Raw genomic sequence first — 70,446 nt, forward strand, 5'->3', positions numbered from 1 at the left:
ACCACAGAACCGCCAGGGGCACCACAGGCCTAGCAGGGACACCACGGGCCTGGTGCCCCTGGGCCCTGACAGGACTGTAACGCCCCTGACAAGCCTGAAGTGTCCGCGGCAGGCACGTGGTGCCCCTGACAGGCCTGAGGCGCCCCTGCAAGGCCGGTGGTGCCCCTGGCAGGCCTGTGGTGTCCATGGCAGGCCTGTGGTGCCCTTGCTAGGCCTCTGGTGCCCCTAACAGGCTTGTAATGCCCCTGGAAGGACTGTGGTGCCCCTGGGCCCTGACAAGCCTGAGGTGCCCCTGACAGGCCAGTGGTGCCCTTGCTAGGCCTGTGGTGCCCCTGGCAGGCCTCTGGTGCCCCTGACAGTCTTGCGGTGCCCTTGGAAGGAATGTGGTGTCCCTGGGCCCTGACAAGCCTGAGGTGCTCCTGACAGGCCCGTGTTGCCCTTGTTAGGCCTGAAGTGCCCCTGGCAGGCCTCTGGTGCCCTTGCTAGGCCGCTGGTGCCCCTGGCAGGCCTCTGGTGCCCTTGCTAGGCCGCTGGTACCCCTGCGCCCGGAGAGGACTGGTGCCCCTGAAAAGTCTGAAGTGCCCCTCGGCAGGCCCGTGGTGCCCCTGACAGGCCCAAGGTGCCCCTGCGAGGCCGGTGGTGCCCCTGGCAGACCTCTGGTGCCCCTGGCAGGTCTGTGGTGCCCCTGGCAGGTCTGTGGCGCCCCTGGCAGACCTGTGTTGACTGGTGCCCCTGCTAGGTCGCTGGTGCCCCTCACAGACCTGTGGTGCCCCTGGGCCTTGACAAGCCTGAGATGCCTGGCTATGACAGGCTGGTGGTGCCCCTGATAGACCAGTGGTGCCCTTGCTAGGCCTGTAGTGCCCCTGGCAGACCTCTGGTGCCCCTCCTACCCCTGCGCCCGGAGAGGACTATGGTGCCCCTGAAAAGCCTGAAGTGCCTCTCGACAGGCCCGTGGTGCCCCTGGGCCCTGAAAGGCCCAAGTTGCCCCTACGAGGTCGGTGGCGCTCCTGGCAGGCCTCTGGTGCCCCTGGCAGGTCTGTGGTGCCCCTGGCAGGCCTGTGTTGACTGGTGCCCCTGCTAGGCCGCTGGTGCCCCTCACAGGCCTGCGGTGCCCCTGGAAGGACTGTGGTGCCCCTGCCCCTAGGGGTGCTCATGGGCCCAACAGGCCCGTTGTGCCCCTGACAGGCCTGTCGTGTATACTTGCTAGACCTGTGGTGCCCCTGCTTCCTGGCAGGCCTGTGGTGCCCCTGGCGGGCCTGTGGCGCCCCTACAAGGCCGTAGGTGCCCCTGACAGGTTTGTGGTGTCCCTGGAAGGACTTTGGTGCCCCTGACAAGCCTGAAGTGTCAAGGACAGACCCTTTAGACGCCAGGGTCAAGTTCGTCGGACTGACAACGATTTGCTTACCTGATAACGTTCCTGGTAAGTACTCACTACTCAGTGTCCACAACATATATACCTACACATAGCACATTCATATATACTTGCTTACAATTGGTAAATGTGGTTGTGGCTAAGAGTTAAGATACTGACTAAAAATAAAAAATAAAAATAAAAACTGAAAATGGGGCACCACCAAAATGAAGTGGACGAAATCCGTTGAGTTTTTAATTTTGGGTATAGGTAGGGGCACCACTTCGATTCATGACCCTCCCCTTGGAGTTTTCCTGGATCCGCCCCTGCACATTACTGTCATAAAGCTGATTCTTTTTACTCTGTAGGCACCACAACAAAGTTCAGACCAAGTTTTAAGCGATTTTTCAACGAACAAACCCATTTAAATCAGAATGACTAAACGAGGTGACGTCACACTAACGGTCGCTCCATGTTGAAGATAGGGCCTTGTACAAGGCCCATTTTCAAATGAAGGGAACGAATTTCTTCAACACCAAGAGGCCGCGGGGGTTGCAACCTAGATAGATAATGGTTTCTGAACCTCGCCGCAAACTTGGCTATCTCAACTCAAACCCCATGTTAAAGGTGGGATAGTCCCTTTAAGGTGGGAGGGTCCCTTTAAACCCACACTGGTGCCGGGCCGGGCTAGGAATATTTAAGCACTCGAGTGGTCCATTTTTTTCCCACTCTGCTCGCCGAAGATACTAAAGGCGGTAAGCAAAGAAACTTGCGCACGGGCCTCGCGCGCTCCTTCCATTTTGCCCATGTTTTTTGGTCATTGTGCAGAGTGTTCAGACCCGTTTTACACTCGTTTTACATAAGAAACTGGACATTCTTTCTGCAACCTCACCAGTCACCTATATACAGCGTCCAACCGGGACCACAGACAACCAGATAAGAATTAGGCTTGATAGCCGAAATGTGGCAGCGCAGCCCTTTTGGCTCTGCTGCATAATATTCATCCAACGACTGTAAGCAGGTAGGTGCCTATGCTGAGAATAGGGGAAGGTCGCTAATTAGGTACCTTCCCCTTAAATAGAGCATAGGCAGCAAATCTTCAAGTCCATAGTAAATCCTTGTTCGTATTGGTGTTTTGCCAGCCGCGAACGCAAGGGGGGGGGGGGGAGGCGTGCCGTTCGGCCCCACATCGAGCTAGAGCTTCGCGGATAGAACGAGCGTGTTGCCGGCAACTTTGGGATGATAAGCGCATATAATTGCGCTCGGTAACTGCGATATTGCGTTGCTTACACCGCTGAGCATACAGAGCAATGAACTGAGCGGGGCTGCGGAGTCGGAGTCGGAGTCGGAGTCGGAGTTGGTCGGAGTCGACAGCTCTGTGTCCAGAGTCTCAGTCGGAGTTAACGTTGCATGGCTCAACGTCTTGCACTGCACCTATTTGATTGACGATACTGCGCTCGAAATTAGATTTTGTCGAAAAACAAAAATGCATTTTGATGTCTTGGACGAACGTTTTCAGCGAAAGAAGCAGAAGACGGTGAATTCCCCAGAACCTGCTCTTTAATTCTGCATGCTATTTTTAATGCTTATTTGTAACGCAAAGCCTTGGAAGTTGGAACGCACAAGGGATCGTTTCAGGCAAGATAAAAACATCTCCATTATGAACTTAATATCATGATATGGATTTCAATAGAATCGTCCGGAGTCGGAGTCGGGGTTGGAGTTGGAGTCGGAGTCGATTTTTGAAGCCGGAGCCGGAGTCGGAGTCACCGGAGTCAGTCATCCATCGACTCCGCAGCCCTGGAATTGAATGTAAAAGCTTTGTTACGAGCATACGCCTCATCGCTAACGCTATAGAGCATAAGCCACCCTATTACCGCCAATGTAACAAGGACTGCATGACGCTGCCATTTCCGGAAATACCCCATTACATAAGTGGTACATGCATCTGTTATATAAGGTGGGCGGCTTTGCTCATTTAGACGATTATTTGTGGTAGCGTTTTATGATGAACCATCTCACCGCAGCTCGTCCAGACTACGAGCGTCAGACGACGTTAAATTAGAGCTGACTCCATCGGACTCTGTGCCCTGGCCGTCATACGCCCGTAGGCTGTTGTCTCAATGTTTACCGTTGTTCCAGTGTTTACCGTTGGGCAGTGAGCCGTGCAGCTGGATGAACAGCCTCCTCCGCTGACAGCTCGTCAGCCTGTTTACCCTGAGGCACTCAGCAGACTGACCTCCGCCCCCGGTGAGCCGCCCCCGCCGCCCCCTCTGACAATGACCCAGTGGGGAAGCGCACTTATTTTACCGATGCGGCGCCGTAGCCGAATTCGGGTCAATCAACCGTTTGTCTTGTCAGCACTGGTCTTTTGGAGTTGCAGCGCAGCAGGGCACCGGAGTCAACTGTGCAACAAACTACCAATGAATGACATTAGAAGGTCGGCATAACCCTCGCAGGTGTGCGGCGTCTGCCAGCTTTCAACGTGTAGGGGGGGGGGGTCTGTTGGACCTTGCTGTTTGGCACCTGATCAAGCTAGAGCTTCGCGGAAAAACGAGCGTGTTGCCCGTCACGAGACGAAGCCGATGATACCCAATTCTAAGGTCCTAGGTCATTGGTTGACGGTCAGGTCAATGACCCAAAAGTCGGGAAAATTGGGACCTGTTAGAAAGTCGTAAAGTGTGGCTGCCGTTTTTTTGGGTGCTGATCACGAATATTGTGTTAGTTTTGATCACAGATGATTTCTTTAAGCATTTAGACCAGGTCGGGTCAGGTCAGGTCAGGTCGACCAGTAGGGGTCGTGACGTGGGTATTCGTAGTAGGTGTCAACCGCCTCTGACAGCTTCGTAACATGTTACGAAGGCACCAAAACTACTTCGTAAATGTTCAAATGGTTTGTCAATTCGAATTCAGCTCCAAAAACTAGCCTAGAAACATGTAAAACTCGAAAAAGTGAACCGAGGTCACCAAAAGGTCAATGACCTGACCTGACCTTCAGGTGACCTTGACATCCACCCTAATGCATGGGAGCAGCATCGAATCACATGTTTGAACGTTTGAAACCACGAAAAGCTTGTAAACGCGCGGCTAATGCGAGCCGACATACGCCGAATCGCGATTCCGGCGAAACATGGCCTCGAGAAATAGGTCACAGGCAAAGGTCACTTGGGTGAGGGTCATGAACTTTTGAGAGTAGGTGTAAAATTGATCAATTCGAGGGTACTGAAAGTTCTACTGGCTGACCTGACCTGACCTGACCCGAGCTGGCCGAAATGCATAAGGACATCATCTGTGATTAAAACTAACATGATATTCGTGATCAGCACCCCCAAAACCCCGTAGCAGCCACACTTTACGACGTTCTAACATATCCCGATTATCCCGACTTTTGGGTCATTTACCTGACCTGAAAGGTCAACCGATGACCTAGGACCTTAAGATTGGGTATCATTGGCTTCCTCCCGTGACGGGCAACACGCTCGTTTTTTTCCTGCGAAGCTTAGCTCGATCAGGGGCCAAACGCGAGGGGGGGGGGGGGTCGTACAGTCGTGTACAGGTTGATGGTCCCCTACTCTTTATCCACCGGGTTCCTATGGCTCAGCATTGGCAGCAGCCGCCTGGTACCGGTAGGCTGTGCCGCATGACCCGAGAGTGAAGCGGCACAGTCTACCCACGCCGTTTGACATCGGCTCGGGTCGCCGGGTGGAGCGCTTTGTAGACCAGCTGTTGCGTCAGACCAGCGCGGGGGGAGGGGCTCGTCTCGGTGGTTGGCGTGGGCTGGCGAGTGGTGTGGGGCGTGTTGGTGGACCATGGGGGCTGGGCGGGGGTGTGTGGTCACTTGCTGCATTGCACATTTTGCGTCGCTTAACAATTGCATTCCTGTTTTTGCTAGGCACAATGCACGGAAGATCCAGCGAATATAATTTACTTTACTTGTGCATTGTGCAAAACGTGATTTGGCACGGTATCGAGGCAACCATTGGTCTTGTGCCTATGCATGATATTTAGGCAATACGTTTATGAAAACGGTAGACTGATGCTGGAAGTCAATTCGTATTGCTAAATGTCGGCACGTATTAAATGAATGAATGAATGAATCAATCAATCAATCAAACAATCAATAGACATGTATAAAACCGTTTAAATGGCTCGCAACCACTAATAGCAATCACACCATCCTAACTCGGAAAAGCAGCCGGAGCCCTGATGAGGCTCGAGCCGGGACTCCACGCTGTAAATTTTGCCAATGATCCATCATCATTCCACCAAGCTAGAGTAACCGGCACCCGAACCCACAAAAACATCAATTGACTTTGCCGCCGACCTCCCGGCCCCGCCGCCGCGTGTTTCTTTTTTCCAACCAAAGGAAGGCGCTATACCCGAAGATGCTTCTTGGTAAACAAACCAAACAAAAACAAACATAACCTAACCTCACCTGACCTAACCTACAACCTACAACCTAACCTACAACCTAACCTACAGACCTACAACCTACAAACCTACAACCTACAAACCTACAACCTAACCTACAACGCGCCAAAAAGTTCGGCCGGCGGCGGGGATCGAATCCTAGTTATTAGATCACGAGGCGAGTGTGCTCACCACTACACCACGCAGCCAGCTGGCCAGTGAGAGGTGTAAGTCACTTTTCAATGACGCAATGGGATATTCTCCGTATAGCGCCTTCCTTTGGGTGGAAAAAAGAATTACGCCCCGCCGCCCGCCCGGCCAGACTTCATGCCCCGGCCATAGCCACCATCCGGTGTAGCTCAGCGTAGGAGTGCTCAACTGTCAAACTGACCGGCAGTGAGGGGCCCGGTTCGAAACGCTTCGGATGCTGGATGTTTATTTCTCGGTGGGAGGCTTTACGTTTAGTCCACTTTTCAGAAAGATCATTTGGTGGCTGACCTGTTTTCTTTCTTTGCTGCAATTCATGAGGAGACCGTATGCACCCTTACCTGTCCTTCCGCACCCCACTTGGGAGATGGGTGGTTGCCCCTCCCATGGGTTTGTGAATATCTCTAAAACAAATTTTTGGAGGAGGGATACGATCGGTTCTATGCGACAAGTGACCACACACCCCCAGCCCCAGGTCCGCTCACTCTCTACCCATATCACCCCCTCCCCACACCACACTCCAGCCCGCCTCATCCACCGAGCCGAGCCATAACGAGCCTCAGCGCCCCGGGGCGCGACCTGTCAGCGAACACTGTACCTATATATAATAACAGTGACAATATATCAAATCCGTGATCTCCTCTATGAATGTCGTCTCGCAGCGGCGCCAGCTCGCGCCGCCTCGATGTCCCCGAAGCCTGGACGCGCCCCTGCCCCCGCGGCGCACGCAACCGCCGGCCCGCGTCCCCGCCGGTTCGCTGACAGGTCGCGCCCCTGGGCGCTGAGGCTCGTTATGGCTCGGCTCGGTGGATGAGGCGGGCTGGAGTGTGGTGTGGGGAGGGGTGATATGGGTAGGGAGTGAGCGGACCTGGGGCTGGGCGTGTGTGGTCACTTGTCGCATAGAACCGATCGTATCCTCCCTCCAAAAATTCGTTTTAGAGATATTCACAAACCCATGGGGGGGGGGGGCAACCACCCATCTCCCAAGTGGGGTGCGGAAGGACAGGTAAGGGTGCATACGGTCTCCTCATGAATTGCAGCAAAGAAAGAAAACAGGTCAGTCACCAAATGATCTTTCTGAAAAATGGACTAAACGTAAAGCCTCCCACCGAGAAATAAACATCCAGCATCCGAAGCGTTTCGAACCGGGCCCCTCACTACCGGTCAGTTTGACAGTCGAGTCGAGCACTCCTACGCTGAGCTACACCGGATGGTGGCTATGGCCGGGGCAAAGTCTGGCCGGGCGGGCGGCGGGGCCGGGAGGTCGGCGGCAAAGTCAATTAATGTTTTTGTGGGTTCGGGTGCCGGTTACTCTAGCTTGGTGGAATGATGATGGATCATTGGCAAAATTTACAGCGTGGAGTCCCGGCTCGAGCCTCATCAGGGCTCCGGCTGCTTTTCCGAGTTAGGATGGTGTGATTGCTATTAGTGGTTGCGAGCCATTTAAACGGTTTTATACATGTCTATTGATTGTTTGATTGATTGATTCATTCATTCATTCATTCATTTAATACGTGCCGACATTTAGCAATACGAATTGACATCCAGCATCAATCTACCGTTTTCATAAACGTATTGCCTAAATATCATGCATAGGCACCAGACCTATGGTTGCCTCGATACCGTGCCAAATCACGTTTTGCACAATGCACAAGTAAAATAAATTATATTCGCTGGGTCTTCCGTGCATTGTGCCTAGCAAAAACAGGAATGCAATTGTTAAGCGACGCAAAATGTGCAATGCAGCAAGTGACCACACACACCCGCCCAGCCCCCATGGTCCACCAACACGCCCCACACCACTCGCCAGCCCACGCCAACCACCGAGACGAGCCCCCCCCCCCCCGCGCTGGTCTGACGCAACAGCTGGTCTACAAAGCGCTCCACCCGGCGACCCGAGCCGATGTCAAACGGCGTGGGTAGACTGTGCCGCTTCACTCTCGGGTCATGCGGCACAGCCTACCGGTACCAGGCGGCTGCTGCCAATGCTGAGCCATAGGAACCCGGTGAATAAAGAGTAGGGGACCATCAACCTGTACACGACTGTACCAACCCCCCTTGTGCCGTCGAGAGACGCAAAATGGCCTCTGCTGGCGAGGGCTAAGTCAATAAATTTTCGTCAATGCCATTTGTGTTAGAATGTGGAATGTACTTACCTATAAGTATTCACAATACCTACCTATTAGATGATCATTTCTTCTATAAGATAAACAAGTAAGAAGCGCTAGTCTTACTTATGTTTACAAATATTTGACTTCAACCATGAGAATGTCGGCCGCCGCTGGGCCGGGGTAAGTTGAAACATGACCGCCCATTGCCCAAGGATGCTTATTGACGTGCACCATTTCACCTGCTCCCGAATTTCATGTGATCGTGGGGGGTGAGCGGAGCGGCTGTTCCCGTCTGTTTGGTTGGTGGTGCTACCTGGCGGCCGGCCGGCAACGCGTCATAAGACGGCCAACCGCCAGACGGCGCTAATCTCACTCCCTTGTACGGAAACTCCGCTTGCCAGGATGCGCCTGTGTGGGCTCGTATCTCGCAAAGTGAAATCAGAAGCTTAATACGATTCCTATTACCTATGTATGTGGTTGAAGATAGATTTAGCGCTCGATAAACCCAAGATCACAACAGTAACATGGTACCCAATGACTGACGAGGTAAGAAAAGCTACCCTCTTGATATTTTTTTGTCATTGCAGAAAAAATGAGCGAGTGAACGTTTTGGGAAACATGCCAAACGGTGACATCTGTGGTCAGGTCAACTGCCCCAAGGTACGAGCACAGTTTCTGGTGAATAAATTCGTCAAAAATGACCGCAGAACCGCAGTATTAGCACCATCGGGTCATTTCCTCATTTTGCACCCTTCAAAAACTGAAGAAATTCATAAGACAAAAACATAAAAAGAAAAAAGAACTCATTCATCTAAGGTTGAAAAATGAGGCCACAGGCACACATCGATACTTTTTATTGGCGTTATCGACTTTTAATTCAGTCGGCGCTGTTGTATGAGCATCTGAGACAACGCTCCTTCCCCAACAATAAAAACAATACACTGGTCGACTCCCACCCGAGACCTTCAGCTGCCCTACAGGGTTCAGCTGAGTCGCAGCGACACAACGAACAACGCTTGAAACATGTGATTTCGGGATCATGGAAGCATCCGATGAGACCACCCTCCTGTCACACAACCGAGCGCACTATGTGGATCAGAAAAAGCGGCATCGGTCAGCGCCGACCGCGTCCGAACGTCTGTCGGCGACCAGACTCCGTCTGCCACGGCTTCTTCTTGCGCCCGGCGGCGCTGGCACCGCGCTGGCCACTGGCCGGACGGCCGGCGTCCTCGCGTCGGCCGAACTTGGTGTAGTCGACACCCGAGTAGTCGAACGCCGGAACAGCTGGCGCGCCGGCCTGGCTGGCGGGACCACCCCCCGCGCCGCCCTCCGCACTGCCCCCGCCCCTCTTCCGCTTGTGCGCCTTCCTGTAGGTGCCAGCCTTTTTCTGCTCACGGACAAGGTCCTTGCGCGACAGGCGGAGGTTCTTCGGTGCCGGTGGCTCTGGCTCCTCTTCAGCCTCAACCGTCACCTTGTTGACGTCCTCTGGCCCCTGTTGGGGCAGCACGGCCTCCGGCGACGGCGGCGGTGACGGCCGGTGGCTGGTCGGCGGCGGCCGACGGGTCGGTGTCTGTTCCGTCAGCTCGTCCATGCGGCGCGCTACCTTGTCGTCGCCCACAGGAGCGGCCATCATCAGGTAGCGCCGATACGGGCTGATCCAGGTGGAGCCGACAGCTGATGGTCTGGCCGCCTCTGCAGGTCGGACGTCCAGCTGGGGCCGGCGCTTGGTGGCCGCCCGCGCGCCAGCGCAGAGAGGCAGCGCCGCTGTCGACTGGCCGCCGCCGGCCGCAGCCGCTGGTGAGAGCAGTACAGGCACGTTGGCGCTGTCGCCGTCAGTCAGGTGGCTTGTGTCGTGCGGGCTGTGCCGGTCACTGCTGCGCTCGGCGCCACACGACCGGGACGGCGCCTGCACGGCGATGGCGGGCTGCGGCCGCGGCTCGGTGCCCGTGTGCAGGCGGCGCGCGGCCAGCACCAGCTGGTGCACGGCCGCCAGGTGGGCGCGCACCAGCGGCGGCACCGGGCTGCAGCAAGCCAGCACGCCCTGCATCTCGCGCGGCAGCAGCTCGGCCATCTGCAGCAGCATGTGGCTGGGCAACACGTACTGGGTGCTCTCGTCTTCCAGGCGCGCCAATTCGTCGCGCCATTTGAACAGCTGCTTCAGGGCAGCTAGCTGTCTGCTGTCGAACGACTTCTTGCTGCGTCGGTACAGGTCCAAGTGGCTGTCAGGCCGCAGAATCGGCTTACTGTACCGCTTCAGACAGATCAGTGTGCTGCTGGTATAGACGCTGCGTAGCAGGTTCTTCTGCTCGTTACCCTTCTGCAGCAGGAGATTGCGCAGGCGGTCGTATATGTAGAGCAGATAGTGTGTGTCGGTCTGGGCGTAGCGGATCATGTCCTCTGGCAGGGGCCTTATGCGCCAGTCAGCCAGCTGAAGCCGCTTATCGGCGGTCACGTTACAAAAGTGCTGCAGCAGGTATGCCAGCGAGAGCCGCGGCAGTGCCAGCACTTTGCTGGCCTGGTGGGTGTCGAACATGTTGACCACGTACAGGCCGGCGTCGCGCTGCAGCCACTCGACGTCAGAGTCCGCGCCGTGAAAAACCTTGACAATGTTGGGGTTGGCAAACACCTCGTTAAGGGGCTGCAGCTGGTCGCGCAGCTGCAGCGGGTCGACGATGTAGTCGCGGTCGCGGGTGGAGAGCTGCATCAGACACGTCAGGCCCAGGTAGCTCCGGTAGCTGTGGTGCTCCAGGTCGACGGCCAGCTCGCGGCACCGGCCGAGCTCTGCCACCAGCCGGCGCAGGCCGTCCGCAGTGTCCACCAGTGTCACGGGCGTCTGCTCGGCCGGCGCCGGCAGCAGCGGCTCGGCGGCCGGCTCCAGCGCCCAGTCGGCCGGCGCGAACCGCTCCAGCTCGAACTCGTAGGGGTGCGAGAACCTCTCGCGCCCCTCGTCGTCCAGCTCCAGCAGTATGGCCAGCGGCCGCAGCGCGTGCGGCTTGTCGCTGATGATGGGCTCGAAGGGCGCCGGCGAGTTGTCCACCTTGCGGCGGAAGCTGAGCTGCGGCCGCTCGATGTTGGTGGCCGTCGTCAGGCGGATGGTGGTGGCGCCGGGCGCCGCCAGAGTCCTGTTGGTGGAGACGTTCCAGCGGCCGCTGAGCTCTCGGTCCGCAGTCGCGCTGACCGTCTGCACCACTGCCTCCAACTTCCGCTTGATGCCGGCGGCCTCGTCCAGATCACTGTTAATCTTCTCTAGAAGTTGGTCGTTGGCCTCAACAACCATGTCAAACGCCTCATCCAAGTCCCGGTCGAAGAATGCCCCACCGACGTTGTACTTTTTAAACACCTTTCCAATTAATTCAGTGCACTTCTTTCCCTCCATGTCCATGATCCTCTTGAAAGCCGGAAAACTGGAGTACAGTGCAAATGTCTCATCGCAAGGAATCTCGTTGGACAGCTTGGTGACGCTACTGATTTCCTTCAGAGTGGCCTGAGACAGCACATCGATATCTTCATGGTGATTGCTTACAGCTTTTGAGCTGCTTCCCTCAGACATTTTCTCCTGCTCAGATTCCATGCCTTAAAACCTTGCTTGCTTGCTTGCTGGGCTATAACGCGCAGACTTGATACCAGACGTCAAAGTCCTTCCACCTGCACGTGGCTTGCTCATGGAATGACCGCACATCGATGCTTGCGACCAGGCCGTAGTCACTGCAATACCTGTAACGTGTTCGGGTTTGATGACATGACAGTGTGAACATAATATGATGAACATTTTCTGAGGCAATAACTTGAATTGTTTGTTTATATTGTTTAAGGATTATTTGCAAAGTTGGGGAATGTCGATTACTTTATTTAAAAAATATAATTTTCATATCTGATTTTATTTCAAAAATACTTTTCAACTCCTGCCAGTGTTCACACTGTGACGTCAGCTTGCCTGGGCATAATTTCTAGTGACGACTGAATCCACCTGGTTTTTAAACCTCGCCGGCCGAGAAGGGAGCGAGGGGGAGGGGCGGTGCCGCTTTCGCAGCTCGGAACACGCCGGCGATAGAGGGCTAAAACTTGGCATATCTGAGCATTGATTCCAGCAGGATCTTGTAACACTGACCGCGTTTTCAGATCAGGTCAGGTCACTGACCTATGACGGCATAAGTGATTAGTGAACCTCTGCATGGTCCTCAGATGTCGCAACTTTGCAAAGCCCTCAGCGCCAAAGGAACTTTCACAGAGAGATAAAACTTAGAAGACGCAGTATCTTGTACATGTCTCACAACTTGTATATCACGGTTTTCCTTAAGGTCACATGGGGTGAGATCGGTCAGGTGACCTCACCATTACAAGTTACGGGAATATGGAAAATGTTATTTTGGCGCCGGGAATGATCTAAATTCTGAAATTACCTCAAGCACATGGAATCGTGATTTCACGCACTCTTTGGTGGATCCGATGCTTCACGTTTGCCATAAGAGTTTTTCGTCAATAGCTCCCGATCAAATTGAGCTAGAGAGTCGAGAAAGCCACCAGTGGACTCAAGAATACATGCCGAATCGAATGATATGCGATATGAACTCCGCCCAGCTTCATGACCTGAGGGTCTCTGAATCGACCTTGACCCGAGGCCAACACCTTAATTTGACCTCACCCGAACAAAAAGTATGCCATTCGAGGCGCCTGAGCTAGGCAAATACAAATATGCCAAATTCGCCGCTTTGCGGCCATTTTTTTTGCAAAGTTATTTACCCAAAACTGAATCCGTGACTTGGGCCACCTACTTGACCTCAGAGGTCACTGAGTGAGCTGGGACCTCTAAATCAGGTACCAAGTACCAACCGCTGCGTCTCGTAACGGCGCATACACTGTTTCTTCCGCGAGGCTCTAGCTCCACTAGGGTCGCCTATTCTGATTGGATTTTTGGAGCCACCTATTTTGACTTTAGTGCTTTCTGATAACATACTCGTAGAATTGGTAAAGAACCTTCATGGTGAACGGTTGGCCAGGATTGATCATAGTTTCCTGGTTAACTAGGTATTTTATTCTGTCTAGGTACGGTCAAACCCAAAGACAGCCTTGCAAATGTTCCAAACTTTAATAAGGCTAGCTTAAAAATTATTAGAATCAAACTATAACAGGTTAATTGGCATCAGAGACTTTTAGACTGAAAAGCTTCTCAAGCATGGAATGGAATAGATGGAAGCATGGAATGGAAAGCATGGAGTAGATATTATATGACATTCACTATTCAGCTCAGTCCAGATGTACCTTTACCAATGAAAGTTAAACGATCTAGAAGAAAAATGAAACCCTCCATGGCTTACTCCAGAGGTCAGAACTGCTGTAACATGCAAGAATGCTGCTTTTCAGACAACAAAGATGGGTGCATTTCTAGAATCAGATGGGATTGATTACCTACAAGAAGTGTAGAAATTCGCTTAAGAAAAAAGTCAGGCCTGTTCCAGTGCCTCCAGTAGACTTTTTGACTGGAGGCTCTTCCAGTAAGTTTTACTGGAGGTGCTAGAATGCAATCTGGGGATCTCTGGTGATTGATGTCAGGTATACAAAAAATATAATTCACTCTTGAAAAACAAAATTTCCATTGAATTCAATAAGTAAGATTTTAACAATTATAACAATATGTTCTTTACATTTGAGTTCTAAAAAACTGTCAAAAGTCCTTTGCTTAAGTTAGTATTGTCACCTGCGCTGTTATTGTAGACCAGAGCCTCCAGTCAAATGTGGGTTTTGCAACTAACTGGAAGTCGCTGGAGGTTTCTCGAGATTTGCCAAGAGCTTACTGGATCTGGAGGCACTGAAACACTGATTGGGAGAATTCTGGAGGCTGGAGCTTTCTGGAGGTGCTAGAACAGGCCCATAGTGACAGCAAAATAACAGAACTACAAGTTATCAGTTTCACTCAATATGTGCAATTAAAAACATGGATGATACTGAGTCACTTCTATCTCAGATGGGTACTGGTGCAGATGGAAGGGTTGGAAACTTGGGCGAGATAGGCTGTGGCTTTGTTCAAGGGTAGGTACCTATCTACGCTACATTGAGACATTCAGGGCCCTGTTTCACCAGTGATAGCAGCACGCTGCTTTTACATGTGTCAAATTGGGTTTCCATGGAAACATCAACAGGCCCATTGCTCCAACACTACCACAAGTGTGACGTCAGCTCGCGCAATTTGAAAGCAGCGTGGTAGTAGCGTCCTGTGATGGCTGTGAAACACCGCCCAGGTCAAATAAATCATTATTTTTTTTTTACTTTAGGACTGGTCACCAACTTGTAGCAAAGCACTGCAGTGCCAAAGGCAATGCCTAAGAAGAAATTAGACTTTACAGGCAATGGTAAGTCAAATATTTTTAGGTTAAGTGGTTGTGCATCATGCTTCAGGCCGACTTACCATTGCTTTCAATCTATTCATGTGAGTAACTTCTTCTTTATCTATGGGCAGGCAAAATCTTTTATCAGTAGGTCCGGTTTGGTAAGGTTTGAATGTTTCGTTTAAAAAATTTGTGACATGTAAGGATCATATCTGGATTTAGGATGTCAAAAAATGGAATAATGTGTAAAATTTACCTATGAAAAGTGAGTCGGTCCTTCAGTAAATATTTACCAGATGTGTACCGATTGCGAATGTTTTTTTGATGACTGGAATCAAATTACCTTTGTCAGATTTCATGCATGATGCAGCCACAAAACTGGAAGTCTATAGAATCAGGGTTACTTTTACAGGAAAAGTTGAGAGGGGGAATAAAGTTCGGGGCAAAGGCGGATCCAGGGGCATCTGAAAGGGGGGTGGGCGGCAATACCATTAGGTTTTTCGTTAGGATGGAGCCCGCAGAACCTTACCTACCCCCAAATCCTATTCTTTCCTCGGGTTTCAGCCACTTTATTTTGGAAGGTTACCAAAAAATAATTTTGCTAAAAAATATACGCACCTACCTTGGCTGTAAGGGGCGGGGGAGGTCCCAACTTGACTGCGCCCTTGCAAATGCCAATCAGTAGTATCAACCTATCAGTGGTATCAATAACTAGTAGGTATACCCCGGCCAAACATTAAGTAACGCCTTTCTAAAGAGAGAGGTCAATCCGCGCCCTGATTGGAGGTCATTTTGGCCCCCATGTGGGTTTTCTTGAAAAGCGAAAAACGGCGGCGGCGCCGCCGGCCAAATTTTTAGTGCCTTACCGGGCATCAATTTGAAACCTTCGCACAAAATTTCAAGTCTTAGGTCACCTTAGGTCAGGAGTAATTGATGTCAAACTGTTCGAGCAAAAATGAGCAAAAAAACATGAAATTCTTAAACGCTCACAAAAGCTACAGTTAACGAGCAATTCCAAAGTTCTTTGTGTGGTCGTGTATGTAGAGAAACGACGGCGCTACAAAACTGCAACCTCTACAACTACAAGGTGGGCAGTGATATCCGAACAAAAACTAATGAAGCACAAAACTTGAATTATTACTATTAGTATTAGTGAGCAGTGAAAGTTCCATTGGGAAAGCCGGCTGTGATGAGGTACATTTTTTTTTGCGCCCTGCTCTGCATGCAAAGCAGATGAACATGAATGCTGCATAAAGAGAAAAGTCATTTATTACTCAAAGCTTTAATGCCTATGGGACAAAAATAACGTTGTTTTTCCTTCAATGATTCCGGTTTGGAGGATGGTTAAACACGGCCATTGTCATATTGGGACAAAAATTTTAGATGTCTGGCCTTGGCGTCGATGAAAAAGTGAAAATAATCGTGAATAAATGGGTCGTTTCTGAGAAAGAACACAGAATATAAAAGGGGGTCCAAAAGGGGGTCACCTTCTTTTTGCGTCAAAGGAGGGGCCATGGCCCATTGCCCCCCTCCCCCTGTATCCACCCTTGGTTCGGAGAGGTAATCCCGTCCCCCGCCGGTTTCTACGCCGACGCCTGTACCGATATGTCAGTGATTGCGAAAAGACGGAAGAGACAAGACAAGAGACGGTCCCACCGACTATCCGATCGGTATCGGGTCAAATCTGGAGTTCCTGCTGCACTGAACGTAAAATGGTTGGATGGAACCGAAAATTGAAAATTAATAATTATCTTAACGCCAGCAACGTTGATTGATGACGAGAATCTGATTAACGATGGCTATAGAATCTGAATAGCGAATTGATTGAAAATGGGCTCCAAAATAAATTTGAAAGGGGGAAATTCCCCCTTCCCTCCCTAGCCATTCAGACACGATTTGAAAGGGGGAGCGGAATTTTCGAAGGGGGGAAATTCCCCTCTTCCCCCCCCTTTAAAAGTAACCCTGTATAGAATTATAGATGGTTCTGGCTTTTGGTATTTGTATTTATCACCTTACCCTTGGCTGCAAAGTCGACAAGATCCACGGCTACAGCAGTTTATATAACTCAAAACTCTATAGGAATCTTGACTCAAACTACCTAGTACCTATACTAGAATAGAATCTTGACTCAAACTTGACTCAAAACCTCTTTTTTTTTTTTTTTTTTTTTTTTTTTTTAGTGGCCCTAACTTACGTTACCGGCCTCGCGAGGAGGGCGGCGACCTAACTACGCCGCGCAAAACAAACCGGCCGTCCTAACTAAGACCGGTGGCCACTTTTACAGCAAGACAACATGGGAAAACCCATATCCATGTACTATGCCATGAATATGGGAAAAAACCCATGAATTTACGTTAAGACACATAAATGACAGTGAAACTTACCGGTAAATTGATGTTTGTGAAGGGAGGGAAGGGGGAAGTTTGTGAATGGTAAGGTTACGAGAGTTTGATGACAGGAATGGTTTGAAGAGTGGGGGATATGTCGCTGGGAGGGATGGGGTTTGTGAATGTTTAAGCGTCACGATGAAAGGAATGGTTTGGAGGATGGGGAATCTGTCGCTGCTGCAGTTGGCGGCCGACGGTTGTCTGTGGTCGTTCAACCCGGCCGCCGCCGCTGTTCAGCGGCCGGGGTCCGCTGGTGTAGCTCGCTGGGCCGCTGAGCCTCTAAGCCTGCTCCAGCGGCAGGAGAAAACCCGTCTGCCACCGAAGCTCTGTGTTTCGGCACCAGCGAAAAACCCGACCCATCCCGTATCACAAGTCAGCCTGGTGGTAGCGAAACGGGCGCCTGCTAACAGTCAAGGCCGTTAAAGTAGCTCTGAGTAGGGTGATGTTAGGACGAAATCAAGTACCAGGTTTGTCAATGTTGTGTCGTCCCCGAGAAGCGTCGGGAGGTCGTTTTTAAGGTGTTGTACCGCAAGATAGTTAGTGATGTGTCTTCGTTCGTGATGCAATGCCGTGCATGCGATCAAAATGTGCTCTACGGAGATGCGTGTGTCGCAGGTTCAAAACAGCATTGCTCATGCGCCATAGACAGCCTTGCGTGCGCCAGGTATATCTAATTAGGAACCTGTTCAAGTATCTGCGGTCAATAAGGCGGAGCGTAGCTAACGGGCCAATCAGGACGGCGGCAACTGTCATGTGTGTGTCGCCTGATTGGCCCGTTAGCCTTCTTGACCGCGGGGCCCTGTTTCACCGGTGATAGCAGCAAGCTGCTATCACGTTTCGCGAGCTGACGTCATGTCGTGACGCCATACTGTTGTCGTAATGGGTAGTTCCGGCGCACGATTGCCGCGACCTTGGCGGCGGCATTAAGTGACGTATGAGCCTAAAAGTAAGAGTTTACGCAGTCATGATAGTATATATATTTTTGATATATATTTTTTCAATATGATGTATTTAAAAGAAGCTGGGTTTAGGAAAAATTTTGACATAAATTTCGAACATTTAGCTGATGACGTAAAACAATATTGCGGCAATCGTGCGCCAGAATTGCCCCTTACGTCAGCAGTATGACGTCATCACATTACGTCAGCTCGCGCAATTTGATAGTAGCTTGCTGCTATCACCGGTGAAACAGGGCCCCGGAGCCGCGGCGGTCGCAGACACTTGAACAGGACCCTATAGATCAGAGATCAAAGAACACTAAAACGCTGCAAAATGAATATTTGATTGACTATTGCTTTTCCCCTGCATTCTATTTTTCGGAGCAGCTTTTTCCTAATCCTTGGTAAGCAATAAGCATTCAGCTAGGCTAGGGAATGATAGATAAGGTTAAGCAATCTATTTTTTTGTAAGGTCTATTTTATTTCAACCAATTTATTCTTTTATTTTATGGAATTTTGCAGCCTTTTTCAACGTTACAATTCTGCCGCACTTTGCAAACAAGGCGCATAACAACACAAACACAAATGGTATCGCTTGGGCGAGACTTGGGCGAGTCAAGACTCAAGAGCCCTGATCTGATCGGCGGCCGGCTAGTACTCTTGCCCGCGCTCACATACGTGCACGTTACCCCGGCAACGGGCTATTGACCAATGAGAAGCGAGAAAAGTGTTACGTCACTGCGATTTTTCATATACCTGTGCCCCCCGGACGTGACGTAGTGTGCTCGCGCGCGTGCAGGGTCTCTGCGATCGAAAAAGAGCGCTAGCAGCGCGCCACTCGACGCCGCAATTGTCAAAAGCGGCGTGTTAGTATGCTTTATTATGAATGATGTGTGTAAAAGTGAGTTTTTATGTTGTTTATTTGGAGAAAATGGTTGGAATAAATTAAGTTATTTTTATTTCTGTTGGTTAGAGTTTTTATTCAAAAGATTTCGGTCTATACCATTGATATTTACTGGAAATACCTTCGCTTGAATAAATTGCAGATATTTGGCAACTGAAGTGTCAGGTAAGCCTAAATGATTGTAAAAAGGTAAGATACACCCTGATTATCATTTGAGAAACGAAAATATATGAATTTTCCTTATAAAACTCGCTCAATATGCTACTCCGCGGTTTATGCCCCGAGGGTGTCCGAGGGTTCCCGTTAGTTTGTCGTTGGCGCTCGGCTCGCGCGCGAGCCGACGTCACCGCCTGTGACGTCGGCTCGCGAAATACGTCATACCCTGCACACAAAATAGCCGGCTGCCGAACAGCGCTAAGGGACTCAAGATTCTTACATACACGGCCGTGTCTTTATTTGGTTTTTATTTGGTTGTGATATACCTGTGATACCCCTGTGTGATACCTACCTACCTTGGTAGCAGCGTGCTCTTTACAAACTATGGTTGGTATTATTGTGATAAATTGAAATCATCAAATGAAAAAATGAGTTCTTATGAGTAACTTTTCGTCAAAAAAGTGAAATAGAAAAGAATTGCCCACTTCAGCATTTGTATGATGGTCTACACGCTATTTGGTTTCGGGGTTGTATATTCTGACCATAGGATATGTGTTTTGATAGGCAAATGTCTTGACTCCACTTACTCCTGCTTTTAGTCCTTTCGTACAATAGTTTTGAAAGCATTGGAACCGGACTATATAAGATTGGCTTTTCAAAAATGTGCTGAATTTGATCTCAGATTTTGCAGTCAGTATAGGCCTGTACACATTCAGCTGCTGTGCTGTTGTCAGCCGAGAATCACTCACACTATTGGCTGAAAAATTGATGACGTTATGTTGCACATGCAACATGACGTCACCTCTCTGCTGCCGGCAGCATGGGCTGACGGACTGTGCTGCTACGAGAAAGCAAGTGCAGAGATGCCGAGCCGTCAGCAAAAGCCATAAATGACGCATTTAGACACTGGTAGTGGCGCATGAAAGCAAATCACGTGCCAGATTTTTATTGAGCACTGCAGATAAATGAAATTTGGACACCATGTTGGCGCTATTCACATATATTTGGTTTCATAATTAATTGTCGATACAAGAAAAATATTTATTACTTTCGCACATTGTCAGTAAATATTTTGATAATATATCTAACTGCTTAAGTATTGTATTAATAAAGAACATGAAGATGAGACAAAAGATTTGTTTACAACGCCATATTTGTAAACAGTCAGCCAGTGCTGACATTTCTCATCAGCCAAATGTATACAGTTCCGTCAGCCAGAAGCGGTGGGCGGAGCCTATTTCAGCTGACAACAGCACAACAGCTGAATGTGTACAGGCCTTATAGTGAAATCAGCACTGCATGATCCTGGATCTGTTTGATCCTGGATCTTGCAGTCAGCTGAAATTCTATTGGTATGGTAAATTTGACTTTCACTCATCATAGTTGATAAGTGAACAATGCATTATTTAAGTTGAACAAAACCTGCTAAAAAAGGCATTTTTAGTGCATTATATTGCCACTCCGATCAATATCTTCAAAAAGTTATTTAAATAAGATATTTCATTTATAAAGATATTTCATCTTAATATGAACAGAAAGAATGTGCTGGCAAATGTTGATGACGTGTTGTAAGGTTTGAACTGATTTTAAAAGCATTATAAAGTGTGTCAATAACTCAATACTCAATGTAACATTCAGAAAAGGTGTGACAAATTGTGAAAAATCATGGAAATGTTGACTCTGGACAATATGACTATGAGTGTAGGCTACTTATCCTCTTACAAATAGTCATACTATGATTAAGTGTTCAAGCTGCTATTTTTATCCATTAACTGACCACTCAATTAAAAAAATCAACTATTAGTTTTTTATTAGAACCATCCTTGCCTCAGAGGTCTAAAACTGTGTTTCCATTGTTTGTGGTAATTTATGTGACATGACCTTTCACAGGCGGGCGCCGACATGTCTCCGACCAGCTGTGCGGCGCTGGTGGAGCTTCATCTGCAGCTGCTGGAGCTGGAGCGGCAGGCCGAGCTGGCGCAGACGCGCGACCTGCTCAGCGCGCTCTCCGTGCGCCAGTTGTGTGAGCGCGGCGTCTGCCTGGCGCGCCTGGAGCCGACGGAGCGGCGCTCGGCGCTGTACGGCCGCTGTCTGCTGGTGCTGCGGCAGCCGAGCGTCGGCCGCCAGCCATCGCCGCTGCCCAGTCACACGCTGACGCCGGGCGACATCGTCTCGGTGACGGAGGCCGGTCGGTCGCCGACCGAGGCCGGCCGGCAGGCGGTCGTGTGGCGTGTCTCGGCCGCTGAGCTGACGCTGGCCCTCTCGGAGGATGCCGACTCCGCGGAGGAGCTGGATGACCGACCGTTGACCGTGCTGAAGGTGGCTAACGACATCACCTACCGGCGGCTGCGCGCTGCCCTGGAGGGCCTGGAGACGCTGGTGGCCGGACCCGCTGGGCTGCTGCGAGCCACTCTGTTCGGTGAGACGGCGCTGGAGCCGCCGATGCCGCGCCTGCCGCCGCAGCTACTCGACCCTGAGGGCCAGCTCCAGCTGGTGAATACCAACCTGGACGCGTCACAACGCCAGGCGGTGGAGTTCGTCCTTCGTCAGAAGCGTCTGGCCATCATCCACGGTCCGCCCGGCACCGGCAAAACCACCACCGTTGTGGAGACGATCCTGCAGCACGTGCGACTGGGACAGCGCGTGCTAGCCTGTGCGCCTTCTAACACTGCCGTGGACAATCTGCTGGAGCGGCTGTGGGCGGCCGGTGCCACGCGGATGGTGCGTCTAGGTCACCCGGCTCGTATACAGGACTCACTGCAGGGGTTCTCCCTGGACGCCCGCGTTGCCGGCAGTGACGGCTCGGCGGTGGTGCGAGAGGTGCGCCGCGAGATGGACGATACACTGCGGCAGCTGCGCGCGCCCGGCGGTCAGGCGGGCGCTCTGCGCGCTCAGCTGCGCCGGCTCCGCGCAGAGCAGCGTGAGCGAGAGCAGGCGGTGACGACCGACATTCTGCGCCGCGCCGCGGTCGTGCTCGCCACTCTGACGGCCGCCAGTGACGACGGACCGCTGAAGCTGCTCGGCGGGGAGCTGTTTGACCTGGTGGTGATCGACGAGTGCTCTCAGTCGGTGGAGGCCGCCTTGTGGATCGCCGCGCGGCGCGCAGAGAAGCTGCTGTTGGCCGGCGACCACTGCCAGCTGCCCCCGACCATCGTCAGTCAGGAGGCGGCGCGCCGCGGCCTGGCCGTCTCCCTGATGGAGCGGCAGGTGGAGCTGCAGGGGGGTCAGGCGGTGCGCATGTTGTGCACCCAGTACCGGATGCACGAGCTGATCCAGCAGTGGCCGTCGGAGCGGCTGTACGGCGGCCGGCTGGAGGCGGCGCCGGCCGTGCGCCGCCACCGGCTGCCCCAGCTGGCCACCGTCGAGGAGACAATGGAGTCGGGCCCGACGCTGCTGCTCGTCGACACGGCCGGCTGCCGGCTGGACGAGGTGCAGACCGACGAGGCCGGCTCGCGAGGTAACGAGGGAGAAGCCGACATCGTGCTCTCGCACGCTCGCTCGCTGGTAGAGGCGGGTCTAGCACCTGACCAGATTGGCATCATCACGCCGTATAACCTGCAGGTGGGCCTGATCCGCGACCGGCTGCGCACCGCTGGACTGACTGTAGAGGTCAACTCTGTGGATGGGTTTCAGGGACGAGAGAAGGAGGCCATTCTGCTGTCACTAGTGCGCTCAAACAAGCGCGGTGAGGTTGGTTTCCTGGCAGAACAGCGGCGTATCAATGTGGCGGTGACTCGCGCGCGTCGGCAGCTGTTCGTCGTGTGCGACACGGCGACTGTGGGCGCCGATCCGTTCCTGAGGTCGCTGATCGACCACATGACCCAGCTGGGGGAGGTGTGCTCGGCACACGTGTACGAGCGTGACATCGGCCCGGCCACCGTGACACCGGCCGCGCCGCGCAAACACGAGTCCAAACAGAAAACAAAAGAGACTGCCAAAAACGGGAACGTCAAAGCGACAAAAGCAAAACCGGCGGCGAAGTCTGGTCAGAAGTCGACCCGTCCTATCGGTGTCCCTGTGAAACCACCGGCTTTAGAGCGGACCGAGGCTGGCGCTCAACCTGGAGCTGAAGAGGAAGTGGATCAGGAGGATACATTTGAGGACGAAGTACGTCAGAAGTTGGCAGAGTTCCTCTCCTCCTCGGAGAGCAAGCTGGCGTTCCCCGCCACCCTGAACTCATTCCAGCGGATGAAGGTTCACGAGGTATCCGAGGAGCTGGGTCTAATCCACACGAGCTGTGGGGAGGGCAAACAGCGGTATATGACGGTCGAGAGGGCGGCGGCGGCCGGCGGTGACGTGGCTGGCGACTCCAGCGCCGCCCGCAGTCCGCCTGCTCGTGTAGATGGCGCTGACGGCGTGCCGGTGGGCAGCTCTGCGGCGAAACTACCCGGCGGTGATAAGACAGTCTCTGGTGGATCCACCACGGCTGAGCGTGCAACATTTCAGTCAAACTCCGCCTCAGACCAGAGGATGGATACGTCTGAGTTGCAACAGCCGATCATCGCAACAGTCAAGTGTGAAAACTGTGGCAAGGAGATTCCAAAAGCCAATTCAGAACTTCACGCATTACGTTGCACTCGGCCATCATCACCGCCCGCCGCCGCTGCCCCCGCTACCACCACCCAGTCAAAATCCAGCAAACCGAACAAATCCAAGAAGAGCAAAAGTCGCCCTTCGGAGACGCCTGCGGAGGACGCAGACGACTTTGACTCGCTCGTCTCATCGTTTGCCAGCATGAACAAGCGCTGTAACATCGAGCCCAAGTGTTCTAGCGGCATCTCCATCCGTCAGACATGTCCCTACTGCCAGCGCGTGTTCTGCCTCTCACACTGGATGGCCGAGGCCCACGGGTGTGGCGAGGCGGCGCGCCGAGACGCCCGCGCCAAATTCATCTCGGGTGCGCAGAACCGCGCCAAAAACTCGGCCGAGGAGGAGCGGCGGAAGGCCCTCCTCCACATCAAACTGGACAAAACGCTCAACAAAATGGAGGCTGGCAGGAAGGCCAAGCCGGCCAAAAAGAAGTGAGCTGAGTAAATTTGTAGCTGATGTAACTGATAAGATGGTTGTGCCTTGTTTTGCGGATATGGTGCTAGTACTGAGTGATGTGCTCTGCTGCTGGGTGCTGACTGCACGTTGTTAACTGCTGTGATATTCTAATTTAATGTAATATTTACAGACAATTATCACGCATGTCTGTGTTTGAAGATCTCGGTCGATGTGGGATATTTGAAACGCGTTGTGGACTGGCTCATTTAAGGTCGGATCATCAGATCACGTCAACGGTTAACCCACGTCTAACGGACATTTTCCATAACGCGACTGACTGGGGATGGGTTGCCTGCATAGGCGTCGCCAGACATTTTAGGTTGGGGGGGCAAAATCAAGTTTTGTGTTAAATCTTGCCTTTCCCCAGCCGTTACCCACTCGTTTTATATATCATTCGACGCGCAATGGTGCGAGGAATCCGATGGTGACAAAGTTTTCCTTCTAGCTATAGCATGTATTTTTTTACAAAAAAAAAATCAAAATTTTGAAATTTCTGGACAAAAACGACCGGTAGAATTACAGTGGCTGCGATTGCCGACGCACTGCAGAGGGCCTCTGTGCAGACTCTCGTCGCTCTTGATCATTACCCAGAAAAAGGTGAAAAACGCTCCATTTGAATCGGATCACCCCGCTAAAACCTCCATTCACGCATGCATGCCGAGGTTTTACGTGAAATGCATAGGGCTTATCCCAGCCGCCGATTATAGCTAAGAATTGGGCATTCGGCAGAGACTGAGAGGGAATGTCGGAAGTGTGAATCGGAAGTACATCATTCATCCTTGCTGCAGTGAGAAGAAGTGTTTTGTTCACTCGAGTGTGAACAAAAAGTTTCTGGTTTTTCGAGTGAAGGGAAGCGCTGCAAACGCGACCAAAAACATTTAACGGAACCGAAAGTTACGCACGGCATAACGACAAGGGATCCCTTAGAGATAGGCTTGCGACTTCCAGGCCATTTCAGGCCACTCAGGGTCAGTGTGGACTCTCAGAAGCCTGCTTAGGATCTACCCGGAGATCGGCGTGGGTCACCCCAAATATTTGCGTGTATGTGGTGCCTTAGGATTTTCCGAACCTAAGGTGGGCCCGGAAAGCCCTTTATAGGGCACACGAGTCCTCAGAAGCCAGTGTGGGCGGCGGGCGCTAAGAGACTAGGCCCAGAGTGAGCCTGGAGCCCTCAAATAACAGTGTGAACCGTCGGGGTCTGTGCCGAATCCTTAACGACCCTACGTAGGTAGGGACATAAAAAACGTGTTGCGGCCCTCAGAGGGACACGTGAGTTGTGACCCCTCAGATGCCGGGTTGGTGTTAGTAAAGTCTGTCGCCTCAAAGGTTCGGCTGAATTATCAGAGGCCAGTTGAGGTTTTCAGAAATTTTCGAAGGCATCCTCAAAGATTCGTGTGGCCCTTCAGAGGCCTACTTGTGCCTGTATAAGGTCCTCAGAGATCCCTGTATGGGCTCTCAGAGAACATAGACACCAGTGGGACTCTCAGAGGCCGGTTTGGGCCCTCCGAAAGCTTCTTAGAGCTCAGGGGAGCTCCTTAGAAGCCTGTGTGAAAAGCAAGCTCATGAGCCCTGCGGCACTTGAACGGTACTTGTGCCTGTCACAGACATTTGACGAGAGTTGAGAAAGGCCCCGAAGATTTCGTGTCACGCTTTGAACGAAAATTATGTGTCAGCACTCCAAAACTTATGAAAATCAGCTACAAAATGTAATAAAGAACCAACTAGGATAATGGAATGAATCATAGCATTGACATTTCCGAGTCTGGAGTCGGAGTCTTGAAGATTTTGGCGACTGCGACTCTGACATTGGTTTGAACTGCACGCTCCAACAGAGTCTGACCTCACAGGCATTCTCAGAAAGGTACCCCCATTTTTTCCCGACTCCAAAATCTCATCGGATCTGTATCGATCTCAGGGGGTGCCCGGTCCGAGGTTGGGGGGGGCAAGCTGCCCCGCTTGCCCCCCCGTGGCGACGCTAATGGTTGCCTGAGTGCACAGATCCTGTGCTAGGTATGTTTGAGATCACGGGTAGTTCACAAAAGGCTGCGGGCATTTAGTGATGCGGCACACGTGTTCAGGGTAATGAAAGCCAATTAGTCAATAATGACACGCTGTCCGATGCCGTTTGAGCAGCGACTTGAGGTGCGTCTGAGGTGCTGAGAACAGAATGGTGTTTTTTTTTCCTTATACCGAGGTATAACGAGGTATCATTCCACATACTATAGTACTTTGTAACAGGGCCTCGGCTAACATGTTAACTACTGGGGCAAATGCCCCAGTAGAGTCGAGGAATGCCCCAGTAGTGGTCAGGCCTTGCCCAACCTCCACAAAATGAGAATATATCAACATTAACGTACATTCTTTCATTCGGGAGCGGTTGAAGACGTTTGTGGCAAGAAATCAGGGGCGGCGGAAGAGGGAGTGCACGGTGTGCAGCTGCACCCTCAATTTCAATCCAAAAACATAGGTATGCATTGGCAAACATATCTTTTTGCACCCCATAATCCATCTACGTTCGAAAGAGCGTCAAAAATAATGACGAAATAACCTCGGCCGCTTTTTTGGTCAGGTCAATGGACAGGTCATGGTGAAGGCCAAATTTTGCCTATTTTCAGGTCGAATATCGACAGTTTACAAGATGCCGACGCATAACTCGGGAATCAATTACAGCTACAGCACCGCGGAAAAGCGCATTTGATAGCCATATTAGCATGCTTTCTGGTTATTTCTCTTAGATTTGACCTAACGTCAACGGTTTTGCCTGCAAGGGGCAAAAACTACCAAAATAGACGATTTTTTGGGAACAGTTTTTCTGCTATAACTTTTGACTCGTGCCTTGCACGAGCTTTCTTTTACCGACATCGTGTTCCTCTCGTCAAGACGCATCAAATTAGCTAGGGGAAAGTGGGGTAAGACGGGCACCTTAACTTTGGAGCCATTTTTCGGCCGGTTAGAAACATCATAGAAACGGGAAACTGGGTGAAAACCTTTTTCAGACATTTTACTTTCATTTGCCAGAAGATGAGACTTAGACCTGATTCAACAAATAAACTGCAGCTATTTTTGCAAAACCTTGCAAAAACCCGTCTTACCCCACCCCATGGGGTAAGACGGTCACATGGGTAGGGCAAGACGGCCAGCTTCTTTCACCGATCAGCGCAGCTCGCAACAAATGCCCGAGATTAGCCGCATTTATACAGTCGCTCGTTGGTCTCAAGTGCTTCGGAAATGGCAGTATACGAGATTCGTGCAGAAGGCGTATGCTCCTATATAGGCCCTAGTTCAGAAGCCATGTAGAACCGTTTTTCACATTCATTATTCGAGAATAAACTGTGCCGAAGGAATATTGCTAACATGTCTGTGAGTATCGGAATCGAACATATTCTTATTAGAAATGCTTCTTTTTTCCTACAGCAACAAAAATATTTTCACCATTACAGACCCATTGGGTTCATAGTTGCCCGTCTTACCCCAAACTCAATGTCAGAAGTTCAGCACGATTTTTCGCTGTGGACAATTTGATGCAGACAAAGCAAATCCGCCGTAAATGAACACTGTTGGCATATGAGTGTACCACAAGTGATTGCGAGTTTTTAACTCTATAGTGCTGTACACAAAAGCTTGCACAATACATTATGGATGTTTTCAATGAAATGAGTGTTTTAAAGAAATCAAAATAAAAGATTATCGACTGAACACAAATTCACCAGACTTGAATGGTGGTGTGTAGTGGGAAAGGCAATTCTGGTCCTAACTTTTCTTGCTCGTAGCGCTATTGGTTTGGTCTGCAGAAGGGGTGCCCGTCTTACCTACCCTGACCGTCTTACCCCACTTTCCCCTACAATTTGACCTTTAAGGTCAACTTAAAAATTCGACCTCAGGTCAAGGTCACGATCTGACCGGAAATTGTCATGTTGCATATCAGTCGATCTGATCGTCGAGCCAAACACAACTAAGGTATTTTCATCGCTCTAGCATGCATCTTTCAAAAGTTATTCGCGAAAAAACTGTTAGATACCATTCGTGAACTGAGATTACCTCAGTGGCATAAGTAAGGGTCACGGGTGCTATTTTCATGTTCAGTGTGTCAAAGTCACGTACGGTGTTTTATAGTCTTTAGAATGACTTTCGTCCAAAAGAGGTGGTTTTGAATTTTCTTCCATTGACTTCTAATAGAGGTCGCAAAATTGAGCTGACCTTAGGTCACCGATATGAAAATTCCGACATATAAATTTTGTACATGCTGTTGCCCTATCAATCGCTGAAAGTTTCAAAGCGATCGGTCACTCGGTGTAGCTACGGCATACCTACATTGAAACATTTTATGAAGTGAGGTCACTTGAAGTGACCTGGTGACCTGATCTTGAATGACCTTGATCTGAAATTTTTACAACACGTGTAGAATTGTTGGATGATGGAGCGCCGCCGCTTTTGAGATATCCGCGAAAAAAAAAACACAGGAAAACCGCAGGTGTTCAAACACCTCCCCCCCCCCCCAGCAGGGCGCCAACGGCAACACACGTTAACGATTTGCCCCAGTAGTCAAAATTCCTTAGCCGAGGCCCTGCTTTGTAAGGTTGGATGCCAACTAGTCTATTTCGATTAAGATCTTGCGTGACGCTATACCTACCCAGGGAATTGAAGGGAACCTATACAAAGTCACTACGGTCATTTGAGGTCACTGTCTTTTTGTCAATGATTGGATCAAATTGAGTTAGCGAGTTAGGCAAGCCACCAATGAATTCAAAATTGACAGCTGAATCGAATGATATGCAATATGACCTCCTTTGACCAGCTCCTGACCTAAGGAGTGGTTACTGAAGATTTTTGACGAGACGAATTTCGGTACACGTGTTCATATATCTTTTCCACACGTGTTGTGAAAATTTCACTGGGTCATTCAAGGTCGGGGCAACAGGTCACGTCAAGTGACCTAACCTCAGAAAAAGTTCAAAGGCTCGCTATAGCTACACCGACTGAATATGACTTCGAAACTCCCGCGCACCGACGGGGGGGGCGGATATCCGCCCTCCCTGAGGTTTTTCGCGAATAGCGGGAAAACCGCGGCGCGTAGCGCCGTGAAATTTGGTACGACTATTCCCTCATCAATTTTACACATGGTGTGCAAGTTTGAACCTCCTACCTTTCAAGGTCAGGTCACCAGGTCACTTTGAATGACCCAACCTCAAGTCACTTTTTTGCAACTTTGTCACCGTGCCAGAACTACAGTAGATGTCGGAGGCCTTTGAAAGTTGCAGGATGTTATTAGGTCATTAGTAGCTACAATTTGTATATCTCGGAATTTTGATATCGGTGACCTAAGGTCAGGTCAATTTCGCGACCTCCCCATTATAAGTCAATGGGGGAAAAATCAACTCCCTGTTTTTACCACTAAAACGGGTGGGAATGGCCCCATATACCATACATGACTTCATATACGATCAACCTTCACTACCTTGAGGTCTGTTTTGCTGTTGGGCAGCTGTGAGGTCATGTGACGTCATCAAAAGTCACCAAAGGTTTTTGGCCAATAACTCCGTACAGGAACAAGATACAGACGCGTGGATGGTCTCATTGTGTTCAGCTCGTCAAGACGCATCGAATGATATACATGATGACCTCGAGGTCACGTGACCTGAGGTCAACCTTTGACCTTGACCTTTCGAGGTCAACATATATACCTATCATTCGATGCGGATTGACGAGAGGATCACGATGATGCCCTTAGTTTGTTCCTATCTTGACTAATTCGAAAGTTATTCGAGAAAAACTCTCCATATCTAGCACCGCCATTTTGACTTTTTCGACCCCTGTGACGTCATCTTTGACCTGACCTGAAAATTACCTTAGTAAAAATTGTAGATCTTGACCGTGCGTATCCGATGCCGTTGACCGCTTGTCGCTATCTTGCTTCGTTCTCGAGATCTCACGGGGGGGGCGGTCATCCGCCCCCCCCCCGTCGCACAGTGGGCGATCCGGCCGGTGTAGCCTCGCGAAACCTATCGGCATTCATAACATCCATGTTTTTGAAGCTAGAACCACAATATTTAAGAGCAACCTTTTTGAATATCCAATGAGCATATGTTTTAAATAAGGACTATCTCTTATAGGATTTGTGCTCTGTGGCGAGCTTGCAATTTGCCTAATTGCTGCTCGAATAACGCATGAATACTTTTGAGGGTAGGTCGAAATTTATGACGGTATGAGCTGGGTAGGACATTGAAATAGTGTGTACCTCCGTAGAAAATTGCTTCCAAACCAATTTTGTATTCAAACGATTATGCCCTACCAATTTATACATATCATGAAACAGCGTAAATCTCGCCCGGGAAGGCCCCATTTCATAACGTGACCCAAGCAGCGGGTTTGGTTTTTGGCAAATAACTTCGCAAAAAATGGCCGCAGAACCACGATTTTGACATCGTCGTGTTCGCCTTGCTCAGGCGCGTCGAATTCAGGTGAGGCCACCGTAAGGTCCACCTGACCTTGACCTCGAGTCAAGGTCAGGTCAGAGGTCTTCAAATCACGAAGCTGGTCGAAGGAGGTCATATCGCATATCATTCGATTCGGCAGGTCTTCCGGAGTCCATTGGTGACCTTGTCGACTCTCTAGCTCAATTTGATCGGGAGTTATTGACGAAAAACTCGTATGACCCTAGTGACGTCATAAATGACGTCATGCAAGGTCAACAATGCAAAAATGCAGCATCAGGGCTAGGGTGGCACTTAAAAATCATTTTTTATTTTTTAATGCGTGCGGGTGGTTTTCCGGTTCCATTCCCGTAAAAAATAAGGGAGGCAAATTTGTATGGAAAAATATTGATGTTTAGAGGTCGCGAATCAAGGTCAAAATTGAGATTTTGGTAGCAGATTTCAATATCATTAAAATCGTTTCTGACTTTCCTATTACGCTGTAATCGGATGATAATAAGGCATTTCTTAGTAATTTTCATATTGTTTATTGACATTTCATGCAGCTTCGGTCACACCGAAACGCTGGTCTATGTACTCCACTACTCCAGTTCCTCCTCTTTAGTAGATAGATTATTGGCGCCTCATTGGAGGGAGGGGCATCATGGGCAACGGGCACCCAGATCACTTTGTGTGTAGCCTGGTTAGCAATTTGCAGTCGATCTTCGGGTGTCAGGATAGCCTTTTCTGTGATCTTTTCAACGACATGGAGGAAGAACTGGCGCTAATCTTTGTCTTTCACGAGTGCCAGTCCTACATCAGCGCCATACTGCGCCTGGTGAAGTCATTCACCATACGCAACTCCCGGACTAGTTACACGAGCTGCGGTTTGGTAGCTGCTGTCCTCCCAGTGGCCTTGGTCATTGATTATGAGCCCCGCGTCCAGGTCGTGGATCCTTGAGAGCTTTTTGAATGATGGTGTGAGGAAGCTCGCCAACGTCTCGGTCGCGAGAGCGGCGTTCATAGTGTCCACTAAGGACTTATGGGGCGGGTCCTCGTCCTCCCTCTCCTACAAGTCTATTGCCCGCACCATGTCTTGATTAAGCCCGAGGGTCGGGGTCTAAAAGCTCCAGTCACCAGCCGATCGCTCAAGTACTACAGGTGACGGCTGAAGACCGGGACTGTCGCCTTCGACAGCTCCTTTTCGGGGTAGGTGCAGAACGAGTTCACGAAGGTCAGGTCCAGAGCCGGCGCAGTGGCAGTAGAGTCCCAAACCAGGCGGCGGCGGCGGCGGCAAACTTGCAGGCAACGGACAGCGCACAGCGTCTGATGACCTGGGCCTCGGCCGCCGTCAGCCGGAGCCGCTCCCTGAAGAGGAAGGCATCCACAGTGCGGATGGTCTTTGTCATCCACCTAACTCAGTGGAGTACTCTGAGGCGGAGAAACGGATGCCGTGCTTGGAACAACTCCACCGAGAGCAATTACGCAGAGCTCCAGAAGTTTTCGGTAGTATTCCCGGAGCTAGGCATAGTCCAGCGATGGAAGCGATGGAAGCTGACCAGCAGCTCGTCCCACTCCGGAACGTCGTCGACGGCGAACGCCATCGATGTGATCCTGTCATATGAACTCCCACCCGCCTTTGAACCTCTTAAACAGCCGGATGTAGTTAGAGGCCGCTCGAGATTCTAGGGCAGGTGGAGAAGGCCTTCTCTAGGACCAGCTCTTACACGTGGTGCCGGCAGGCCAGCTGGAGGACGGGCCGATTCAGCTTCTGCTCGATAAGGGCTTAAAGGGACCCTCCCACCTTCAAAAAAGTTAATGAATTGGCATGAAAGTGATGTCGCTCGGTTCAGAAAGAGCAAAAACGAATATCTACCAAATTTCATCGAAAAATATTCACCGGTTTTCAAGATATTAGACTTTTACTTTTGTTTACTTTTTGTGATCTCCGCTGTTTCTAGCGACTTTATTTGAAAGTGCGGCATTTGTTGCGCGCAAAGCAGCATATACCACCGCGTGCTACAAAACGTTTTAGTCAAACATTTAACGGACGTTCGAAAGCCTGATGACGTCATCAGACTCCCGTAATGGTTAAGAGATAGGGACCACGCTGGTCCCACCCTGCAAGTAAAGGGAAGAAATTTCTTGAACACCATAAAGCTGCGGGGGTTGCGACCAGGATAAATGGTGGTTTCTGAGCCTGGCCGCAAACTTGGCTATCTCAACTCAAAACTAATGTTAAGGTGGGAGGGTCCCTTTAAGTACCGCTCACCAGCATGCTGTTCGCCGTCGTGGCGTCGAAGTAAAAGGCCGCAGTTCCGCTTCTCCAGTTCTTAGTCCCCCAGCGCTGTGAGCATGGCCTCCTGTGCTTGGATGGAGGGGAGGTTGGGAGCGACGAGGAGCTTGGCCACCCCAATCCCTCCCCCCTCCCCATCACCAGGACGTAGAATCGGTCGACGCTCCTTCTCTCGCGATTCAGGATTCGCGGTTCAGCCGGAGTCGCATCCTAAGTTCCATGCCGCAGTTGATAACAGGCTCACGTGTTCTTCACACATTACGGTTGGGCAGTTTGGCCCGGTCGAGGCCAGTTCACTGTTGGGGACGTCCGCTCGCCCGCATGCGCTTGGGAGTGTGAGTCGGCGTTTCTCTCTCATGGTCGCCATCGTCAAAGACGTTCCCTCCGTGTGCGCGCCGCAGCGGCCAGGTAAGTCTGTTGCTGGCAATGGCACTAGATTCGGAAGAAGCGCCCACGGAAGAACATCCCGAAAGCACAATAAACCAGTGCAGCTCAATGCACACTCTCGCCTCTGCTTTTGCCCGCCGGCTATAGACTGACTCCAACTTCTTAACATTCTCTTTGACAGAAAAGGAGCATGTCTCAAGAATCGATAGAACCGTGGGGCTCGTCCTCCCTTTGGAACAGGAGAGACCGGTCACCCCTCACACTAATCAGAGGATATGACCTCCACTGTGAGAAGGCACCGGTCGCAGGTCAAAACAGGCCTGACATGGGTAAAACAGCCCAGATCAGACCTATCTTGGCCTGACCTGGACTGGCTACGATCGGCCGGAAGTGATGGGATAAACAATTGTTACACAAATAAAGGTATATTATAAAGGTAATACGTCGGAAATGACGTTTATTGACCACATATGTCATTCCAAATAGGTTTAAAGTAGTTTCCAAAAAATCGATTTTTCCCCAAAAAAATGTCAACTTTGACCTCAATTCGCGACCCCTAAATATCAATATTTTTCAAAATCATTTTGCACACATTATTTTTTTACGGGAATGGAACCAGAAAACTACCCGCACGCCTAAAAATCGGATGACATAAATTTCACCCTATTGCTAAGTGCCACCCTAATCAGGGCCCTGTTTCACCGGTGATAGCAGCAAGCTGCTATCACGTTTCGCGAGCTGACGTCATGTCGTGACGCAGGGCATATTTTAACATACTGACTGCGTCCCATTTTGGGACGCAGCCCCCTGCCTTTGGGACGTAGCCCTCGCGAAATTTGGACCACTGCGTCCCACACTGAAATCAGAAATGCCACGGTTTCAGCCGAAAAGTGCGAGCAAAAATAAGTAACATGCCTCGGTCTTTTACTGTGAAAAAGATGTTGGCTTTCCGATTGCTTTGTGCCCTGATTTACTATGTACCTAAGCACATACATGCCCTCTCCAGTCCTTGTGCCCTGCCCTACCCTTGGTCATACACCTTATTATGTTCTTACCTACTATACCCCTAGGATATGTGCCCTGCCCAGTGCCCTGTCCTTAGGTCTTGTACCTTGCCCTGCCCTTTCTTCAGGCCCTGTGCCCTGCTCTGCATTCAGGTCCTGTGCCCCGCTCTGCCCTGCCCTCAAACACGATACTTTATATATTCTGCCTTGAAATTGTATGCGCTGTTTTCCCGTCTTTAGGCTCCGTGCCCTGCTCTACCCTAGTTTGAGGCCCCGTGCCCTTCTCTGCCCTCAAGCCTTGTGACACGTCCTGCCATCAGACCCCGTGCCGCTGCCTTGTCTTCAGGTAGGTACTGTGCCCTGCCCTGCCATCAGGCCTTGTGCCTTCCCATGTCCTCATGCCCCGGCCCCGCGCCCATCCTCGAGCCTAATGCCTTGCCCTGCCTCAGGCCCTGTCCTGTCATGTTCAGATTCAGATTCAGATTTATTCAAAAGAAGTCCACTCACCATGGCTTTTCACTCTTTCACGTCAGTTACAAGTACAAAAAGGACGAATTTAGGCCACATTCACGTTCCACACGCATACCACTCATACATCAACTCACTCCGATCATCACTGAGGATCGACAGATCCGACGACCGCTCTGACAGCTCTACGGAACCCGGGCTCACGGGGATCTGCCCCTATACCGTTGAGCAGTGTCACGCCACGGTAACACATTCTCCGCCTACCGGATTCAGTGCGTATGTTGGGGCGGCTGAATAGATCGGCTTGTCTCGTTCTGTAGGTGTGCCTTTGGCTCGATCTCGGTCCAATAGTTCCACATAGGTACTCAGGCTGCTGGGTAACGATGACACTCGCCAGCGCACACACGGTGTGGTAGTCGATCAGCTGCTCTACCTTGAGCCAACGGAGCCGCTGTATCTCACCGCTAATATGGTCGAAACGGCGCTTCCCTGTCACTACACGGGCACAGAAGTTGACAATCTTCTGTACACGGTCGCGCTGGGTGACTCCGCATGAGCCGTAGACGGATAGGCAGTATCGAACCACGGACAGGACGAGTGCCTCAACAATCACCTTCAGCGTCTGTTTTGGCATGACATGGCGCGCATGAGATAACCCTATCAATATGCCTGTACACTTTCTTGTGATGTATGTCACATGTGTCTCAAAGCTGAGGTGGCGATCTATGAACACACCGAGGTTTTTAACCTCTCTCGAGTCGGCTATAACATTGCCACAGAAGCGGACAACAACAGGCGGCAGCGTACGGAGCATCGCGGGTGTTCCCAGCACAACCATCTGTGTCTTCTTGGTGTTCAACTTCATCCCGTTGTGACAGAACCAGTTGTACACATAGCTGAGTGCGTGTTCCATGCTGCTGATGATTCTCTGGATGTCACGCTTGCTGCCGGATACTAATAGCTGCGTATCGTCGGCATATTGTACAGTAGTGACGTCACTCGGCAGTCCAAGGCTCAAATCATTCGCAAACAGCATGTACATGATACAGCTAAGTGCACCGCCCTGGAACACACCGATGGTATTCTCCCTAGTCCTAGATAGCTGATGCCGTCCCCCAATAGAGCTCACGCGGACTTGCTGGGTATGGCCGTACAAATAGCTTCGGAACCAGTCCGTATCAATGCCTGCTTCCAGGCCTCATGTGCATTGCCCTGCCCTTAGACCCTGTGCCCTATTCTGCCATTAAGCCTTATGCGTTGTATCGCCCTCAGGCCCGTGCCCTGCCTCGCCCTAAGTTGCTGTGCTCTGCCCTGTCGTCAGGCCTTGTGCCGTCCCATGCCATCAGACCCTGTGTCCTACTCTGCCCTCAAGCCCTGTATTCTGCATTGCCCTAAGGTCTCGTGTCCCATGCCCGCTCTCAGGCGCTGTGCCCTGCCCTGTCATCAGGCCCTGTGGTGTCTCCCGCCCTCAGGTCCCGTGCCGTTTCCTGTCCTCATGCCCCGTGCCCTTACCTGTCCTCAGAACCCGTGCTTTGTTCTGCCTTCATGCCCTTGCCCTGCCCTCAGGCCCCATACCCTGGCCCTGTTTCACCGGTGATAGCAGCACGCTGCTATTACACGTGTCAAATTGGGTTTCCATGGAGACATCAACAGGGCCATTGCTCAAACACTACCACAAGTATGACGTCAGCTCGCGGAATTTGATAGCAGCGTCCGTGAAACACCGCCCACGTCTTGTCATACCTTCGGGGCCCGAAGGTATGACAAGACGTGGGCGGTGTTTCGGGCCTTGTGCCATACCTGTGTCTTATGTCTTGCTCTACCTTTAGGTAGGTACTATTTCTTGCCCTGCTCTAAGATCCTGGATGTTGCCCTGCCAGGTGTGTTGATCATCAGGTGTTCTAAGGCCCTGTGTCTTGCACTACTCTCCGGCCTTGTGTAATGATAGCCTCAGACCTGCGCCTTGCCTTGCCCTCGGACCCTGCATCCTACCCAGCCCTCAAGTATACGTCTTATCTTAGCTTCATGGTCTGTGCCTGCCCTGTCCTTAGGGCTCAGACTCTGTGTCCTGCCCTTCCCTAAAGTCCTGTTTAGAGATGTCAAGTTGGAGCCCGCAGGCCCGGAGCCTGGCCCAAAATCCGGCCCTACAGGGCTTTTGCATGCACAGTGGATTGTATCATTGTTTTGAGGTACCTCATCGAAACGCATCGACTGATATGCGACATGATCTATCTTGGTCACGAAATGACCTTAATGTGAGGTCAAGTTCTGACCTTGACATTTCGAGGTAAAAATGAGAGAAGAACGATCGTGCAAACGAAAATTCTCTACCTTTTTTTTTTAGTTCAAAAGCTTTTCATGAAACCTACCTATATTGACAAAAATTGTAATTTTACTCGTTTTTGGCTATGGAGCCTCAACCGTTGATCTCAACTCAATTCTGACGAAATATTGACGAAAGAGCTGTTCAAGATATATCGATTGCTTTTCTCCTATCGATTGCGCCCTCCTAGCTGTCATAGTTTTTGAGATACCGGCACGTTTTCCGAAAAAAATATCGCATCATTGCGAAGTTTCACATTTGATGGCATACGGTCAGATCAGGGCCGTCATGGCCGTCTGGCCATAGGAGGATATAGAGGGGGCCACGGGGCCATGCTCCCCCCCCCAAAGCGCCCGGAAATGGCACAAAATCGACACATTTCTGGGCATAATAATTAAACAAAGGAACTTCCATTGGGAAAAGTTTGGGTTATATTACATGATAGGCAGTAAGGAAGCGAAATCCGAAGCATCCAAAGCATCCGTTCATCTAAAGCATTAATCTATGATGGATTTTTTTATGTAGCTTTAAAATCCGATGATTTCTTGTCAAAACTTAGGTGGGTACTGTTTGACATTACGTCATCTAATTATTTCAAACACATAGTATCTTCAATGCAAATTGGCAATGTTTCACACGTCAACCTCTATTTTGAATCGATTGATAAGGGTGAAAAACGCATGAAGAGACGTATGTATCACATTTTAATCATGTGCATATTCATTTTTATTCTCCAAGCATAGGTACAATTTGGTGCGTCAAGGGGGTCAAACACGCCCAACGTCGTTCAGGAAAACGAGTGACTAACAACAATGTAAATGTCATGAAATCGCCGGTCCGCCCTTTGAATGCGGATAAAGAACGCACTACGACTGGGCGAATTTCGAGACTGGCCAAAAGCAATCACAGCCCGCTCCCAATATCCCGCTTGCAGTGCCCCTCCACCAGCACAGTACACAATGTATCTGTACATTATCTCACTTGCATTATATACTAGTTATTTCGCTTGCAATGTGCCCTTTCCGATCAAAGCGTGTGCCCTATGCCACCTTTGGGACGCAGTGAAAAATCCTTAAAATATGCCCTGTCGTGACGCCATACTGTTGTCGTAATGGGTAGTTCCGGCGCACGATTGCCGCGACCTTGGCGGCGGCATTAAGTGACGTATGAGCCTAAAAGTAAGAGTTTACGCAGTCATGGTAGTATATATATTTTTGATATATATTTTTTCAATATGATGTATTTAAAAGAAGTTGGGTTTAGGAAAAATTTGGACATTAACTTCGAACATTTAGCTGATGACGTAAAACAATATTGCGGCAATCGTGCGCCAGAATTGCCCCTTACGTCAGCAGTATGACGTCATCACATTACGTCAGCTCGCGCAATTTGATAGTAGCTTGCTGCTATCACCGGTGAAACAGGGCCCAGATCTTGCAAGGAGTGCATGAAGTAACGAGTCCATGTACTTGAGACAATTGAATATCATTCCTGGCGCCAAAATAACAGTTTTCATATTTCCCCATTGACTTATAGTTGAGTTCACGTGACCAACCTGACTTTATGTGACATTTAGGCTGGAGACTTCCAGTTTGCGGTTAACTCGCGTTTATTTTGGTGGCTAACTTCCTTAGCGTGTAGCTGCCCACCAACTTTTACCCGGGGACTTCCATCCACGGTTAACTGGTGGGTAGCTACACGCGTGTAAATATTTAAATGCCGACTTACACGCCAGTTTAAAGGGCTTCCCGATCAGCTGATCGGGATGCGGCGATCAGCTGGTCCAATGAACAAGTGCGTAATTCCGTTATTTATGGGACCGGTGGCCCCCAATCAGCGTTTTTACACATGCAATGAGTACAGCCGTAACAATGGGTTGTGGTGATGCATTAACCTAACCAGAACAGCGTTTGAAGCCGTGCCAATCAGCATTAATAATGCTAATCGCCTTGTGTTATTTCACTCTGTATGGCCGACCGCCAGTCTACTGCATGATCTTGCAACAGCCGTATCTCAGATTACTCGTCTGCCCTCGTCGGTTCGTCTCCGTCACCCCGTCCCCACCCCCGCCCCGTCACTTCACCGGTGAGGCGTCGTCGGTGTCCAATTCAATGCCACACAAAGGACGATTATCACCGAGTGATCAGTTTAATATGTGCGTGTCGCGGGGGTGGCTGACGTTCCAACGGCGCAGGATCCGGTCCACCACCAGTGCCCATTTGCTGCCGTTTAAACCGCTAATGGTTCTTTTTGGCCGTCCTTTTCATATCTCTCCAGAGCTGTGTCAGCTGTTTCTAGTCCCATTTTTCTTCTGACCTTGCATTACAGGCTGTAACAATGTTCTTCCAAGACCGTTTTCGTTCTTTATTACTCCTTCCATCGTGTCGCTTATTTTCGATGACTTTTACTTCAGTCTTCATGACATCGGCTAACAAATGCATGTCTCCACTACTGAAATTTCTGCTCCTCTTCTTCCTGTCCATGGTTGTTGACCGGACACTCGTATTGCTTCCACTGAACTGGTCCTCGCCCCACTGACACGTAACGCGAAGTGCGACGACAGGGGCCCGACACTAGCCGGCTGGCTCGACGATCACATTATTTCGGATGCGATACGAATCCCATCTCACTATCCCGAAGATTACGAAATAGCAGCTGGTGGCAAGGAGATAGGTGCGATGGAAATAGACTAATACCTCCGTATTTGAAAATTTGAGTCCTACATCCTCAATTCTGTCAACTCAAATATTGCTCTGATTACTCATGTATGACTTGTCGAAAACATCTGGATACTTGCATTGATGAAATACGTAATTTGTAACCCCTCAACAAGCACAGAGGCCAGTTTAACCAACAGAAAAATAGCCGCCTGGCGGAATTTTTTGCCTAAAGACAGTTTCACATACGGAGTGTAAACGCGATAAGCACGAAAGCGGATAGGGCTTTGCCGCTCTCGATCCGTATGTGAATCGGCCTTAAGGCGAAAAATTCCGCCAGGCGGCTATTTTTCTGTTGGTAAAACTGGCCTCAGTACTATGAAAAGGTGACCTCAAATTCGTCTAATCTTAGCAGCCGAACGGCTAGGCCGAACTGGCTGAAAAAGCCAGAACTAGATGATTGCACTATTGTCTATCACTTGCACATAAAATTTGCACAGACATAAACTTTTAAAACCCCCTAAGGACCAAAAAAAGCACCACCGAAAAGATACCCGCGAACTTAATACATGGGGTGGCTCGCGTGTAAGTTCGTTCGCTAACTTAGCGAACAAACTATTTACCCGCAGATGGAAGTCTCCGGGCAAAGTTACCCGCCGACTTAAACGCGAGATAAACGCCAACTTACCCGCAAACCACTTACACGCGACTTACCCGCGTGTGGAAGTCTCCAGCCTTAGGAAAAATCTGAGATATACAAGTTGTAAGACCTCTGAAGGACAATACGTCCTGCAAATCTCAACTCCCTGTGAAGGTTACTCTGGCACTGAGAGCGTTGCAAGGTTGCGACATCTGAGGATCGTGCAGAGGTTCATGTATGACGTCATAGGTCAGTGATCTGACCTGACTTGAAAGTGCGATTGGTGTCACAAGATCCAGCGTGCATCAAAGGTCAGGTATGCCAGGTTGCAGCTCTCTATTGCCTGGGTGTTTTGAGCTATCGCAAAAACACCCTTTGGGGCATTTACCACTTGTGCTCAAGTGCACCAAGCCACGGTCAACCCTTAGAAGAAAAAAGTGTCTGGATGCCAGGGCTGCAAGTGGCTGCAAATTTTCACTGGCTCCCCTAATAGATAGTGTCTTAGTGCATGCGATACAGCATTATTTTCAGTTCATCCTCGTAAAACTTTTTTTGCTGGGCTTGGTTAATTCAGTGAGCGTAATGTTCAGTGGTAGAAAAAAATATAAAAAGTTAACCTAATTATAAGACATTTTGAACTGATTTTGTCTACTTGCTTTCTATGGCGGAATCGTCTAAACATCTAAATTTCACTTTCCATGCAAAATGGATGCTCAACACCTAGCAATTTCATCGTTCCGCAAAATATTCAAAGAGCGTAAAAATCGGCTGTGATTATCCCCCTTATGAAGTGTTACGGAACGCTGCCTTTAACGATACTTTTGTCAACGAAAAAATGTCTCCTGAGCCATGCAAATGCACTAATCGTAATCTTTGATGAATTTTCTGTCGACTAGTATGCGTTGTTTTCCATTTTTCGGAAAAAAGTGTCTTTGAGGTTTCGCGAGGCTAGACCGGCCCGATCGCCTACCGTGCGTCGGTGCGAAGTTGGCGCAGACCCCCGTCGGTGCGCGGGTTAAGCGATTGATAGGAGCAACAGTATGTATAAAATGTATACCTCGGATTTTTTATATCTGTGACCTAAGGTCAAGGTAAATTTTGCGACCTCTCCGACCTTACAAAGTCAATGGGAGAAAATTAAAATGCGCTTCCTTTTGGACGAATGTCGTTCAAAACCCTCTCAAGCGTTAGTTCACAGGTTAACATGACACACCGAATCGGAAAAAAATGAACCTGTGACCCCGATCTGTGTGCCCCTGAGTCATGAACGGTCACCAGCAGTTTTTTTGCTATAACTTTTGATAGAGATGTGCTAGAGCGGTGAAATCACGTCAGATGTGTTCAGCTCAACGATACGGATCGACTGGTATGCAGCATGACCCTTTCCGGTCAGGTCATGACTTTGACCTGAGGTCAAATTTTCAAAATGACCTTTCAAGGTCAACGTATACTTCATTCGACGCGACTAGACGAGAGGAGCATGATACTGCTTAAAGTAATGTCGTGGCTCTCTTGAGTCAAAAGTTATTACCGAAAAACATTTTTCGTGAAAACGGCTATTTTTACAGTTTTTGCCTTATGGAGGGCTAACCGTTGACCTGAGTTCAAATCTGAGGACAATAATCAGAAAGGTCTCTAAAAGGGCTATCGAATGCGCTCTTCCGCGGCGCTTTAGCTCTAGTGGTTCCCGAGTTAGCCCATGGCAGTTTCCAAAATTGATGAAATGAACTAAATTTCACCTTTGATGACCTTTGGTGACCTAAAATATGACTGAAGTGCTTCAGACATTATTTTTGACGCTCTTTCGATTGCCGCTTACCGCGTGTCACTACGTGACTCAAGAGCCAGTGGCGGTCGCAGGGGGGGGGGCCATCAGGGCCATGGCCCCCCCCCAAAGGCAAATCAGGGGGGGCCATCATATCATTTGGCCCCCCCCAAACAACCGATGGGCCCCCATGGCCGTATGGGGCCCTGGCCCGTATTCGATTGTCACGAGGCTCGAGAAACCCACGCCAGCTATTAACAGCTCCCATACCAGTCTTTGAGGGTCTTACACCGACGTCGGAGGGCCCTTCAGTGGCGGTCAAGCGTCCACATTGACCGCTGAGGACCCAAATTGACCTCTGAGGGCCCTCCACTGGCCTTTGAGGGCCCCTAAACCGGTCTCAGGGGCCCAACCGGCATCTGAGAGCCTCATTCCGGCCTCTGATGGCCTCATTTCTGTCTCTCGAGTCCCAAGACCAGCCTTTAAGTGTCTCTGAGGGCCCCGCACTGGATTCTGAAGACCCGATGTTGGTCTCTAAGAGCCCGCATCGGCCTCTGGGGGCCCATCTTGGCCTTTGAGGGCCCTCCGCTGGTCTCTGGGGTCCAATGCCGGCCCTTGCCGGCCTTTTAGGGCCCACAACTGACCTCTAAGGGCCCATGCTGGCCTGTAAGGACCCACATAAGCCTCTGAGGGCCCCCCTCACTGGATTCTGAAGACCCAATGCCGGCCGCTCAGGGCCCGCATCGGCGTCTGAGGGCCCACCTTGGCCTTTGAGGGCCCTCCGCTGGCCTCTGGGGTCCAACGCCGGCCCATGCCAGTCTTTTAGGGCCCCACACTGACCTCTGAGGGCCCCATGCTGCCCTGTAAGGACACACATTAGCCTCTATGGGCCCCGCACTGAATTTTGAAGACCCGATGCCGGCCTCTAAGGGCCCGCATCGGCCTCTGAGGGCCCATCTTGACTTTTGAGGGCCCTCTACTGGCCTCTGGGGTATAACGCCGGCAAATGCCAGTCTTTTAGGGTCCCATTCTGACCTTTGAGGGCCCCATGCTGGCCTGTAAGGGCCCACATTAGCCTCTGAGGGCCCCCGCACTGGATTCTGAAGACCCATCTTGGTCTTTGGGGGCCTTCTGTTGGCCTCTGGGGTCCAACGCCGGCCCATGCCGGTCTTTTAGGGCCCCACACTGACCTCTGACAGCTCGTGCTGGCCTGTAAGTACCCACCTTAGCCTCTGAGGACCCCGCACGAGCTTCTAAAGACCCGATGCCGGTCTGTAAGGGCCCGCATCGGCCTCTGAGGGCCCATCTTGGCCTTTAAGGGCCCTCTACTGGCCTCTGGGGTCCAACGCCGGCCCATGTCGGTCTTTTAGGGCACCACGCTAACCTCTGGACATGCTGGCCTGTAAGGACCCACATTTGCCTCTGAGTGCCCAATTCGGTCTCTGATGGTCTCAACCTGCCTTTTGCAGGCCCTGTACTGGTCTCTGAGGGCCCTAAACTGGCCCCTAAGGGCCCAAACCAGCCTAGGTCCCACACCGGCCTCTGATGGTCCCGTTTCTGTCTCTGGGACCCAAACTGACCCTTATGTGCCTCTGAGGGCCCCGTACTGGCTTCTGAAGGATCGATGCCGGCTTCTGAGGACCCATAACGGTCTTTAAGTGTCTCATGCCGACACCTCAGGCCCCACACTAGCCTCTGAGGGGCCCCAAACTGGCCTATGAGGTCTCTACACCGGCCACTGATGGCCGTATTATGTTCTCTGGGGGGCTCAAGCCTTACCTTCGGGGGTCACGCACTTGCCTCTGAAGGCCCACATCAGCCTCTGGGGTCCTACCTGGGCCTTTGAGACCCTTCGCTGACCCTTGGGTCCAACGCCGGCCTCTGGGGGGTCTGACACCGTACTCTAAGGGCACCATTGCAGCCTCTAGGCGATAGGTATCGCCTAAGCGCTATCGATGGGCCCATAAGTGTAGGAACCATGGGTGCAGTGGGCGCAGTTGCACCAAACACAATTCTGCAGTGGGTGCAGACAATGTATTCTGCATCCACAATAGTCTAGAACAAAACCCCCTTTTTCTCAGCAACACTACTTTCCATGCAGCACGACAAATTTAGGATATTTTGCCCACTATCCATCTTTCGAAGCATTTGATACTGTAATGGTCTTCAAAACTTACATTTGTGCCCAGTAAAAAAGAGAGAAGATGAAACGGAACACATGAACACATGATTGAACAGTGAACAGATACCGAGGACCCACTGTCAAAAGTTTTAGCACGATGATCTTAGAAAATAGCAAAGTTAGCTGCCTACATAAGCCGCCTTTACTTTTGCGGTAGTCCATTCACAGTTGCGTGAATTATAGACAATATCAATGATTCAAAATGCACTTATCGGTACCTTTTCGACATTGTACACCCTTAAAGCTCGCAATGAGCCTCCGCTCGGGTGCCGCTCCCTACCCCCCCCCCCCCCGCTTCACCGGTCATGGCCTGGATTTCTGTACCCGTGCACTACGCCCGTGGGCCCCTTTGAGCTAGCACCGGGCCCCTCGGGTCAGCGCAGGGGCCCCTTTGCCAAGTTGGCCCCCCCCAAACTCCAAGTCTGCGACCGCCCCTGTCAAGAGCCGAGTTAGGGGGGGGGCGTGAAAACGACCCCCCCCCGCCAGCACGACACGGAAAACACAGGCCACCAGCACGGCGATTCGCCGGACCTACACGTATTGTTGTTTTGTTTTCTTTTACATATGCCCCGGACGAGGGAAGGGGTTGGTGCGACCCCTTCGCCGTTTCGCCCCTAATGGAGCTAAAGCCTCGCAGAAAAGGAAAACGAGCGTGTGCGCCGTTACGAGACGCAGCGATTGGTACCTGATTTTAAAGTCTCCAGGACTCAGGTCAACCGGTGACTCTAAGGTCAGGTCAAGTGGCATCGGTATCGTACGGCGGGCGCCGGTCGAGCTCCGTCCGCTCCATACATACATATCTACATGCTGCATGCATACACACCTACATAGGTAGACCGTCATCTCCGTTAGCGCCTCGTCATTATACGTCGGGCGCCGGTCGAGCCCGTCCGGTCCGGCGCGCGCTGTGGCGAGAGGCTCCGGGAGCTAGGAGACGACCTTGTCCCGGGCGCTGTGATTCGTGGAGACGTGCCGCCGTAAAAGCGCCCGGCCCACTCGTACCTGCGCGAGGGGCCAGTCTCTCGTCTCCGCCGCACTTCTCCCGCCGGACTAGCCACAGAAGGTACGTCTCCGCACTTATCTGCTGTTATAGCCACAGAAGGTACGTCTCCGCAGTGACCTGCTGTTATAGCCACAAAGGGTACGTTTCGGCAGTGACCTGTTATAGCCACAGAAGGTACGTTTCCTCAGTGACCTGCTGTTATAGCCACAAAGGGTACGTTTCGGCAGTGACCTGTTATAGCCACAGAAGGTATGTCTCCGCAGTGACCTGCTGGTATAGCCACAGAAGGTACGTCTCCGCACTCCGCAGTGACCTGCTGTTATAGCCACAAAAGGTAGGTACGTCTCGGCAGTGACCTGCTGTTATAGCCACAGGGGGTACGTTTCGGTATTGACCTGCTGTTATAGCCAAAGAAGGTACGTCTCCGCAGTGACCTGCTGTTATAGCCACAAAGGGTACGTTTCGGCAGTGACCTGTTATAGCCACAGAAGGTACGTCTCCGCAGTGACCTGCTGTTATAGCCACAAAAGATACCTCCATGCACTCCACCGCAGTAACAGTCACGTAGGACCGTCTATGTTAGCTGATCTATTGTTATGGCGTTTTTTCAACCAGAACACCTGTGTGTCCAACAGTGAAATTAAATACAGCGGTGGTTGTTTTTAGTTCATACCTATTGTATGGTATTATGATATAAGGTTACCACTTACCAGTACCTACAGCATAGGTATTTTTGTGTTTAACACATATTTTTAGCGAGCCTAAATAAGAAAAAATGGAAGGCATTACAACTATCACATTCACATTCCGATCACACTTGCTACCTGCGACTTAAATTACAGAACCCTTTATCCATGACTCAAAAAAAAGAAGCATCTAAACGTCATTTGCTTAAAAAAAAAACATTTTCATTAATCAGCTCAGTCATAGGTTCTAGAAACCCTGGTCTGGCCACTGCACCATCCCCTGACTTCTCTGCTGCGAGTCGTGTCGGGCGCGGTACATCCGTTCGTCCGACCGACCGGCCGCGCCCCGTTGGGTAACCAGTTCAGTTACCCAACGGGTGCGGGGCCGCGGTGGCGACTGTGGCAGAGGCAGTGGGGTGAGCTGGAGTGGCGACGGTCACGGTGGTCAGGCTGGTTTCAACAGTCGACGAGACAGGCGACGAACTGGTACGGATAGGTAAATCACAGCACTCCTCTCGACTTCTATGCACCGCAATCGGTAGTTTTTCATTACCGTTTATCTACGTAAAATCAGATGATCATAACTACGCAATGATAAATTCAGTGGCAACTAATTAAAAATCTACTCATGTTTAAGTTCGGTTTATCGCCGTTTGTTAAATTATGCAACCAATCAGACTCAGTGTAAGCTTACCGGTCCATAGATGATAGAGTAGGTACTGACTGTAAGTGCTTGTGCGCGGGCGGGACTGCACTGCCGCACATAAACGTAACCAACCGGGAGCTGGGCTCATGCATGCTGCGGGCTCATGCGCTCGTGTGTATGTCAGAATGAAATGTTTGCGGCATCAAGAGACGGTGGTAGATAATTATTGGAAAAAATTGCCGTTTTAGCGCCATACTTAAATTGACGCTTTTTGTTAGAATGCATGTTGGATCAATTCACTGCCATCCACTGCCACTGCCACTGCCCATATTTAGCTATAATGCAAATTTCTTGTCAACAGATCCCGCTAAAATTCACTCATCCTTCCCATTCGTTATTTTTCACGCGTATAATAAATATCTTTCTATACCAATAAATATCATAAAATATAATTTACCATCGTATGGTAGGGCGACAAAAACCTCTGAATTAAACCGTTTATAATAACTGTCTGACGGACTGCGATAAGTGATATCGACGGCTGAAAGATAGCTTTGGGCTGGTCAGTGGCCATCCTCCAGTAATCTGACGGTTGTTTGTTCGTCAGGTCACCATGCTGCTCCGACTAGTGCTGCTGGTGCTGCTGGTGACCCTGGTGGCCGGGCAGCAGTCCACCTTCCAGAGGCAACGCGAGGCCATCAGAAAGACGCAGCGATTCGGCGCCAACCGATTCGGCTTCAACCGGAGGTGAGCCCGAGATCAACCAGCAGCGTTACATAATTGCTACCTCGACCGTCTACCTATATGTATACCTCCATATACCTACCTATATTCTGAGCCGTTAAACTTGTGATATTTTAGTCATTCATTAAAAACAAACCATTTTCAAACATAGCATTTCTCGTATCAAGAACGTTCATAACAATAGGATGGTGCCAGTTGCGTTAAGTCGTTCACAACAGAGACAATAATTCCTCTGCTAACTATAATGGATTCGCTGCTTGTCTTCCACGGCGAGGAGCATGCTGTGAGACGCACAACAAAACACCAGGCTATAACAAAGACGTCGAGGGAAGCGGGAAAGGGTGGCGCAATCCCCGAGCGCCTGGCGCGGCCCTTTGTTGGTTAATCTGTCTGTCAAAGATGACACCACCACGACAGCGCTGCCGCTTTTATGAACCGCAAACCGACCCAACTCAGGCAGAATAACAAGCCAACCGGGCACCACAAAACCGGCGTCCCACATATCGCCCAGAAAGAAAGACGTCACCCATCACCTTGGTACTGCCAAGGGCGTCTGGACGTGACATTTTCTATGGGTTTAGTTAATCCCAAAGCTCCCGTAGAAAACTTCCAGTAACAATCTGTCTTTACCCCGCAGGAGGCCGACCACGACCACCACAACTACCACTACCACCACTACTACGGCCAAGAGCGACGACTCGGGCACCCTGCTGGAGCCGCCGATCCCTGCGCTCTGTGCCAAACGTGAGTACCGCGGCGGGGACATTCCGGTACCCCCTGTACAGGGTGTCTCAAAAGTTCGTTCACAGGTACCAGCCATGCTTTTTTGTCAATAATTCTGAATCAACAAGAAATAAACAGTCGAAATTTTGCATGGGCATTGGTGACAACCTTCCTCAAGCAGTCTCATTGTTTTCAAGTGCATTCGACCCTTCATGAGCTCACAAAAAGGGTTCACCTCTGACCATGGGTCAGGCACGAAAATGTAGGTTGCAAAGTCGGGTATGTTGTGAAACTCTCTGTTTCAGGAGTAATGGGAATGGTTAAGTCGGAAATGACACATGGCTAAGTGTCGGCGAGGATGAGTGCAACATGATGATTATCTCATAAAAACGGTGGCTAAAATTTTTGAAGGACGAAACCATGCGAGACTAACGGCGTTTTGAACGACCCTCGCACGACAGCAGACTCGTGTTCCGGAAAGCAGCTGAAAATGCGGTCATAACTATTGAAAACTGGCAAGAAGGTCACAGACAGAGGTTACCCATTTTCAAAAAGTGCAGGTCATCGTAAAATAAAGACAAATTATAATTTAAAATTGTTTATAATATCTATAACGCTAATTTTTGGGGACAATAACACAAAAATCGTCAATGCCAAGGACACCTGACCCTCCAAAAGTGTCAGTTATTGTAAAATTTTATCTAACGAAGTTTCAAGAGGCAGATCTGCAGCGAATGATTTTCTTTTAAACACAAAATCCCGATAAAACCACACGATGGACAGGTTTGGGCCGTTTACAAAGCAGAACATCTCCCGAGGAAAACACTCCGCAACCGAGCGAAGGTCTTGGCATGGGGAATGACGAGCGCTTGGAATTTGCAAAATTTGCACAATGTGTCTGAGAAACAGACGTCCGACACATTCTGCTACCATATGATGCGAAAAAATTACTCCTGCTACTTCCCGTTTGTTCAGGACTGGGGTCGTTTTGAAAAGGAAAATGGCGCTTGGGATGTCGGCGCCAGTCATTCATGAAGCAGTTAGCGCCAGAGAATGCCTACAAAATACTCAAGAATGGTGTCGATGCAAGCTGTCGGCTTTCAGGGAAAATCAGATGTTGCCGGGGAGCTAGTCAAAACTAAATCCGACGCAGAAACTACAGGGGATTCCCCTGCAAGAGCTTGAAAGCTGGTAACCTTTTATCAGCCTCCGGCAGCTGACGGAGCAACAGAAATCGGTATGGGCAAATATTTTTTGGAGATACAGCAAAGGGGTTGGTTTCCAACCTTCTTAATCAGTTGTCAAAGCATGCATATTTGTCTAGTGTACACACAGACACCAAAACTTTATACTTTTGGCCGGTTCTTATATGCTTTATTGGCATGGGAAATGTGTGAACGAACTTTTGAGACACCCTGTAGAGCCAGGAGGTCAGCTGAAGAGGTCAGATCGGAGGTCAGCCGGGAAGGTGTTCTTAGAGGTTCGCTGATGTCAGGCACGAAGTGATTTGTCGGATAAGAACAACGATATTAATGGATATCGGTTTCATCCGTGCTCGCCCGTCGGAATAATGCGGTAGCTGCGAGTTCCGTATACCGATAAGGGTATACGGATTCCGTACGCCGATAAGACCGACGACGGCTGGGCCCGGCCCGCAGCACTGAGCCGATCCCCTGCTCGAGTCTCGATGCATTTTTACACAGCATCATTCCGGATCATACTGACGCGCCTGCGCTCTCCTGGCTGTCCTTGGACTGGCCACTAAACACCGGGATTTGTGCTCTGCTCTGCCGACACGTAGCACACTATCGCAGCCAGGGGACGGCTGGAGGGCAGCCACAGCCGCGTCGGGCTTCAGTTAGAGAGACAAAGCTCACCGGGCTAGAGGTTAACAGATGAAAGACTAATCTGAGAAGACTAGACTAGTGCACCTCGCAAGCCATGGGCTAGATATTTAATACCATATGTAAAATATTGACGAGGATAGCGTTGATGATCATAGGTCGCTTGAGACCATAAGGTGGGTTTTTGCATGCAGGATTCTTATATTTCGCATTGCCAAACACGGCGATTGTTTTCTTCGCTGTAACTATAATAGTCACGCTTAACATGCTTCATTCATTTAAAGGCATTACGATTGTTCCCATTCTCATTTTTTTTCTTTTTTTTTAAAGAATATAATGAGCGAATATTAAAATAGAAAAACGTACCCATTCTTTAGTAAAACCGACAGATGGAACAGGACCGATATCGTTCTTAATTAACGTCAAATCACATTTTATCTGGCTCACGTCTGTGATTCAACACATAAACTGTACCGAAGTGGATACTGAAGTACGAGCTGGAACTATGAATTTGTCTTTCAACTCGAAGCTAGATTTCAAGTCGACCTTTAAAACTGTAGCCACTCGCTGTCAGAGCAGTCAAGCCCTCCCCGAATAGCACGGTAATTCCGGCTCGGCGAAAAACCAGCCTGTGACCTTCAAACCAGGCGGAATCAGGAATAAGTGCTTCACAATGTGCTCTCAGAGACCGCGGTGATCATCCATACATATTCCCGCCCGGTGACCGAGATATGGTCGCGTTGACTGCCGGCCGGCCGAGCAACAAGTAGAGTGTCCGGAATGATAAAATATTTTATTACAGGTGGCACAGATAACAGTAGTACTACTGTTATCTGTGCAGGTGGCAATAATTATTCAAAGCAGAGCTTTGGGAGAATTTGGTGCAGGTTCCGATGGAAGGCATGCCTCTTCTGTGCTAGAAACTATCGCAAAACACGCCATATTCTTTTCGCACAGGTTCTACCTTGATCAATGCGCCCATTCGAAAAATCGGGCTTATAAGAAAAGTGATATTAGTCAGTTAGCTAATGTGCGTTAGCTCTGTGTGCGCGGATGCCAACTACATCCATAATAAAGGGGTAAATTTTCTTATCGCAGCTGCAGGGGTCATTTCAAAGCGCCTTTCAGAATGTTCTTAAGGTCCTTACGGAAGATCCAATTAGTCACTTGAGCATAAAAGCATCAGTCAACATATAATCTGCCTTACCTATAGCCTAGACACACATACCGAAGTCACTATGTACCGAGTCACCGACAGATTCCAATGACGCTATGCGGCGTGACTGGTCACTTTGTCTCGTGCAAACAGCAGCTGTGGTCGGCCCATCCCGCGACACTGGCCGGTTCCAGGAGCCAGGCTGATCCACCCCGTCAGCCCGTGCTGAATCACGGCCCTGAGGGTGACTGGGCGCGGGGACGTGGCGACTGGCGACCACCAGTCCCCCCCCGTCCCCCTGACCATAGCAAATCAGCTCTGAGGAGGCGGCCTGGCGTGATCCAGGGCAGCGATCAGTCCAAAGCTATGATCAGTCACATTACTTTAGCGGTGAACAACGGCACCGCCACCTCATGGCGGCTTCGGAATCGTAGCACTTAAAGCTGTCACCTCATCGAGATGTACAAGAATAAGACGCTGACTTTGATTTTCAAACTGAAACGCATTTATCGCTAGTTTAGTATCTAATATGTGGCATATCATGCGCGATCTTTTTGTGTCAGGGATTCGCTTTCATTTTACTGTTCCACGATTAACCGTAACAAAAAGCAGCGTCGGCGCGTTGCGAGACTCACGCGCCATGTGAGCTCTGGCGCCTTTTTCAGAACCGTGACAGGTTTTTCCTTAGTTGACAGAAGAGATTGCAGGTACGGATGAAGTGACGTGAATCACCCAGAGACGAGAGTCCCGAGAAGCCTCCAGAATTTCCTGTCCGAGCGGAGCGACACGGCTCGGCTCGGGAGTGGAACTGGTTTTGTGCAGGCGGTGCGCGCGGCAGCGGCGCGGACGGGAGGCCCTGACCCCCGGCCCGGCAGCCGTCCTCCGCCGCTGGCTAGCTATCTCAGCACCCGGAACTGCAGCCGGGGGCCCACGGCCGCAGGAGATGTGCACGCGGCGCAGGGGTGCGCCATGCGGCGCTGTTTGTCCACAGAGTGTGGAAGGCGCGGCGATCGCCCCGAGCACACAGACGAGTCTCGCGCACGCTTCCTCTTTCCTTGAACCTTGACCGGGGTGAAGCGAGCGCCGCATCTTCGCTTGGTGATGCATGGCGGCTCAGTGACCTTCGGCGCTTCAGCCGTCTTCGTCCGTGAGATGCTGGGCACACAAGATGTTAACGAATGGGGTGATTCAGCAGCACTTTGGACTAGGGACTAGAGTAGGGTGAAGTCGTATAAGAGTACGCACTTAGTGGATTTCTTGCTCTCATTTGTTTAATATTTGAAGGAAAGAAATCGCAAATAGGGAATATTAAAGTTAATTGAATTAGCCATCAACCCATGGGGCAACGATCCTTCAGCGTAAATGGAAGTGGTCTAAAACTGACATTTTCTGAAGCGTTGCACTTGCGTACTCTTACCATATGGGGTGTGTAAGAGTACGCACGCCAGGCGGGTGGAGTACGCAAGCATATGAACACACACCTATGCAGCTTGCATTGTCCAAATGCTTAACTTCAAACTCAGAAGGCATTTAAGTTAATTCTAGTATCCCAAAAGAAAAATATAAAATAAATCTTTGAAGTCTATAAATCAGGAAATAATCATGTCGTGTGTTTCTTAAAAAAAAAATGCACAATCAAAAAGGAGAATAACTCGTATTTGGAAGAATTTCGGGTACGCATCTGCATCACCAGTGCTCCATTGATGATATACCTACAAAACAAACGTCATTGAGCGATAGATTAATAATTATAGGTATTCCTGCATATTCGATTTAATGTATAATTCTGCGTACTCTTACCCTCCTGAACAGTGCGTCCTCTTACCGTACATGCAATTCGCGCACAAAACAACCCCGAAACGTTGTGCAAAACTTCGCAAACAGAATATTGCACTGTACAGTATTTCCCCAGATAACCTCACAAGTTTCCCACAACAATCACGGAAATGTACCTCATCTCAACTGCCAAGTATCAAAATTATTGTACCATATCATAATAATATCATAACACTCGAAAATAATATTCATCGCCTTAAACTCAACAGCGTCGCCGCTCAACGCCCACGTTCCGTTGGTGACATGCACGCACTGGCGGCTTCAGGCGGCTTCATGTCAGGGTACCTATATTGAGTGAAGCTTCATATCACTTCATGAACTCGACAAACCCGCGTTGCTAAGCAACCGAAACAGCTGATGCGTACTCTTATCGCCCGCGTACTCTTAGCCGCCCTTACCCTACTGGCTGTTTTTTCACATACCTTCCATTAAATTGCCGGTAATCGACAGGAAGGTCAATGAAGGTATTGAGACGGTAGAATAGAAAGAGCAATTTAATGTGGAGATAATTGGAGTTCGACTGAAACCTTCCACGCGTTGGTGTGATTCCCCTGGGTATAAAGTGACCTATCCAGGTTTTCGGCTGCTCCTATAGCTCCGTTTTATCTTTTACGCGGCAGGCACTTTGATACAGCTCCCTATCTGTGAGCTTGCCGGCGTCAGACTCAGACGAGCCGCTGGTAGGGTCGGCTCGGCCGCCGGTCTGAGCGCGGCTGCAGCCGACACCGTATGCAAATGACCATTGCCAAACGCCCAGCTGCGCTCCACTCGCGCCGCGTATGGGACCGCACGTGTCGCAACGACCCCATAGGTGCGGATGACCGATCAACGATAATACGGCGTTTCATACTGCCCCGGGAGGGAGGGTTGCGCCATTGCGATGAACAGATAGTTCGTCCAACGCGCAGCTATAATATGCAATACCGACTATGTTAAGCTCAAATCTTCCTCCCAAGTTTCCTGCGGGTGTCAGTTTCATTGTTCTTTTCTGTGAGAGCGGAATCTAACATGTCGATCGCCATCGTGCGCTATTATCAGTGGCTATTAAACTCCTTTCTCAGATTAATAAAATGCATCGAAGACAGGCTGCGACTTGGCCTTGTTAGGTATTAGATAGAGAAAAACGATAACCTATTACATCGGTGCCCGGAGAGGGACAATGGGCGGTGGATGCGGGGACTCAGTGCGGACCTGACTGACGAGTGTGGACAGTGGCTGGGCCGAGTGCGCCGGACGAGACGGACACGACACGACTTTTTAGTTACGTGACTCGTCTACGTCTCTGTCTTGGTGTGCGTCTCCGTCGTTGGCCACAGAGGCCGTCAGTAAAAGTGGCCTGACCGCGTGCGGTGCCGCCGGCGGCCAGCAGAGAGTGAAAGTGAGCCGCCGACCGGCCACCGCCGCGCCGGTCGGCCGTCCGTTCCACCGGTCACCGCGCCGGCCGGGTCCCATCTCCAGCCACCGAGACTGGGAGCGCTGCCGGCCGCCTGAGGGTGCCCCCCCCCCTCCCCTCCCCCAGTCGTCTGGCCACCCGGTCTGACAGGGCCGGGACTGGCCACCCGGAACATTTACCACGGGATGAATATGAATTGCATGAATGAATGAATTATTTTTACTCCGGCCCCAGGTCAATTATGTAATTGTAGTAGGCGTATTTGGACAAGGACACCCATGTCCGACCTGGTATCAACTCATTACAAATAATTGTAAATGTTTCTTAAACTCTATGATTTTTGCATACGATAATGGTTTTGAACTGCATTCGTTCCCGATCATGTATGCCTCGGGGCTCTTGCGCCTGAGTAGCACATCCATCGGCCCCGCGCAATAGCTGACCCTGCCGCGTCCGTGTCCGTCAGGTCCCAAGCACTGGAAGCTGGGCAACCACTGGTACTTCTACTCGGCCGACGAGCCCGAGTTCCAGGAGATAGATGAGAAGACCCAGGAGACGGTCGGCAAGCGCTACAACTGGCTGGAGGCGCGCAACCTGTGCAGGCACTACTGCATGGACAGCATCAGCGTCGAGACGGAGCCAGAGTGGCAGATGGTTAAGCGCAACATCTCAGAGAGTGAGTAGATGCCGTCCCGCCCTCGTTCCGCATACCTCATTGTCGCGACCCGCCACCCGCCACTGGGGTCTGTGCGAAATCAGCCCCAGGGCTTCCGACAGGTATCGGACAGTTCGCCGTAGGCTGTCGCACTCCCCCTGCCTTCAGTGTTGTCCTCCAATTGCAATTTCTACTTTTCCATTTTTCTTTCTGTTAGAGTGACGCCTTGGTCGCTATAGTCAGACATCGCCAATGTGAAAAAGGAAATCACGTAATATGTGATTAACTGTCTCTCGTGGTAACTTTAATGCTTATTATTGTTCACCTGTCCGGCTTTTTGGCCAATCCATATAGGCCGCAGCATATTTAACTCATTATCTCAATCTTGTTCACCAAGGGTTGTAATGGTCTAGGGGTCGGTCTGACTGGCCCCCATTTTCTAGGGGGCATTATCTACCTGTGGTCGTCCGGTCGTCTGTGCGACTTCAAGGGCTGTGACGTGCGCGAGGACCTGAAGCCGCTCAACATCAACGGCTGGTTCTGGTCGGGAAGCAACGTCAAAATGGCGCCCACCAACTCGACGCCCCCAGGTAAGGATGATCGATAGTGATTCAGCTTTTCCTTCAAGAGGGGATTTCCAGGCGCATCTGACACGCTGATCGTCCGCTATCAGCGCCTCATTCGTTAGTTTCGGGTGCAGTCTTACTTTGCACCCGCCGCTGTCCTCCATTCCAAAGACTGCTGAATCTTCTATTAGACTGCGTTCCGCTTTGAACTGGTTTGCGGCCTCTCTGCAGGGTAGTGTCACCAGCCCTTGCCTCAGAGGGTACTAAGGCCTTCCCACTTCTCCACAGGCTTGCCCGAAAAGCTGTGCTCTTAGGACTTAGACTGAAGTGAGCCCCTTTCTTCCCTGGCCTTTTCAAGCAGCCCCTGTCTCGAACTGTACTGACCTCCCCGCCCTCCTTCTCCACAGGCTGGTCCGAGCAGCCGTGGTCGCAGACGGGCCATCTGAAGAAACCTCAGCCGGACAACGCCGAGTTTACCATTAACCAAACCAACGAGCCGTGCCTCGGACTGCTCAACGGCATCTACAACGACGGCGTGTCGTGGCACGACATCGCCTGCTACCACCGCAAGCCCGTCTTCTGTGAGGATAACGAGTCGCTGCTGCAGTACGCCCGCGCCGTCAGCCAGAGGGATAACCTCGGCCTGACCATCGAATAGAGACGCAGCGCGGTCCCGTCAGGCGGAGACTGAACATCTACAGAGCGCCGTCCGGTATCGTCAGCCGCTGGAGAGCACAGCAGTCCACGCCGGCAGCCCAGCGGGGCGGTCCGCGGCGGGCCGATCGAACAAAGACAGACGGTGCGAGACCGCCGGGCGGGGCGCCGCGACCTGCTTACGTGCACGGCGAGAGTGGAACAGAGTCGTTTGGCAACGCGCCGCGGACGGTGCGTGTTTTGTGCGCGATTGCCCAATGATGGCGTTGTATGAACCTTGGCAGCTGCTACCTTTTTGCGCTTGGGCTGAAAATATATGCGGGTCAAGCACTTTCTTGTCTTATTGTGCTCGTTGGGGATTCATGAATGGTATGAATGAAGAAGCGCGTTATACATATAAACACGTTTGAATTGGACATGCTGTTTCCAATTTCTGATTTCTCCCTCAAATTTGGCAGCATTATTACACCATTACCTACAACTATGACGCCGCATGCATCAAATGACGTTTATCGTAGGTAATTCTGATAAGTACGAGTCGTGCATTCAAAATGCTGTCAGGATCCAGCAGCTGGACATTGACTTATGGAACATCAAAATGGAACTTTTGAAACACTAAAACGGAGCAAATGAGGCAAGGGTGTCGGGAAGTGACCTTTTTACGCAAGATATCCTAAAAAGCGATGGGACGTTTACGATCGATGAGGAATAATTGATCTCAAAGTAGTAAAAAGTAATATTAAACCAACACCAATGGAATTCATTCAATAATAGGTATGTACATCTTATCTCCTTTTATTTCAAATGCACACCACGTGTAACAGCGCACCAATATTTCTGACAAACACTTTTAAAAGCTCACTTGCATTCCACGTGATAATCACTTTTCTTGTAATAGTATATGTTGGCGTGCTTATGATGTTAATTTGAATAAACTAGGACGAACAGCCAACAGAAGCAACATACGATATCCCGGTAGTTGCGTGCGGTGTTGGCAACGACCTGCAACTGTTTCGCAGAGCTTTGGACGTTACATTTTTCCCTGTCCTGGCAACATTCCGAGCTCTGCGAGACTTTGCGGTATGTTGTCCGAGGAATATCTGGCGCGCCGTCCACAGTTTCAGAGACTCGGACTGAATACGGATCGCTCTGCTCCGCCGGACGTAATCTTCACCTACACACCAAGGTGTGAGCTCACCCGCTGTAAAACTGAGCCTGCCAGGCGCCACCCCCTTCCCTTACACCTACATCACGGGTCAGTCGGACCACAGCCAGCACAGGGCAGCAGCAGCTCCAGCCCCGCCCGCAGCTCCAGCGGCGCTGGCGGCGCGTTTCCGGCGCCGCCGCGGAATGTAGCCGTGACGTCACAGCTGTCAGCGGCGGCCGTCGGTGCCGACGCGGGTCGGCCGTCGGTGCCGACGCGGCTCCGCCAGTCGCCGCGTCGAGAGCGACGCAGACGACGGGCGCGCGGAGGTGCCCGGGACCGGTGTGAGTGGGGCGGTACAGCTGCAAGGAGCGCCGTCTGGTGGTGGATTCTACACTCGGTGAGCAGTGCCGTTTGCAATTACATTGTGCCGACTAACGTCGTATATAATTACTGATGAGTATAAAGCACATTGAGACTCAACACAATATTCGATAAAATTCTTACTTATCAGTTTGGCTGAACAGTACCTAATGGTTAAGCATCTAACAGAATGTAAATGTGAATTTATTAATATCGCACCATTCATCGATGTTGATGTATGCGTCCTTTCACGTTTTCCGTAAACCCAACAAAAATGCCTACTAAGTCGCTTCTTGGTTGCTTCACTCAACTTTCCTGCCATATTTTCAGCAAAATATGTATTAATTTATTTTGTATTATTTTGAAAACAAACACTGCAAAATGTAGGAATGTCAAGTGCCTTATGTGTAACAATTCCAAGCAAAAAGGCACCGGAATAGATAAAAGTTAAAAATTTACGTGACGTTAAATTCACTACGTTAAAATGTTCAACTTCTGATCAAAAGTGTTAAAAAGTGACCATCTCGATTATAAATCAAAGACAACGATAAAACTCTAAAATATAAAAAGACAAATAGGTATGAACTATGAATACTTCACACGAAGACGAAATACGTCGCCATTTTTCATTTCTCTTCGGTATTCTATCAATACAGCACCAAACAGCATTACAACCCACTCCAATTCTAGAAAACAGGAAACCACCACGATCAGTCAGTACGTGGAATGTCAGCGCTCCTTGCCGCCGCATAAAATGCGCGATGAGGTGCCAAGAGTGCCACTGGTCTAAGTAACAGCCTGTTCTCGCGTCCCGCTCCGCCTCATTTTGAAGCACGTGGCAGCTGCGTGACTTCTTCAAAACACGGCTTGCCTTGCCAACGGCTTCGGGTCATTTGGAGAGGCTCCTCCTGTGGCGGGGTGAGGCGGAGGGCTCGCCGCTCCTTAGTCTGTATCGACTTGAAATGTCGCAGCCCGTCGCCATACACATTCCCAACGGGGCTTCAGCAACTGTGGCTAGTGCTTGCCTCCGAGTGATTTCATTCATCGCAGACAATCGCACTTCAATGTTACAACATTCGAATATGTCTGGCGCGCCATCTGTCCAATGCGCGACTGCACACAGGCGCGGTATTGCGGCCAGTGTCATCGTCCGCCGGTAGATGGCAGTAAAAGCAGGCGCCTGCAGGTATACTGTACCGCAAGACTCCAGCTCGCACTGAGAGAACGGCGATGGGGGCGAACGGATGTAGTAAGCCTTGGAATGTGTGGAATGACATAAGAGCGAGAAATGAGAGAAGAGAGAAGGTAATGAGAAGACTGAAACAGTGCAACTACCGTCTTTAAACGAAGCCAGCACCCAGCACGTTTCCCAGACTGAAAGCCAAAACAAAGAACAATCTTCAAACGCGTCTGGCGCTGCCAGGAAGAAGCGAGAACAAAGACAAATAAAAAGACGCAAAACACACGGCACCAAAACACGTGAACTGAAATGGCAGCCGATCGATAAGAAGAAGGCTCTGCGAGATCATGTAAACGTGCATATGATACGCTCGCTTCTTAGCTCGCATTTCTTTCAGTCTTCGCCTGCAGTTCGCTGGGTCCGTGGGTCGCATGCCATGAGTTTATAATAGTCTCCTTCTTTAGTTCGCTGAGTCCGTTGGCGGAACCCACGTGGTCTGAGGCTCACTGGGTCCATGGGTCGGATGTCGTGAATTTATAATAGTATCCGCTTGTGGCTCGCTGAGTCCGCGGGTCGGATGCCACGCGTTTCCGGCCCCGCGCCGCTATCGCCGCTGAGGACGGTAATAGCGCGCCCCGAGGGCTGTTTACCTGTCGAGGAATGCCGCACCGCACCAAAATAAACCAGACATGGCTGCGTGACTCAGGGCGAGGAGAGCACCGGGCCGTCGAGGAGCGTCCGTTGTTACCCAGACTTATGGGTCAAACGTGGCCCAGGCCGTAACATTTGCTCGGCAGTCGGCAATAAATGAAGCGCTTTTGTAACACTCTGTGATTCATTTTTCCGGGGTTTATGTTTCTAAACGGATTTAATTTGCTTATCGCATGGATGGTGTCGAAAGGGAGAAACAGATGTGCCGGTTCAGCTATAACAAAGAACACCTAAGAACTAACCAGAGGACACAATATTATTTTTACATAGGTCCGGTGTGTCCGTTTCAGAGGGCCAGCGGAAGGCCACCTCGGTGCCGCCATGCCTCACAACATCCGCCTGTTCTCCGACGTCGGGGCCAAAATGTCCATGTTCGACAACAAGGCCAAAATGCATAAGGAGAACCAGATGATCAACCCGTTCAGTGACTGGGACGGCTCCGGCACGAGGCGAAAACTCTCCAGAGACGACCCCGACTACGGCAAGTGAGTCACAAGCCTCCCAGGGAGATAGATAGGGGAAAAGTGCCACCTGTGGGAATTGGGATAGTTCATAACAACTTCATGCATCACATATATACGTACCTAATAGTGCTGCCATGCTATATCTATTAAAACAAACATTTGTCCCAAGTTTATACGTCAAAGAAGACCTAAAAAAGCTTACGCAAAACAAACAAAAATATATTTGGAGCACACATCTATTGGTACATTGTTATAAAAAAAAAACAACAACTGGCAATCAGTACAATCAACCAGGTGTCCCGTACAAGTGGCACCGCAGTACCGTAACAGCATACGGCCAAAAAAAAACCTGACGGTCCACGCGCCGCGCGCCACAGGCCACTGGAAGGCAGTAAGACGGCCGAGCGAGGTCGGCAGGCGCAGCTGCAGATGATCTCCGACATGGTGGAGCTGTGCGACGTCATCTTCGACTGCGGCGTGCGCTCGCCGGACGGACGCGGCGCCATCTGCTTCGGTGACGTCTTCAGGGTGGGTGTTTACCCGCAGACGTGTGTGTGTGTGGGGGTGGGGGAAGACACTTGTTGGTGATATTGATCTTTGCATTCGTAAGTTTTGGCATTCGATTTGCCTCTCACGTGTCACGCATTGCTTTGATAGCAACGACAGACCGTCATCTACTGAAATTGTTTCAAATAGTTGTTTACAAGTAGGTGCTTTCTTAGCCATTATATAGACGGGCCTGACAGTTTTCCACTGCAGTACAACACAGCTTGGCAGTAACCAGAACTGTTTTTTCCTTGCAGTTATACAGTCAAATCAACGACAAATGCGTGGGACTGCTTATGAGAGGACGGAAGCACAACATCCTGGACTTCGAAGGAGAAATGCTGTTTCAGGTGAGCAAACTTTTATTTTATCCAGTAACATTTCCATTGAGTCTTGTGACCCATGCGTCATGTTTTGGATCTCGGCTCGCCTTGTCGTAACGCGGGTCTCCAGTGTCAGGGTCGCTGCGCGGCGACTCAGCGTGTCGGAATGTCAGGCGCCGGGCCGGTCCAGGGCCACCCACCGTCGCGATCCAGCCCGCCTCGTGTCGGTGCCGGTCAGGCCGTGCCAAACTGGCGCTCCTTGTGTAAGCGGCGCTCCCCAAGCGACCCGCCGACGCCGACAGACGGCCGAGGGAGAGAGAGAGGAGAGAGAGGGAGAAAGAGAGAGAGAGAGAGAGAGAGAGAGAGAGAGAGCGAGAGCGAGAGCGAGAGCGAGAGCGAGAGCGAGAGCGAGAGCGAGAGCGAGAGCGAGAGCGAGAGAGAGAGACCCCAGAAGAAAAGCAACGGTGTGGCAAATATTGGCGGCATAATATGTTCGTCATATGCCTGGAACTTGCAAACGTCAATGGTTTATCCCAAATGAGGGACGTTCGCCCATGCAGACACCAGCAAAATAGCCTAGGCCCTAGAGTGGTTTAAGCCATTTATATGCTTTCCTACGAAATACCAACGCAGCTGAATAAAATCGTTCTAGGACACATTTGGACATGCGAGAAACAGGAGCGATAAATCGATAAATAAATCCCTTTCGGAGTCGTTAATTTCGCCTTTCCGTCCGATTAGTGTATCCGCCGGTGTCTTACGAGCGGGCCATCCGCCGCCGGGCAGGTATTTCATGACTGCCTTGCGTCACTCTCTGAGGTGATTGCTGCAGCTCGCCGGCGGCCCGCTGACAGCCCAGATAAACACAACGTGACGTGACGTGACGTGGGGGGCGGCCGTGACGTCAGCGCCGCTGCACGGGACACATTCCTCAGGTGGCGCGACCTGTGACCGAGCTCGGCGCCACACGGCCCTCCAGGCCGGCTCTGCCGCCGCCAGCTCGATGTGTAGCTCACAATACACACGCCCGCGTCACGCAGTCATGCCTTTCCAACCATGCATTTAAGAACACATCCAAGGACACATGCAATTGGCAACATTCAACCACGCAAACACACACGTGTCTCCACGGGTGGGCAGACATACAGGCTGTGTCGTCATTTGGTCGCCAGGCCCATTGAGGATTGTGGCCATGTCACACGATTCACACGTCAGTGTCAGCACTTGAACCCAGTCGCATCCCCCCCCCCTTTGAGCGTGGCGACCTTGACCTCCGGTCGTCCTGGGGGCGGGGTGGGGGCGCGGCCGGCGGCTGGCGGCGGGTATGCGCCGGGTGCGTGCACGGTGCGCCGCCACGCGGCTATTTATATCGGCGAGCTGAGTGTTGGCGACCGGCGCCCGCGCGGCGCCCGAGATCGCTGGTCCACGGCGGAGGTCCGCCCGGACCAGCCCCGGTGGTCCCGGTCTGATGGTCCCGGTCAGGTGGCTCCAGCCGGGGTGGTCTCTCTCAGGTGGTCCTTCTCAGGTGACCTCTGGCGGTCCCTCTCAGGTGGTCCCGTCTTGTGATCCCTCTCAGTTGGCTTGTTGTCCATGTCCTTGACGGCTTCTCTTACCCATGAAAGTTCGTTGATATTACATTTGAACTCACATGACGGGACCATATTCAATTAGAAACATGACCACTGGCCTCTCGAAGGTTAGGAGACATGACCAAAGTAACTTACCTGACGTGATTCTCCATTTCCGAGAGGCAAAAACAAAATCCGAAAGATACAGAGACAAAAGGAGTCAGAAAGAGACCTATGGATAAAGAGATAGGAGAGAGCGAGAAAAAGAGACAAAGAGAGGCAGAAACAGGGGCAGAGATACAGAGAAAGTCAGACAGAGAGCGTCCCCGTCCGAGCGAGCCCTGGCCGGCCTGTGGCGGCATGCGACGTTCTCGACGTTCCGACTGCTGACGTCGACTGTCGCTCGTCACTGGTGTTTGTCTTGGAACCCGGCGACTGGAGAGAGGGTCCGGTCGGGCGCTGAACTGGCGAACGAAAACAGACACCGACACAGCCATAAGTAATTCTCTGAAATTGGTAACAAAGTGTCGAACCATGTCATAGACTGCGAAATATCGAAAGGTGTGGAAATGAAAATTGTCGTCCGTTAAAAAAATGCCGGCGATGGTCTGACTCTGACAATCTCTGCCCCTCCCTTTTCTCCCACAGCGCCGCGACGACGACAAGATGATCGAGCTGCTGCTGCCGCTCAACACGATCCGCTTCAAGTACGGGATGCCGGAGCGGCCCGGCTGCGGCGAGGTGCGTCCCGACCTGCTGGAGGAGCTGGAGCGTCAGCAGCGCGACAAGCAGCCGGCGCGCTGCCGCTCCATGGAGCAGCTCGGCCTGCCGCCGCCGCCGCTGCACAAAAGCCGATCCATGGAGCTGACCAGGGAGGCGGCTAAGGGCGACGCCGGCTGGCTGCTGCGACCGGAGTCGGCTGGCGCCGCCGCGCGGGTAGGGCACAGCGCCGAGAACCTGACGCAGATCAGCGAGGCTGACGGAGCCGTGGGAGGAGCTGTGGGAGTGGATGTTGGAGTGGTGTTCACCGCAGCCCCAGAGGCGGCCGCGGACGGAGCAGCATCAGAGAGGGAAGCAGAGGGTACGGCCGAGGGTCCAGAGAGGGAAGCCGAGTCCGCCACCGGAGCGGCTCCCGTCAAATGGGAGGTGGGAGATGACAATGACGAAGAAAGCACAGAAGAGAAACAGGACAGCACCCAGGCACCGGCCCCACCTGCATGGCCGGAGGTCAAAATAGTGGTAGAGGAAGACGTCGACACAAATACAGAGCATGCAGCAGCTGAAAGCGAAGGCAAACAGAATGAAAACATGCTAATGAAGGCGAACGAGTCTTCTGATCAGATGTCGGACGTCGCGTCTCTGGCCCCCGAGTCGGAATCAGAGTTTGACTTCTGGGCGAGCACAGAGCAGGACTTCTGGGAGGACGACAAATCTGCCATGGCATCTGCGGTGCAGACTCCGCGGTCCGGGTCGCCGGAGCGAGCGTCACCGGCCAGCTCGGCCGAGGCTGCCCCGACGGTCGAGGGAGCTGCGGCGAGTGATACTGCTCTCGACGAACAGCCCCCCTCCGAGACGGAAGGAACTTCTGAATCCAAGCAGCACCAGCCAGAAGAGAATCCCTCACTTGCAGATAATCGTGATGGAAATGAGCATCAGGCAGAAGAAACTGATACATCAAGAAGTCAAAGTGATATAAAGAACGACAATGCTGAAGAAAAGGACAGTGGTTTTTCTTTCTGGGATGTCATTAATGAGAATGATGCACCTGTTCGTTCAAAGGACGATGAAATCAAACGTAGAGCTAGCGAAACCACGAGTGCCGAAAGCGAAACACTAGCCCCAGACGATTCGAAACAGGAAGAAGATAAAACCTCAGCAGAAGATGCGACCGACAATCGAATATCGGCTAGTCCTAATCCCACAGATGCACCCGATCAAACATCGGATACCACCCCTGCAACTAACGGGGAAACGTTCTCTTTCTGGGACGTTTCTGACGAGGAAAAGACAGGGCCAGCGCCTGTGAAACCAAAGAAGGGATTCTGGGAAGATGACAGTGACGCGGAGCCGTCCACAACACCGGAGCCGGGCTCGGCCGAGTCCGGCCCGGTCGGCGACAGTGCGTGTGAGGGCCGCGTGTCTCCTGCCCAGGACGGCGAGTACGAGGCCACCAGCGCCGAGCGACCAGAGGAGGTCCGAGACAGCCGCCCGCCGCCCCTCACCGTGCCGCACATCACACTGTCTGACGACAGCGAGATGATGCCGGCCAGGTAGGAGCCGGCGGCCACCGCGCTCCGGTCTCCAGCGAGACTGCGGCCAGCAGGGGAGCGCAGTGAGCGGAACCGGCCGGCCAGCGAGAGCGGGGCTCCACGGCCCATCTTAGCCGTCTTAGAGGCAGAGCGGACACCTCTAGTACAGAGTTCCAGTCGGCGAGCTTAGTCGAGAGTAGTGAACACCATCGGTGTAGAACAGTTTAGTTCATTGCAGGGTAGTGCAATCCAGTAGTGGTCCAAAACATTGAACAAGGTCCGAGAACGGCAGCATCACACAGGCACAACAAGCGCCGACGCATGTAGGTATCAGCCCGTGGGACACCTTGACTCTAATTTTGTGCAGGAACTCTTCCGGACATAGTTGTAGCAGACGGCAAAAGATCGCATCCCCAGCTTACAATCGGGAAAGGACTCGCGTTGTCAGGCTCGCTAGCCAATTTGAAGGCCCAGCACTAGCTATAACTCGCCGATAAAGATCGCCAATTTTCGGGCGCACCTGGTGAGCGGAAAGTACTTGCAACTGGGCAAGTTTTGTGTACTTAGACAAGTGATAGCGCGCAAACATGATTTTTTTTATACCATTGTGTCTTAAATGTGGCACGGAGCCTCGACTGAAGAGCTCTGCGTAGCCAGTAAGCTGCGTTGCAGCTCAAAGTGTAAACACATTTTCCATTCAGATGGAGTGTCAGTCATAGAATGTCAATATGATGACATGAAAGCCAATGAATTATTGTCAATAAAAACACAATTAAAACGGCGAGTTTTCATTTATCATTATATGGAGGCATACATTCCCGGCACGGTGCCCACTACATACATCAGAGCACATCACACACTTCGAATCACTTCAGCCGCTTCTCAGTTCTTGTTTAAGTTTTACGAGCTAGTAAGTACAGAAAGTCATCATCTTATGAGTTAAGAAGATTCTAATTCCCATCCCTTGCCCATCCCAGTGAAAGTTTGGTTCGATTTGTATCTCCACTGCCGGGAAACATACGACCGAAATATTGTTTTACTAGCGCTCCCATAGCAGGAAAAGAATTCCATTCGGTAGATTATTTGATAAAATAAAGCTTGGACGGGCCCAGAGCAGCTGCCAGACAGTCCTGCGCACGACAGGTGATTAATGGTCAGAGGACGGATCCAAACGGGCTGCTGTGGCTGCCAGCCAGGGGGCACGCCGGCGGCCGGCTAAGTCGAGCGGCAGCCGCGGCTGGACGGTGGCAGAAGGGGACGGTCACACGTGTCAGTCCCGCGAGACAGCAATGGCCTGACCCGGCCTGGACCTGGACTGTCCGGTCTCGAATGGTCTGCTGTCGATCGGTCCCACTAAAGCTGAACCTATTACCTCCCAGTCTCCTCCCAACCTCCAAGTCAGGAAAAGCTGGAGTTAAGGACCTTCGTGCTGGTCGATCTGACAGGAGCTACAACTGCTCGGTGTGCCACCTCAGTAGCTGCCGCCGATTCTCTGATATGTCCACCTGGCACCTACCCACCAAATCCGACCCGTATTTGACTTGCTCTCCGCAGATCCGGCATATTACCTGACCTGTTTCCTCCATAAAAAATTTAATCCTCTCCCTGACCCGCCCAGTTTCGCCGCGAGCGTGTAGCCTTTCCCAGAACCTTTCCCCAGTGTCTTGTCTGCTGCCAAGAGTATGAACCCCCTCCCAGGGTCGCTGACCCACTGTCAGACCTGTCCAGCTCCCCAAAGGACCTGACGGCTCTCCAAGAGTTCGGTCTGACCCGTCCAGTCTCCCCCGGCCGTCAGAGTGCCACCTGCCGGCAGCGCGCAGCAGCAGCGGTCCCAAGGCCTGGAAACCAGCCAGACTGGCCCTCTGACGACGACCCACGCAAGGCCGGCGGCCCGGGCCCGTGCACCCTTGATGGGACTGAAATGGCCGCCAAAATAACTCACAATGATTAATGTCACGATAAATTGGCGACGTCTGGCAGAGGTCACGTGGATGAGACGCCGCAGTTCGACGGAAGGTAATTTGAGCTGTTGGACTCACTGGAATTGGCAGGTGGCCCTCCGGCATCGCGCTATGCCAAATCTTCTTAAGTTGTGGTGTTAAATATTACATGAACAATATCCGCAAGTTTCGCTTTGTATCGTTTTTCCCCTGCGGTGTCAAGAGCTACAAGATTAAAAAATGAAATGCACATTCGTGAAACGCATTCTGACAAACACAGTTTTTTTACGTTTATCTTTTTTATTTGAAAAAAATATATCAAGTAGCAAAGAGACGACTTTTATAGGCACACATCACAACGAATAGATACCTGGCAAGTCATGAATGAACCAAAACTTAAGATGAATCGCATGACCACAACAGCCCGGACTAACTTCAAATCCAAAACCACAGTAGATCACAGAGCAGCGTTTATCGCAGCACACAATGTCCCCATTCTCGACAAGTTTAATGAACCACGGCCGTTCGTATGGCCGTAACGATGAGCTGCAGATCGTACATAGTTAGGTAGGAAGCAGCGGCACTTCCTCGCCAGTAACTGCTGATCTAACGACACAGCCAACACGAGTGGGCATCCCTCCTATAGTCACACAAATACAAACACAGTACCACATGACCCCATCCGGGCCGTCGAGCCATGCTCGTCATGAACACAATCAGGTACCAAACATGTGTTCACCTCTCCTTCACTCTAGCTGAGCCCCAGAGCAGGGCGGTGTCACACGAAATCAGCGTCGTCGTCAGGTCGCCCCGGCGGCGGCGGCGGCGCGGCGGAGCTCCCTGAAGAGGAGCCCCCTGCGGCGGCGCCGGCCGACCCCTCCTGGAAGGCCATCGCGCGCACCGTTTCGCGGGTGTAGGCCTGCGCCTTCTTGGTGCGCCGGGAGCGTTTCATCTGATCGGCCTCGTCTGAGCGCACGGCACGGCCACCACGCTGGTTCACCTCCAGTTGTCGCCGGATGGCCGACAGGGGTGACACCTGGCGGCCACGGCGCCAGTTACACGGCGCCGGCCGCGCGGGGCACCGCGGACCGGGAGGAGCGAGCAGCCTCAGCTCGACTTACCGAGCCGAAACTGTCCTCATGTCGTAAATTTTGTAATTAACATCATACTCTTAATTAAGGACTCAAAGCGGAATGTTGTGTCGAAATACATTAAGCCCTGTGTTAGGGAGCGACCCTGTTCGGCGCTCGGAGTCCGGAGAGGTTTGAAGGTTAGATGAACACCAGCCAGGGTTTATATGAAAAAAAAAATCAATACACTGAAATGTTCTCAATATTTCAATTCCGGAAATATAGCGTCTGATCAACTATGTGTGCCATGATCAGCCAATGATTTATATCGATGTTATCATGATCTCCAAAATAATGAGGTGTTGCCATTCACTTGGTTACAATAGACGTACAAAACATACAACTTTTAGACAAAATTCAAGAGCTGGATAACATGAGTGGGGCTAAGCTTTGGCCTGGATGACAATCCTCTTCTATGCTTGTAATTCCTAGGTTCAGTGTAAATTGTAGAAATTTAAATTTAATAATCAAAATGGCACTTGGGAATGGTGGCTCTCGCAACACAATGGCTATGTTTGATATTTTTATTTACCAAAATGGCCAATAAGCACGATGCTACTGAACAATTGACCCAACAAGAATTCGAAAACACCTATATAGAGCCAAAGTCGGAGCTAGGATACATGAATTAGTGAACTTTCTCACGCAATCCCTGACCTATGCATAAAGTCACAAGCATTCCATCACGCCTCCCTTTCATTTCGCCACGTCTCCAGCTACCTACCTCCAAAACTCTGAGCGTGCCATCACGTCCTGGCCGGATTGTGCATCAAAGTCCGCCGACAGCGCCATCTGTAGGTGGCGCTGCCGTCGCGGTCCGAATGTCCACGGAGTCCGACTCCGTGACTTCCATAGTAAATACCCGAACGGTCGACCCGACTGGAACTGTCCCGCTCGGCGCTCGCCATCTAGGATTACCCTCAGATGACTTCAGCCTTCATCCCTCCTGTAACTATCTCTCGTATGGGAGTTGGGACTGTCCCCTCCCTGTTCACATCGCTTTGAGCCTTCCCCGCTCCGCTCACCTCCCCACACCGTCCCCGTTCACTTCCCCACACATTCCCAGCTCACCTCCCGGGACCTTCCCAGCTCACCTCCCCGCACCTTCCCCGCTCACCTCCCCACACCTTCCCCTCTCACCTCCCCACACCTTCCCAGCTCACCTCGTCCGGTATGTGCACGTAGCGAATCTGTCGTCCGTGCACGAAGAACGAGTCGAATCTGGCGCACGTTCCGGCCGCGTCCGTGAACCGTGCCGGTCGTACAGTCACGTTCATAAAGCTGAAACACGACGACAGGCCTGCTAATGGACACGAGTGGTCGGAAAGGTTTCAGTGAGATGTTGTCATGGGATTGTGGATGCTGGATGCTGACATTCAGATCAGGATTAATGCATTTGGATCTTTTGTAAGGGAAGGTTAAAATATTTATTGAATATTTCTGGCCAACTGCACCATGACCAGCACACATCATTAATATATATTTAATCGGACCGCGTCCTCGGTATACCAGGTATTATTCGGTGTGCCTAGCCAAGGGTGTTTTAAATAATGCCCGAACGGAGTGAGGGCATTATTTTTCCTAAAATATTAACCGAACGAAGTGAGGTTAATATTTTCAAAAATAACACGAATGAAATGAGTGTTATTTTTGTATTTAATGCACGAGCCTGCGAGTGCATTAAATATAAACACCCTTGGCAAGGCACACCGAATAATGCCTGGTGTACCGAGGTGGCGGTCCGATTACATTTATTATAACGGCTTTGCGCCGTTCGTCGCTCAGCCCGTCTGTTTAAAAGGGCTACATTGAGGGATTGGGAAAAGAAACGGGGCTTGGTTTTCTTTTCGGGGAAACACTTGTTAATAACGAAGTGTGTACTGTTTAATCAAATTAATAGCGCCAATTAGGAAATGCAATAGTGGTATAAGTGGATTGTACAATGTCTCGCTCAGTCTCTTATATTCATATGCAGGCCCTCTTGCAGTACTTGTAAAGAACTTATGCAGCCAGGGCCGCCTTCTGTGAGAACCGTATACTGAAAACGCGTATTTACAAGCTCTGGTCTATTCCATCATCTCTGTATCATGTTTGCCTGGGTATACCTACCAGACACTTGGCCTGCGCTGCGCCTATCTCAAGTGGCTACAGCCCATTCTGGGTCTTCCTTGTGTTGGTTGGAACACCTTCTGCTTCTCTATTCGCCAGTTCTTGGGAGAGCAAACTGCAGTTTTTTCTCGCTGTCTGTATGTACCATTCGTAACCATTTTCTGCATTAATGAGCATCACCTTTGAGTGATCGGACAAAGCAGTGGGCCTATGAGATTAAAAAAAAATAAGAAGGCGTCTCAAAGCTCTCTCTGAATTTGATTTAGCTCTGTGTTGCCTTCGGTGCCTGTGTTGCCTTCAATCTCAATGCAGGCCAATATTTATTTTTTTCAGCGAGCAGCTTCTTGTGAAACCATTCGGGCTCCACCACGGAAAGAAAAAGTCTGATTAACAATATTATTCCCGGGATTAATTTCTGTTATACCGACGTTTTACTTAAAAAACTGAAATCACGCGCGCGTTTTGAGACAGTCCTCCGATGCTGCCAAAATTACTCGTGCTATCAAGATTTAACCATACTTTTTTAACATGCGTGAACGGCGCAAAGTCGTTATAATGCATAATAAGCTTTCATTCTACAACTTCCCATGGCTATGAAGAAGCTAGGTTCTGAAAAACATCAGTCAGAGAGGTAGCATTCCATAATGCAAGATTTCTAGCCCATTTGTTTGGTATTTAAAGTTCTTATCTTATTCGAGATAAGCACATCCTAGGAAAGCACACTGAGGTTAACATGTTACATCATTGGCAAAACAAACCTATCAGTTAAGAGTCACATCAGTGGGAACAGTTTTGCATGATGTAACTTTGAATTTTGGTTTAACAGTTCTCTGTTTCAGTTAATAATG

General features: G+C 50.8%; 4 protein-coding genes across 7 annotated transcripts; 3 read left to right on the plus strand and 1 right to left on the minus strand.

Annotated features, from left to right (window-relative positions):
• Positions 1-8,867: 8,867 nt before the first annotated feature.
• LOC122370672 (exosome component 10-like) lies at positions 8,868-17,423 on the minus strand. Of its 3 annotated transcripts, none has more exons than XM_043346481.1 (2): positions 16,787-17,423; positions 8,868-11,793 (listed from the first exon to the last, which is right to left on the minus strand). In XM_043346481.1, exon 2 carries the CDS (start codon positions 11,648-11,650, stop codon positions 9,194-9,196), a length of 2,457 nt encoding a protein of 818 aa, XP_043202416.1. In that variant the 5' UTR covers positions 11,651-11,793; positions 16,787-17,423; the 3' UTR covers positions 8,868-9,193. The 3 variants fall into 3 exon arrangements, with proteins under 3 accessions (XP_043202416.1, XP_043202415.1, XP_043202417.1); XM_043346480.1 differs by lacking the exon at positions 16,787-17,423 and adding an exon at positions 16,419-16,696; XM_043346482.1 differs by lacking the exon at positions 16,787-17,423 and adding an exon at positions 14,483-14,518.
• Positions 17,424-18,563: 1,140 nt separating this feature from the next.
• Positions 18,564-24,030, plus strand: LOC122370673 (DNA-binding protein SMUBP-2-like). Of its 2 annotated transcripts, none has more exons than XM_043346485.1 (2): positions 18,564-18,796; positions 20,678-24,030. In XM_043346485.1, exon 2 carries the CDS (start codon positions 20,690-20,692, stop codon positions 23,810-23,812), a length of 3,123 nt encoding a protein of 1,040 aa, XP_043202420.1. In that variant the 5' UTR covers positions 18,564-18,796; positions 20,678-20,689; the 3' UTR covers positions 23,813-24,030. The 2 variants fall into 2 exon arrangements, with proteins under 2 accessions (XP_043202420.1, XP_043202419.1); XM_043346484.1 differs by lacking the exon at positions 18,564-18,796 and adding an exon at positions 18,926-19,174.
• Positions 24,031-44,826: 20,796 nt separating this feature from the next.
• On the plus strand, positions 44,827-56,201 carry LOC122370674. Its single transcript, XM_043346486.1, has 6 exons — positions 44,827-45,028; positions 46,908-47,047; positions 47,682-47,788; positions 54,463-54,672; positions 55,095-55,241; positions 55,625-56,201. Exons 2-6 carry the CDS (start codon positions 46,914-46,916, stop codon positions 55,873-55,875), a joined length of 849 nt encoding a protein of 282 aa, XP_043202421.1. The 5' UTR covers positions 44,827-45,028; positions 46,908-46,913; the 3' UTR covers positions 55,876-56,201.
• A 971-nt stretch (positions 56,202-57,172) lies between these two features.
• On the plus strand, positions 57,173-65,197 carry LOC122370675 (retinitis pigmentosa 1-like 1 protein). Its single transcript, XM_043346487.1, has 5 exons — positions 57,173-57,415; positions 59,560-59,754; positions 60,111-60,261; positions 60,537-60,629; positions 62,819-65,197. The coding sequence occupies exons 2-5, from the start codon at positions 59,591-59,593 to the stop codon at positions 64,442-64,444; spliced, it is 2,034 nt and encodes a 677-aa protein (XP_043202422.1). The 5' UTR covers positions 57,173-57,415; positions 59,560-59,590; the 3' UTR covers positions 64,445-65,197.
• Positions 65,198-70,446: the final 5,249 nt, after the last annotated feature.

This window comes from Amphibalanus amphitrite, unplaced genomic scaffold (assembly GCF_019059575.1).
Source record: "Amphibalanus amphitrite isolate SeventyFive unplaced genomic scaffold, NRLGWU_Aamphi_draft 001159F_arrow, whole genome shotgun sequence".
In the NCBI taxonomy this organism is placed as follows: domain Eukaryota; kingdom Metazoa; phylum Arthropoda; class Thecostraca; order Balanomorpha; family Balanidae; genus Amphibalanus; species Amphibalanus amphitrite.

Coding starts and splice junctions, on each gene's coding strand:
- LOC122370674 (XM_043346486.1), top strand. CDS start 46,914: ATGCTGCTCCGACTAGTGCTGCTGGTGCTGCTGGTGACCCTGGTGGCC. Junction 47,789..54,462: donor CCCTGCGCTCTGTGCCAAAC/GTGAGTACCGCG, acceptor CGTGTCCGTCAG/GTCCCAAGCACTGGAAGCTG. Junction 55,242..55,624: donor CACCAACTCGACGCCCCCAG/GTAAGGATGATC, acceptor CCTTCTCCACAG/GCTGGTCCGAGCAGCCGTGG.
- LOC122370672 (XM_043346481.1), bottom strand. CDS start 11,650: ATGGAATCTGAGCAGGAGAAAATGTCTGAGGGAAGCAGCTCAAAAGCT.
- LOC122370675 (XM_043346487.1), top strand. CDS start 59,591: ATGCCTCACAACATCCGCCTGTTCTCCGACGTCGGGGCCAAAATGTCC. Junction 59,755..60,110: donor GACGACCCCGACTACGGCAA/GTGAGTCACAAG, acceptor CGCGCGCCACAG/GCCACTGGAAGGCAGTAAGA. Junction 60,630..62,818: donor AAGGAGAAATGCTGTTTCAG/GTGAGCAAACTT, acceptor TTTCTCCCACAG/CGCCGCGACGACGACAAGAT.